Source organism: Pollicipes pollicipes, unplaced genomic scaffold (genome assembly GCF_011947565.3).
Source record: "Pollicipes pollicipes isolate AB1234 unplaced genomic scaffold, Ppol_2.1 Scaffold_4219;HRSCAF=4965_pilon_pilon_pilon, whole genome shotgun sequence".
NCBI lineage: Eukaryota > Metazoa > Arthropoda > Thecostraca > Pollicipedomorpha > Pollicipedidae > Pollicipes > Pollicipes pollicipes.
The window spans coordinates 22788883-22860235 of record NW_023596448.1 but is presented as its reverse complement, the minus strand read 5'-3'; the positions used below and the strand labels follow the sequence as shown (position 1 = coordinate 22860235).

The following is a 71353-nucleotide window of genomic DNA, read 5'->3' as shown; positions in this document are numbered from 1 at the left end:
CCTGGTTCGGCGTCGTCACGCTGTCCGGGGTGAAGACCTTGACGTTTGGGTCGGCTCCACCCCAGCCGGCGGCCTGCTTAGCTGTCGGAGGAAACCCCGCATTAGCACAGCAATTTTCCCTCGGACAGTGGCGCGCGCGTGCTGGAAATTACCTGCGCAACTATGTCACAGTACAGCGCGGAAACACCGCAAACGCAGAATGATCTTTTGTCACTCGTAAAGATGTGTGAATGCATTCTGTTTGTATTTTGTTGTTGTAATTGTTACTTGTTCTCTGACGTAGTCAAAACGCTGATTTTGACTGACTGATCAGTCATGGACACTTACTTTGAGCAGGTTTCCGATTGTGTCCATGGAGTCCCTGGTTCCTATACATGGTGGCGGATCACCTGAAAATGGTCAGATACTATTAAAACCACCTTCCTTAATAACATTCACCTGGGCATTATCTGCATGAACTAGTCCGTGACCAACAACAAACCAGCGCAGCTGAACATCAGACAAAGCAGTCGTAAGCCGCAGGAAATCAACATCATCCTAGCCGATCACAGGTAGCTGCACGGCACGAAGTCGAGTCTCCCTTCTAACAAAGCCGGTTAGGTTTCCACGTTCAGCTCTTCGCGTGCGACTCCATTCGGCCACTAGCATACCAATAACATAATCACGCGGGGATTTGTGTATCTCCTAGCGAAACCGATCCGGCCAATTTGCGTCGAGTCTCGAGCGATGTAGCGCAGACAAGCGCGCGCGTGATTTGAGCCGTCACCGAACCTCTCCACCTAAAGCGCACCTGATAGCCAGGCGCTGCGTGACTCGTCTGGGGTTCTGGCGAGAACCCAAAAATACGAGATGACAACACCGTCCCATGACGAAAACGTTAATGTAAATTCAATTCGGTTACAGGTATGCACTGAATGCGTGGAATTGGAGCAGATTTTACCACATCACACAATCGTCGGTGGGCCATCGCTCAAGAAAATAATCACAGCTTAGACAGATTCCAGCCCATTTAACGGCGAGAAGTGGACGGAGGAAAACGAAAATGGGCGTAGAACCAACCGGGGTTTCCTTTCAGCGAAGATGTGGGCTGTGCGGACAGCCCCGTCACCGGTCAAGACAACAACGCAGTTTAACTGAAAGATGATTTTCCGATCACCTCCCCGCAATCCCGGCCCACATTAGCGGACTGACCGCGAACAGCGGAGCTACACTGCTGGCCGGCCCGTCGGCCGCCATTCCTCCCACTTTCTGCAGCCAGCGCCCGTCCGTCTTCCGCCGGCGCGCCAGGCGGGCGGTGCTGAACCAGCGTCCGCTCCGCTGCCGCCGCTCACCGCGCCGCCGGGGCCGTCCTGACCCGGGCTGCCGGCCACCGGACCGACCCCAGCGACCCCGGCGAGCGGCTGACGCCGGGCTCCGCCGCGGGCGACGCCCGGAGCCGCGGCCGCCTCGCCGGCACCGCCGCCAGATCCGGCCTTTCAGTACCCAAGAACTATGTTGGCGCAGTTTCGGAGATGTGTGTGGATCGACCTGCGCGAAGTTGCTTGGCACCGGGAGTTGTGCTGATGTGAGGCGACTGATCTCGGTGTACCAGCAATGTTGCATCACTCGCGACTCTATGAGGCCGCCTCAGGCGCCAGAACTTCAGAACGTCTAGCTGTGTTTGTTCTTTCCTTTCAGCGGTTCAGCCTTAATGTACTCGGTAATGGAGACATCTGATTCTCAGGAAAACTACGGAATCAAAATTGGAACTTCATTTATAGGCAATGAGAACTTAAGGGTGTTGATCTGCAACTTATCTGCCTCGTGCGTATCAGTCCGGCTATCCAAGAAAACCGCAACATTTCAAACAGCAGCTGTCCCAGGGGTAACATGAATACAACGCTGAATGTGCATCAGCGAGCAGCAGCCACCATGGGTTCCAGACTCACTGAAGGCAGCCATGTCCACACAAACGAGATAATGTTACACTGGTTGGCACTACACCATACACAAGCCACAAGTATTTCCAGGTACCATCTGGTTATCCCACTATGAATCCGTTCAAGCTCTGGTGGTGGGTCCAGTGTTTATGTGCCTGTTCAATAAACAAGAAACTTGACCCTGAGGCTACCAAAGAGTGTTCATGGGGCAAAGAAATAGGATCAATGTAAATGTTTGAAGCATAACATGAGCAAATAAATGTGTTTCCCCCTGAGGTGACAGATGTTTTGTCAGCAAATTTGTCACCAAGCATTCCAGGTTTAGTTCCTCCTCCCAAGCTACTTTTTTGCAATTCTCAGCTCTTTGGATCTATATAAGCAGAATGCATGCTGAAATGCATTCATCTTCTTTACACTGACCATAACTGAGGTATCATAACTGGGGGTGGGGAGGGGGCAGGTGAGGTCTGATACCACCCAGCTTAGCTCTGGAACCAAACTATAAATTCTGTCAAAAGATTCAGTTAGTAGCATAGATTGCACAACCAGACATATTTACTAAGTACCCAAACCCTCTGAATGTTGCACAACAGAGACCCAAAATGCTTGGAAAAATTGTGATCACTTGCAACTTGAAGCCTGCTAGCCAATTTTGAGGCTCAGTTATCAATTTAGTGATATGATGACAGCTATAGTATTAGTTGACATCATGAGGAGAAATGACTTTTATTAGTTGCATCACTCAGTCCTAAGCTAGAGGATGTTTAACTATTCCAAGGATCAAAATGTAGTACTGACAAGTTTGGCAGTTGGATCCTTACTAATGTGTCATGTATCAGCAGCATATTCAATCTGTTTCCTCCATCATTCATAAAATCAGAGATCAGACAAATCCTGATTGCTTAGCAACACAATAGTGTATACACAAAAAGTACATCCCAAGTTATTTATATATGGAGAAGCATGACAGCCATATGGACATGCATTCATTTTCTTATAAACACCATTTGACATGACCTGGCTCATAATAACTTAGTCTGGCAACTATATGTGTAATACAATGTACAGAGATCTATAAACCGAACCATCATGCTTGCACAAACACAAGACCCATAAGAAATGCACATTATTACATTATGAAATATACATGACAACTAATATATAATATACAGACAACTGTTATGGGGAAATCATCACACATCAAGCAATATCACAACAGATGGCCTACAAACCTGGTACTTATATTTGTACCTCTGGTATCACTATACCATAAGTTCCTCCAAACCTCTGGGCAAGTAAATATTGCTGTCTTTCATCTCAGTTCAAATTATTGCTCATATCAAAATTATCTAAGTCACTTCCTGCCAGAAATTAACCTTACAGTGACATGCTGTAACTATATTTCTAGGCCGCCCATCCTTTGTTTTCAATGTCACAAGCAACCCAAATTTCATGAGCCCAGAATTTCTAACACCATGAAGTCACATGGGAATGAAACCTCATGCCAATGACAAAGCAAGGTCAAAACCTGCATGTAACAGAGCTGTGCTGCAATATGGAAATCAAACAGCAAATGCAGTTGGCATGCCCAAAAACCCAGGAAATAACAAGATGTGCCAAAACAATAAACATGTGCTGTGACAGATTTGGTACTCCAGCTTTGTAACTTCCATATCAAAGAACTTGTAACTCCTGTTTTTGATCAATGATGATAATTCAAACTGACTTGGTATTACACTTAATACCATAGTAGAAATTTAGAAAATGCATTAACTGGAATGACACCAACTACTGTTTGCAATTCAGGCATGTCCAAAAACTAGCAGGAACATGTCACAGAGACATATGACCCACATGCTTTTGCAGAAATATTTCACGAAGATGCATATGTTCTTTTATATCTCCAAATTATCTTTTAATCTTTTGATATTATTTGGCATTAGCTGTCAATTTCAGCAAGGATATCCCAACTATGATTCCTGATAACACATTGGAACTAGTCAGCTGCAAACAGATGTTGCTTACAAAGTCTTTTGTATCAAATTCTGAAGTTGAAAAATATTTTACTTTTCCACATCATTTGAGTCCTAAATTGAAAAAATGATATGCTTACTTACAAACAACATGCTAGTCTAACTTGGCAGCAATGCAATATACCTGACATGTGTAAAACTGCCATAAAAATAATATAAGCTGACCTACATAGGCTACTTCACACAAAATGTGTCCACCCCAATCAAATGTGTAGTGGCTTATGGACTATGAAAGATGAAGACACATTAAGAGGTTCTTAATAACACTCCAAAATGCAATGAACCCAACTTGATGATTTCATCATGAACCATAACATGGGGAAGTTATTAAACAAGCCCTGTCATTTGAGCACATGACATACATACAGTGCACATCATTGTGCACCATGTAGACAATGCAAAACACCGCAGACAAGTGTTTTGGGATGACACAATCTCAACACTCCTTTACACGAAAGTAACCCAAACAAATGGCACATGTGCACATGTGTTGGAGAATCCTCCACCAACCTCATGGATGCGAACAGCTGAGCTAATTAATATCGGCTTAATCGGCTAAATTCATTGCATCTTCGCCCTCCAACACTACCTAGCAAAACTCAAGCCGCATCTACACGTGTAAAGTTAAGTAGTATTTGACTTTCAACCAAACAGGCGGAGGCAGCGCCTATCAATCACTCCTAGCTAACCGAGCAATCGGGCCGCTGTTTGCCGACGAGGCAGTCGTGGCGCACGTAGACGATTGACGAGGCGTACCGTGGACAAAATACTTTGATCCCCGAAAGTATGCACGATCAAGTACAAAGTTTGCGTTTCTGCTGCTGTATGCAATGCGCTTCACTTATGCATAGATCAGGTTGCCTCATTTCACAACGTGCTTCTGTGACCCGAAACGACCAATAATATCGTGTGAAACTGAGAGATGCGAGGTTCGATACTGTGGTGACCACCCTTCCTGCCAGAATGAGAAACAGAAAACGTCATATGGTCTCAGAAGCCAACAGCCGGAAGTGTAGGCAGAGTTTCGCAATGAGGGGTGTGAGGGAGTAGATCTTAAAAAATTTCCTCGGAGAAAACTGCTAGCGCGCTACAGGAGCGCAAATCTCGTACATCGTTGAAACTGTGCAATGCGTAACATTGCATGGTTTCAACTAATGCATTCTCACGTGTATGCGAGGATGAAGCCTCACAGGATAAGTTGGGGGAGGGGGAAGGCTGAAAAGTGAAAAATAGTCCAACCCTCCGCAAAATATGCCAATAAACAGACGTCTCCCGAGATGTGACCCACTTTCCTCTAAAAGTTAGGGGGACTGGAGCCCAAGTTGGGAGAAGAGGGTGTGTGGGGGGGGGGGGGGGGCGGAGCCCCAAAATGAATGGGGAAACTACATCCCTGCGTGCGTATTTTGATTTTCAATTAGTGTCATTCAATCGTACATACATAGTGCAGCTAAAGCTTAATAAGAGTGGGACACACGCCCTGATTACTCCACCCACCACACAAGGTGAGGTGAACACGTTGGTCACATGTTCATCTATGTGTGACATGAGATAAGCGAGGTGATAACAGATATGATAGTTATCAAGCGACAATAAGAAGACAACTAAACCTAACCTTTTGAATGCATACAGGTACATTTTCCTGCATCCTGCAGCTAGTTAAACGTCTTTGTGTCCGCTGGTTATCGGGGGCGAGCGCCAGTCCGGATAAAATTGAACTCCACCCCATCAAAGATGGACGCAGTAAGGGCTCGCGTCCGAAGCCAGGTAGCCGACTGCTCACCTTCAGTCACCGTTTCCCGATGCGAGCGCCCCCCCCCCCCCATCCCCCGTCAAAAATTGCACCTTTGTTGTGCATTTATTGAGCAGTTTGTTAACTTTGAGACGCATCTGTCCGTGGCATGAGGCAGGTTATAAACTCTGCAGATTGCAGTGTTGCGGGGCAATGGTGTTGCAGGGCTCGGTTGCAGGGCAATGAATCAAACAGTTTGTGTGCAGGTGCTGTGATGACAGCTCCTGGAAATTGGTCCAGGCTGCAATGAGTCGTTCGCGAAGGAAGTTGGCTTCCCGACAGCGTGCTGCATCACCTTCAGTTAAAGCTTTCATTAAACATAAAGCCGGGTTGGCCTTCGGCCTCGCCTCAATAGGCTAAATGTGTTACGCTTCGTGCTGTTGTTTTTGAACCTAAAAGGCCTGGAAACATCTACATGCGTGGATCACAAAACAATGGTCTCTGGGGTCGGATACCGTTCTGGCCAACGTCCGACCCATCGCCGGGACACCAAAGCACCCAGGATCTCCAGCTGTGCACCGAAGCAGGAGGCTATCGAACCAAGGAAGCGTTCGTGTCGAAGAGATAATCCAACCACGCAGGGTCTCATGACACAAGCTGGGAAGCGTTTGTGGCTTAGAAGCTGGGAAGCTTTTGTGGCTTAGAAGCATTAGTCTGACCGATGGGCAGCCGTTGGACGAGATAGGTGATGGGCGGGCAGGAGGCATCTCAGCGTTCTTCTCCGAGATGCTTAACCGGCAGCAAATCGTGAACGTTGACGCCCTAATGGGTGCCCACGGGCTGTTTTGATAGACGAGACCCTGCAAAGTACACCGAAACGACCAATGAACCCGGAATTGATGCCTGGGCTGTTTCGCGAAGCGCGTTGCTGTCTGGTGAGCAAACAGCAGGCTCAGGATCCAATCATCGGATCGGATACAGCATGCGGGCATCTGTCTAGAGCTCAGGGTGGTCTTACTCTGGAGCCGATATTTCTGGAAGACCGACGTCGTCGCCGGTCGGCGAGATTCACAAAAAAACAAGCAATATATCTTGAAGACTTTGTCCTCCACGGCAGCTCAGTGTTTTACGGTGCTTGCCTTTCGATCCATCCATCCGTGGCGGAGTGGGATGCAGTCGCTTTAAGCGCTCGTTGTTCCCCCAGCTTGGAACGAGGCGTGCGAGCGGTGGTAGCAGCCGCCCAAGAGGACAGGTGACATCAAAGGGAGGGACGGACCGTGCCGAGCAATGCAGCGCGTTAAACTTGAAGCACGAAATTCTGCCGCGAATCTGGAATTTTACGATCGGATGGTGAGGTTGAGACTCCCGCAACAACCATTGCATAGCCTGGTTTCTGACCGATCCAATCGAAATGCTTAGATTCAATATATCTAAAAAAATCCTCTAACATCTCTGACCGAAGATGCGTAGCTTTGTAACCATTTCTAAACGAGCAAACGAACCTGAAGCCTAGTGGCTACAGATCATATCAGTATATCAATAAGGGTCAAGAGACGAGGGGCAAATAGGGCTAAGGCTGCTGTAGGTCAAGATGAGGTCACCACGCCGAACAATTTTGTTTGTTTTTTCCTTGATTCACATCACCCATCGGATAGGGCGAAAGGATAAAACGAGCTTGTTTGCGCCCAAATGTGTGCACGTGCATGTTTGTTAACAGATAGTGGGAAAACATAATTAAGAATATTATAGTTAAGGTGCATACCGGGGTTTCGAAACGAAATTAGCACACCGACAGACGTTGAAGTCTTCATTTGTTAAAGCACCATGCATAGGACGGTAACACGTAACCGATCTGATTCCCACCAATTTTTCGGTATTTGGAGCCTGGCTAGTGGCAAGCTTTGTACCTTTGTGCACATTATGTCAACCATTAAAGAACATCTTACTCAAAGTGAAGATGATCATCACCATCATGATCTTCACCATTACCAACAGCCATGATAAACATTGTTGATAGTTTAAGCTTCAGCGTTGCGTAGCAACCCATAACAAAGCATGTGTCTCAGAAATCATTGACGAACCGACCAAGTCGGTTATCAGTGATGTCTAAGACTTAACCCTTACTGTTCAGTCGAAGCCAACCATAGTTCCTAGTTGTATCCATTTCCAGCAGATCGGCCCTCATTGGGCATCATTTTCTGATCCTAATTGAGCTGCCTGCTACTGTTAAAATGCACTGCTGATCTCTGTTCATCCTCTTTTGAGCTTCGTTTGTACTTGGAGACATTGGCTAGTCCCCGCACCGGTCCAAACCGAACCACAAAAGGCAGTCCGGTCAAAGCGCACTGTAAAGCCTCACAAACTGGTCTTTGAAAGGACCCTGGCCCACTCGTCCCACCAACAGCCACCTTAAACGCATGCCTGAGCAATGTGGACGCCGCAACGCCGCAAACGGCCTCTTGAAGCGAGCGGACCACGCCCAGTTTCATTCGTCTGCTTACACCGCCATTGCGGCCGACGTTCACTAATGGCTCACAATGCACTGGGTGTGCATTACTGTTCCTAAGCACAGTCAACGAATGGTGGGTCTGTGTGGCGCGCGATGGCACGGCTCAATGTCTGTCGCCACCATGTATGACGTCATCTTCGCCACTTTGACAGAACAGAACGGCCCGCGCCCAGCTCCATTCGTCTGCTTATACCGCTATTGCGGCCGGCGTTCACAGCCGAGCCATCAGCTCCCATCACCGCTAGGTGTGCATCACTGTTCCTAAGCACAGCCAGCGAATGGTGGGTCTGTGTGGCGCGCGATGGCACGGCTCAATGTCTGTCGCCACCATGCATGACGTCATCTTCGCCACTTTGAATGGGTCTTTACAGATGTGTTATGCAGCTCAGTTTAAACATTGCAGTGACAGTCTCTGTCGCTAGTCTTTCGCGGCGATGTGACTCTGCTGACACAAAATCAATTGCTACATCCTCACCTTATCCTATGGCCCGGTATTTCCAAACTGTACCATCTCTTGTGGTGACGCTGTTTCATATGCCAAAAGTTTGATGTGGTCCTAAGGTCATATGCCCATTTCTCATTTCTTCTTGTAATTCATGACAGCTATAGAAAACATCTGATTAAAGCAGCCATGAGTGACCACTTCAAGAAATTTGGGGCAAATAATCGAGAATATGGAACAAAATAAGCCCATTGCGTGCCTTGTGGCATTATAATTTGCCGTATGACAAAACTCGGCAAAATACAGCGTAACCAACGGCAGTGAAACGGGGCTCGGCGGAGAAAGCGATGAGGCATCTGCTGGAGCGGGACTCCACTCAATTTCTAAGCAAAGACATCGTGTCAAAGTTCTTCCTAATTGCCGAGCACGCGCAGCCTGGGAATTACACTGGTCAAGCCATGCACGGCATGAAGCAGTGTAAGTTAAATGCTGCTTGCTGGTGGGCGCATCCGTTCCTAAAGATGAAACGAAGAACGATACATCGGTAGAAAAAACTTTCATTCCTTTGAGTTCCACGCACTTATCCACTATTAGTTTCCAGCATTGGGTAGTACGAAAAAAGAAAACCCATAAGGAGTGTATCAAAATACTTCGTGCCAAATTTGTTTGCCAACTGACCGCCACATGAGATTCCAGCATGCAAAATATAAGTGCCTACCTTGCATTACAGCTAGAGGGAAAAAGTGATCTAGAAACTTGCACCACATTATCCAGCGCTGACTCCTTTAAAACCTAAAGTCTTACAGAAATACTTTTTTACACTGAGGTAGCGTCTCAAGGCCAGTTTTGGCGGCGTGCTTAGATTCCCTGAGCTGTCAGTCAGGTATATATGAAATAAGATCACAGCGTCGCCTGATGACACGTAGTTCTGATCCACCAGTTTACGTGTGAAATGTCTTCGAATTAAAACGGTCCGAATTTTGAAGAATTGCATGTCTTGCTGCTAAAACTACAAAATTTAGCCAAGGAGGGTTTTTAGCAGAGCGAAACCAGGATCCAATTAAGGATTTCGTGAGTTTGGGGAGGACACTGCTCCAAAGTTTTAATGTAAAAAATGGACTTCAGCGTCTCGCAATCACAGAATTTCCTACAAGGCCTATGCCTAAATGTCTAAAAGCCGGTGCCTAAAACCAACGTATGTCTTCAATTTACTTTTCTTTATGTATTTACCGCACTTTTGTGATTGCCGACGCACACTCATTCGCATACTAATTCATAAATAATCTGGATAGGGGTGGGAGGTGTTCCCGGCGCCCCTCCTATTGAATATTGCGTGAGCACTTTCGGTCTGCTTAATTCAACAGCGTCCAGCAGGTAAAGTTCTCAAGAGGGTACACAACAGCAAGCACTTAAGAGAGTTCGGCAGACGAACAGATTCATCGATGTAGCACTCACATGATGTAGCTATCGCTCGGATGTTGGTCGGCTGTGGCCCACTAGACATGGTGCGTTCCTGGCTCCTGCGCGCTCCATTAGGTGGACACAATTTACGTATTCAAGACTAGACCGAAGTATTCTGGATTTGGAAGTGCTTTCGGGGGAGGGGGAGGGAATGCCGTCAACGGGGCGGTGCGCTAGTCGCCGTTATGGCTTTCAGGGTTAGTCTGACGTGATCGAGGTCACAGGATGCTGAATCAGGAATCTGCTTCGATAAAAGACAACATCGGACGAAACAGGCGCATGTGGCGGAAGTGCAGCCAAAATTATGCAGTCGTGTGGGGATGTTATGGGGATAGTCAGTGATTTGGCTGAGCAGTGGCCATACCAGCAATGCTTACATAGCATTCAATTAAACGTTGGCGCATTACCTGAATTGACGAAGTTGGTGACAGCAACGTGCGCTATGTGAGGCTTACTTTAATCCCTTCCTTTTCTATTGCATACTCCTGACTTAGGACTTTTACCCAAATGTCAGCGAGTGACGCACATAGTTCTCGCATTATGGCCGCGAGTGTAACGATCCTTACTATGCTTCGTAAAAATACCAATGGGTCCATCAACTGTAGGTGATTTATAGTTGCCCGCAGTCTGCACTGACTACCCGAGGACATGCCGGGGTAACTGAAGCGCCCCGGGAATGACAATAACGGTGCTGAGTCGTTACCACGAAATGGTGGTGGACAATCAGCCTGCTGAAGCGCCAGCGCCAGTGCCGGTTCCAGCGGAACGTTGCCGTTGCTGAACCGGTGTCCCCGATCTAGACGAGTGCCGATACGGGTCAGCTGATCGCAGCCTTCAGTCCCGACACAGTCAAGGACAGTCAAAACAGAGGCCAGCGCCGCCGTGGCTCCAGCACATTGTCAGCGAGACAACAGAAAGGATACGGGAGCCAGGGGAAGGGGGAAGGGGTAGTGTGACAGCTTGCCCTCCCGGCTTAAAAGCTGGGCGACGTCTCCCACCTTGAAGGGCCTGTGGAGCGCCCATTCTGGTATGTCAAAGACGATTCTGAACTGTGAAGGGATTAGGCAAATCCTTACAAGCTCATTCTGAGCTATTTAGGATCCAGTCTGACCACAAGAGAGCGCTTCTGAGCCTGTGGAGAGTCCATTCTGACCTGAAAAATTATTGACTGCGGAGGGCCCACCCCGGCCTGAAGACGCTCATTCTGACCTGTAGACGACGCATTACTGACTGGCGGCCGCATTCTTGCCTGAACAGGACCCATTCCGGTCTTTAAGAGGGCCCATTCTCACCTGCAGGGGGCCCCATTATGACGTGCAGAAGACCCGTTATTAGCTGCGGTGGATCCATTATTGTCTGTGGAGGGTCCCCGTTCACATTCTGGCCTGTACATGGCTCATTCTAGCCTGTGGAGGGGCCCAAGCGAGCTCGTAGAGGGCTCATTATTGACTGCAGTTCCCATAATTCTGGCCTCTTGAGGACCCATCCTGGCTTGTAGAGGGCCCATTATAGACTGAGGAGGGCCAATTTTAGGCTGTGGAGGGCCCATTTTGGCTCGCAGGAGTGCCTATTCGGACGTGTGGAAGGCCTATTACCGATTGTGGAGGGTCCATCCTGGCATGTACAGTCGCCGAATCAGCCGTATAAAGGGTCATTATTGACTGCAGAGTGCACATTCTCTCCAGTAGAGTACATTGGTGGCTATGGGGGGCTCATTCTGGCCAGTAGAGAGCCCATTAGGATCAGTATAGGGCCCATCATTGACTGCGGATGGCCAGGGGGCCCATTCTCACCTGAATAAGGTCCATTATTGACTGTAGCGTCCATTCTGGCCCAAGGAGGAGACTTTATTGACTGTGGAATACCCATTCTGATCTGTAAACGGCCCATTATTGACTGGGGGACCCATTCCGCCCTGCAGAAAGCCCACCCTGGCCTTTAGAGAACACATCCTGCTCTGCCCTTTATGACGTGCAGAGGATCCGTTATGAGCTGTAGAGGGTCCATTATTGACTTTGAAGGCCCACTCAGACCTAAACGTGGCCTATTCTGAACTGTAAAGGGGCCCATTTTGCCTGGTGGAGGGCCAATTATTGATTGTAGTTGCCATCATTCTGGCCTGCAGAAAACCCATTCTGTGTTGTAGAGGGGTTCACTTCTGCGGAGCGCCAATTTTGGCCTGCAAAGGCCTCATTTTTATGGCTAGAGGGACATTATATCGACCATGGAGTGCCCATGCTGGCCTGCTGGAGAGGGTCTATTTCAGACATCTAAAGAGCCCATTCTGGCATGAGGGCCCATGCTCACCCATGATATAACGAGGGCCCATTCTGACCTTATTTTATAGTGAGGGTCCATTACTGGCCGTAAAGGGCCCATTCCGGCTTTGTATCGAGCCACTTTTTAATCCTTAGGGTCCCGTTTTGGCCATTTTGTGTTTGCCCCCCCCCCCTCCCAGCTTGAACATAGGTTCCGCGCCCATGGACACCAGGGCCAGTCTAAAGAAAAACCATGTCAGTCTAAAGAGTGTCGACGAGGAACGAAACAGGGACATCCGACCGGGCCGAGAGATGTATTCCAAGTCTCCAGTCTCGCACAGCACTCGTGGCAGGTGAAGGCAGCCGTTGGTGTGACTAGCTCCAAAATAATCGACCGTCAGCTGGGCGAGGGGCGAGTACCTCGGGGTGACTGAGGGCCGTGGCCCGAGACGCGCCCTAATACAGACCGGTTCGAACGTGTCACTCCTTTGTATGATAGGAGGAGGAGGGCTTCGGTCCCACGCATTTTCCCTCCTCCAGGGAAGCGTAGGGAACCGAAGCGACCACAGCAAAGAGCGCAAAGGCCTGGACATGCGCGGAGAGAAAATTTAGAGGTGCGACCATTGCAAGGATAGCATGAACAGAATAGTAGGGTTGATTCGTGGTAATTGTATCTGCTGCTTGCCACGGGGGCTTATGGTCGTCAAGGTTATGAAGTTTACGACTGGATGATTTACTGCTCTTTGGCAGGGCCATCCTCGCCATCTCTGGCAGCTTCGGCTGCACTGGCCTGAATTACATGTGCGTATAAATTTTAGCGAATTAACCACGATGCTGCACGTAGCTGAGTGTCCATACATGATGTGAACGCCGCCACATGAAATGTCGATATGACATATCGCGAAGTGCAAATGTCAATGACTGATCAGAAAAATGCACTTTTGCACACACACACACAAAAACACTCCTATTATTTTTTCTGTGCTGGGCGGAGAGATGCAAATCACAAGAATTTAAAAACAATTCCTCTGTTCCTTGATTTTTCGTCTTCACGGCGTTGGTCAGAGCAAAAATGCTGGAAATTCGTATTTATTTTCTCGACGCCGATGGCAAAGAGGCACTCAATGGTTTGAGCAGACCACGCACGGTACGGCTGGTTGGCCGTGTGATGTCGGCAGGCTCCGTTGCAGCCCAGTGCAGCCGATGGGTGGGCGTCAGGGCACGCGATGCTGCGCGGGGCTGAGCACTGGGACGATGCTGCTGGACGAGAAGAGGTCCAGAAAAGTTAGTACCCCGGCGATGGCTTGGCATAGGGGCGACGCACCGTCACGGAGAACAGGCGATCCAGACCGCGACATCACTGCAGCTGGAGAGGCTTGAGTCCGTCTTGGGGGGCACAGGTCCCCTCAACAGCTGCTGTCACCATTGTCGATGAGGAACGAAAGAGGGATGTCCACAAGGGCCGGAAGTGGTATCCCAAGTCTTCAGTCTCGCACAGTGTCCGTGGCAGGCAGAGGCAGCCCTTGGTGCAGCTGGATCCCAAAATAATCTACGGTCATCTGGGCGAGGGGCAGGCGCCTCGGGGTGACTGAGGGGCCGTGGCCCGAGACGCGTCCTGATACAGACCGGTTCTGACGTGTGTTTCCTTTGTATGATATGAAGAGGAGGGCTTCGGTCCCACAAGGGACATGAAACCAGTTGAAGAGACACGAAGCAAGTCTAAAGAGACACCAGACCAGTCTGAAGAGACACCAGGCCAGTCTAAGAGACACCAGCCCAGTCTGAAGAGACACAAAGCAAGTCTATAGAGACACTGGGCCAGTTTGAATATCACGGCAGGCCTGTGGAATCGCAAAATAATAGTTGGGATTCGAGTTTATTGTGGCCAAATGATCATTCGTTCAGGACTCTTGGGATTGTCGGCATGCCATCTATAAGGCCGGGTAGTTTGAGCACATTTTGGGTCACGCTCCCTCGCTTCCCTGAAGGGAGCGAGAGGCCCTGCGGGATCAAAATTCCAAATACACCTTTGACCGTTTAAGCCACAAAAGCTTTGTGCCCATAAATGTCAAACAAGCTGGTCTCCCAATGTATCAAAACAGAGCCTCGAGCCTTCAAGTTCAGGAAAAGATCTCCCGAGGCTAAAGTACGGGGCACCAAGCGCCGGTCTCACAAGCGAGATTCCGGGTACGCCTGTGCAGCTACGAGAGCTATCTAAACAAGACACTCCTGCCACTTATGTGTTAAGATAGCACTCGTCTTGTCTTGTCTTGGCGGTTCTGACGTCTGTCGCAGTGCTTACACGTACCGACGTAACCACCACTATGGTTGATGGGCTCGGGAACACAATAACTTTTAGTCGGACTGGGTTATTGTTGGGCTTGGGCCATGCCAATTAACGCCAACACAGGCATGAACCTGAGCTCCAACATTCGAGGAGCGACTACGTCCACGTCTGCACCTAGGCTAAGAGGGTGGTATGGTAGATTTGGCAGAGGCCACACTAACTGGCATTGAAATTAGTCTAATTTTAACTGTTTCGATTGAAAGATGCTCGTTCCGTCACGCCAAGTATTCTTAACATTTTCTGCTGCGAGCGGTCTCGCGCATCCTTATTAATGTGACAGCAAAGTAGTGGTTATCATGGAATAGCTATCTTACATAAATTTGCTTACTTAAGTTGGGGATATAGTTGCTGGCACGTAAACCACACAGATTTATCCTCTCATGCAGTTGAGGCGCGATACTCAACTCCGCCTGTCATTCGTATTCGTGTAAGAGATGTTTCGGTCAAGAGTAAAGTCCTTCTCTATGCATAGGCTCACAGCAAACTACGTAATAAAAAACTAAACGTTATCAGTATTTTATGCATTTTTGAGATCAATTCTGTTGCATTTCTGTGATGAAAATTGTTTTAAAAGGTGCTTATTTACAATACCTTACAGAATTAGCTATATTAATGAATTCATATCTAGCTTTTCAAGTTTGAGCTATTGAACACGTAAGGCCACATCAGCTGGGCTACGTATTTGACAACAAATCTGGTTGGCGCATCTAGTACATATATTGCGCATAATTTCTTCAGCGTGTGGAGTTTGTTTGTGCGACTTTAAGCCTTGCCTTAAGCATATGTCTGGCACATGAGATCGGCAGGGGTGGCAGGTGACAAGTTCGCGGAATCACGCCACTCTACGTTTTATCGTGCATACCCTTGTAGCCCGGCATTCTTAAATTGTCAAAGTGCTAGTAAAAGTCAAGTAGTTCAACCAACTTGATACTCCCACTGACATGCAAAGAGACTTTCAGACATTTTGATCAGGCTGTCATCCTAAATTATTTGATATCAGAGACAGAGTCTTGTTTCTGGAAGGCAGACAGATCAGTACTGCAGAAAATATGGTTTTGATGACCATGATTGCAAGGGTTGCTGATGGTTTACCATTGGCAGCATCAATCCAGGAGGATGAACAGGTAAGAATTTATCCTCTGATGAATTAAGTGTTCATCACAACAGAACTTCATCCTCTAATCAATACTTTCCCCTGTCCATGTTTGTTTTCTTTTGGGGGGAGGGCTGGTTTTGTACCTCATTGATAGCATCATGCCAGGTTTTTAGACATCATCTCTGTGCTCCCTTCACTCTATTCTGCCAAAACCCATCCACTGTCTCTGGACACTATACACATGTGTTTGCTAAACCCCTGGTTTGTGTGCTTGGTCCAGACCAGAAAAAATTGTGCTGAATGCTCACATTCCTTTCACATGAAAATTGTGTTCAATGTGTGTTTAATTTATGTTCAATATATATTCTGGGAGGTAGGTTGATCAGATCATTTTGCATGCAATATTTGTGCCTGTTACACAATTTTTCATAGCTTATTTGTCACCGTAAAACATCTGTGGTGGAAATGTTTTAATAACTTGAAGATAAGACAATAATGTGTGCTATATGGAGTGAAATATTGGATCAGTCAATATGTAATGTATTTTGCTTGATGCTATCATATTATTAAATGATGTTTTTTCAGGCTTGGCAGAAACTGAATGACACAAATTATGCATCATTAGGCCTGGCATAGATGCTATGTCATCCTATGCTAAGTGGATCCACCCTTATTCTCAGTTTGTACATTGCTTCATTTGAGCAAAGTATTTGAAAGGAAGCAATGCTGTAGTGCATGCTATTTTGGGATTGGTCAATAGCTACCCAAAACTCTTATGAGTTTTGAATGAAAGGAGTTAATTGCTGACTTTATGTAAAGATGAGATTGCAAAATATAATTTATATTTCCCAAGAGACTAATGGATATACAAATCAAATTAGACAGAACCTTCTGGGGGTGCCCGCAGCGTAATGGTTACACTGTGCATCTGGGAAACGAGAGGTACAGGGTTTGATTCCCCACAGTGCCCGCCCTTCCTGCCAGGGTGAGAGGCAGGTGACGCCACATAGCCTCAGCAGCTGAGTGCATCATAGAGCCCCAATGACAGACAGACTGACAGACAGAACCTTCTGTATTGATATATTTCTGTAATCAAAGTTTGTACCAAGCAGTGCCTTTTGCATTAGTCCTGGCCATTACCACCCACTTGTGAAATTCCAGGATGACAACAAAACCTTGTGTTAAGTTTGAATTTGATCCACAAAGTTTGTCAGAGACTCTGTCAAAGTCACAAAGTACCCTCTGACACCACCTAACCTGTAACAGGGCTGCTGAGAGAAATTTGGGATGCATTGTTTTTAATGTGATGCCTTAATGTCTCAGAGGACAGCAGTGGGTACCATTAGCTGAACGAGCACTATTAGCACGGTGGTAAGACTGCACATCTTAAAAAAGCTGTAGCTACAGGATGTGACCCCCAGCAGTGCCTGCCCTCCCTGACATGGTGAAATGCAGATGATGCCATATGACCTCTCTGGCCTGTATCATCTCTACCAATGCGTTCATTTGGAGTTTTGCTCAGTTGTCAAATTGTGTGCCTGATGATTGAATGCAAAGCTGTGACTCCTTTTGTTTACATAAAAATGCTTGTGGTTCAGAAGTGGGCTCCCATGCCCTGGTGTAGGCCTCTCCCCCTGTTCTGGCACTGGTGTGAGTCAGTAACATCCCCTGATGTCCTGCCTCAGACCGGACGCAACATCCTGGACTACCAGAATCAGGCCAAGATGCTGTTCCGGAAGCTGACACCGCAGAGTCCCACCCGCTGCTCCATAGAGACGGGACCCTATCTGTTCCAGTGAGTACTTAGGCGCTCCACAGAGAAGGACACCTGCTTGTTCAACAGCGCACCCTAAAGCCGAAACCGTCATCGCACACACACACCCACCCACAGCACACGCACACGCGCGCACGCGCAAGCGCGCGCGCACGCACACGCGCACGCATACGCACACGCATACGCACACGCACTCGCACTCGCACACGCACACGCACACGCACACGCACACGCACACGCACACACACATCATGGAAACGGGCGCGTGCTTATAAGAATGAGTGCTCACAGACTCTCTCATTATACTCCGTCCGTCCTTCTCATTGATACTCGGGCGCTGTGCGGTGTAGAAGCGGGTCCCATCCTGTTGCAGTGTGCACCCCGCTTAGTTTCATAAAAACGGTATGGTCGGCTTGCTGCGAGACGGTACGTGCATCATTTACTACACAAACCGGTAAGATTAAGCGTCCTGGGGTCTCTGTCAGCAGCCATATCTCCGTGCAAATCAAGTAAACCAGCCACTCGTATTACCTGCTGCTAATTCCTAATACGGAACCGCGAGGCCATTCCGAAAGATGTCAGTGGTTAATTTTCCCGACGTGAATTTATCCTTAATCAGCCATCTTCGCTTATGCAAACGGCTTTTGGTCGCTGACGCAAACGGCGCAGCCGCCTTGATATATTGGATCATCGGTTACGGCCTCGCCACCTCAGGTTCTGCCGTCTAGACGTATCCGGTAGCGTGACTGATCTGTTCGTTGCGCAGCTTTGAATCCATGAAAAGCGTGACGTCAGTGGGAATGTTATTTTGTTATCTCCTTACAAGGTGTGCTTGCGCTGTTACCGTGAAATTTGCATAATAAGTTGATGTTTGTGGATGAAGTTAATTACTTTCGTGCGACTGTTCTTTCTTTGATAATGAGTCTGGGGAAACCAGAGGTGCGGGGTTGGTTTCCCCACGGTGCTCACCCTTGCTGCCAAGGTGAGATGCAGGCGACGCCATATAGCCTCAGCGGCGGTTTGCGTCGTAAAGCTCCGATGACGACGGCTCTTTGGGACCTACACCTACGGAGAGAGGCTCTTTGAGCCCCCCCCCCTCCCCCATTCCCTCCACCCTGGGATCTCATATTCGACTGTGGAAACGGTGGAATCGATAGATCTGGTCGCAAGCGTATTGACGATGCTAAATTTGCCCATTTCCGGATAAAAAACAAACATTTCAGCAAGGGCATCATCGGCTTAAAGTGGGAGGCAAGTTACCGCAAGCCTGAGTGTCATTGAGTTCTTGATAGCTCCAAGTGCAAAACACCGGCCTCAGTGCAAGTGACTGGATCATGCCTACTGCCTACGCGTGTACTTACCTGCTGTACACTGGCCCGCATGGTAGCGGTTTTTTAAAAATCGAAACGAAGTCGGTACTGAATATATCATAATTTGAGAAGTATCGAAGTGAGCCGCGTGTCAATGTGGTTTTAGCGATAAAACGTTATGGACGTTATCCAGGATGTCCGTTTTGTGTTCTTTCATGTTACGTAGATACAGTTTGAACATCATGGTAACGTTTGCATTTTACTCTGATCATCACTTTAACTCATCGTAGTGCAACATAAAGACTCACCGTGATGTAATACGCCATTAACTTTGCATCGATGTTTGCATCAGGTAAGTACAAGATAACAATTTCTAGAAAATGGCCCTCCGAAATCCCAGCGAGACATGCCGTTAGTAAAATAAGGCTCTTTGTGTTTAAGGATATGCTTAAAAGGACAAACAGGAAAAGTCTTCATGTTTCATAACCCGGTCTCAAACGATTCGGAAGCTACAGCCCAAAAAAAATAACGAGGGCGCTTTCCGGCCCACGAAAAAATACGTGCAGTCATCTCCACGGCTGCGGCCTTTGCGTGCAGTGCTCCACTTTGGTGTTTGTCTTTCAGAGCAGTAAATACAGAGGCGAGCTCTTCATCACCTGTGTTTCGTTCTGCGCTGAATTGTCACCAGCCGTGTTGCTGCGATCGGCCGCAGTATGTCACGCCTGGGTCAACGTTTTGTCAGCTCCATTCCTCAGCTGAACGATGGCAGGCTTGCGAAACTAACTGACGGCGACTACTGTGTCTCATGTTGCCGTGTTACGCGTCTGCGCCATATTTCACTTGTGCACTGTGCATGCGTGCATGCGTGCACTGTTGGTGCACCGCGCAGTCGCCTATTGTCATGCGCCTATGGGAGGCTCGCAACGGCCGCCATCTGAGAGCTATGTGATGGAGCGCTGTATGGGAAGTGCAGTGCACTTGGCGATGAGTTGGCTGCGAAGTGCGGCCCTGCTGCAGCTGATTGACTTTTGAGAACAAAGGAACATCTGCGGCGACTGTGTGGCTAGTGTGGGAATGGATGTCTGTTCCATTTACCCGAGTGACGTTTGAGAGCCCTGTGCTGACGTTTGAGAACCTTGTGCTGACGTTGGGGAACCCTGTGCTGACGTTTGAGAATCTTGTGCTGACGTTTGAGAATCCTGTGTTGACTTTTGAAAACGTTTTGCTGACGTTTGAGAACCCTGCACTGACGTTTTCGAGCCCTGCACTGACGTTTGAGAACCGTGCACTGACGTTTGAGAGCCTTCAAATTTGTGACAGGTGTGCCTTTGAGTGCTCCTACCGTAAACTAGTGACGTCATTGAGGTTTGAGACCCGCAGACAGGTCAGCGGTGGGTGCGCTGCTGAGGCGCGGACTTGTGCCCGGTACTAGACGGCTTGTGAGAATCTAAAACCTCCAGCCGACCGGTCGACATTTGAGAGCCCTGACCCTTCTCTGCCCCCGTTACCGACCGACGGCTGAGAACGGCGGACCCTCCGCCTCGGCATGCTGTCGGCCGCTTGAGAACCGTGTCGTCTCCGCCTCAGTTACCTGATCGACGGCGCTGTCTGCTACCTGACGCTCTGCAGCCGGGACTACTCCAAGCGGCTGGCGTTCTCATACCTGGAGAACATCGCGCAGGAATTCCAGGCCCAGTACAGCCGCCAAGTGCACACCGTCTCCCGGCCCTACAGCTTCATTGAGTTCGGTGAGTGCTGCCAGACAAGGCGGCAGGCTCGAATCCTGACGCCGGCAGGTTTTTTGGTTCGAGTCCAGTGGTGTGAACGACTAGGGAGGTCTGGGGCGGACGCGGGAACGGTGCATTTGTGTTGTGTAAAGACAGATTGCTTGTCGATAGACGAATTTCGGCGAAGTGTGGTATTCAGGACCACAATCAGATGGCTAATGAGGAGTGAGTGAGAGGTGTTCATAAAGCCTCAGGGACCAGGGGGCACTCACAGAACTCATTTAGCCGAGCCGGAGTGACTACCGAGTGTGCACGCTGCGCAGCCCCAAGACACTTGCCAGTGCTGACATTCGGCGCGATTGCAGCGTCACCAATACAAATGTGCGAGGCTGATAAAAAGGCAGCCGTTCCCGATATCATAACATATCATATATCATAACTGAGAACACAAAAAGTGAAGACTGAAGAGCATTGCTAGTTTGTAACTGTCTTGAGTCATCAAGGTTTTTGGCGACGTGCGCGTTTCGACGCTGACGTGTATTACCCCCTTTGGCATCAATTTATCTCCTCGGGCGGCGGTTTGCGGCGGCCGCGATCCTTTGCGCTCCAAAGTGGCAGCGCACGCACTTCGGCGCCGACACGTATTACCATTTTCACATCATTTCACCTCCTCTCGGGCAGCGGTTTGCGGTGACCCAGATTCCGCGCGCGGCGAAGTGGCTGCCGTCTCGGCTCAAGCCGACCCATCATGTCCGGGCCGGCGGGCGTGTTGAACCGTAGCCCGACCTCGCTCCGCTCCCTGGCCACGTCCGAGAGTCCATCAGCGCCGCCGGCCGTCGGCCGCCGACAGGTGGCGCCACCGCAGCGTCTGGCGGCAGCCGGCCGGAACGCGCCATTGATGGGACGGAACGGCCCCGCCGGCGGCCGCGTCAGAGGCGGCTGCGGAGTCCGATGTCGGATGTCCGAAGTCGGATGTCCGGAGGCGTGTCCGAAGTCGGATGTCCGGAGGCGTGCCCGAAGTCGGATGTCCGGAGCGATGCTCACCGTGGATGCCCTCTGTCGGTTGTCCGGATGGTGGTGCTCTGCGTGGAGCCCGGCCGGCCGCGGATGGTCCGCGGGCGGACGGTGTGGAGACGGACACTGCACTTGCAGTCGACCTCACGTTGGACGCCGTCGCCGTGGACTCGGCCATTGACGGCCCGCCCTCGTGGCGTGAGTCGAACGCAGCCAATCAGCGGCACGCACAGGGTCGAAAGCCATGGCACGTGCACGCACGGCCAATCAGACTATTGTGGCGTCCCAGCGCCCGATTTTCTGAACGATCGGCGGCGCGGTTTTGCGTGATCGCCGCCGGCCCGTGACGCCCGCCGATCCCATCAGCTGCATCCGCCGGTAAGGTGCACGGCGCCGCAGGCAGGGCTGACGATCAGCCCGGAGACACGGCCGGTGTTGAGGCATCACGGGTCGGGTCCGGCAGCAGACGACAACAGCTGCTGTTGCAACAACTGCTGTCGTGATTCGAGGCTTGCGGTATGTGGCGGCGATGTCTGTGTGGGTTTGGAGCGCGGGGTGGACGCGGGGTGGACGCGGGTCACGCCGGGTCACGGCCTTGTCCGGCTCGACGCTGCGGCCGCCTCCAGCTGGCGGCAGGTGTTCTCGATCGTGCTCTCATCTGGCCACAGCCGCGGCGACGACCGAGGCTCTCCGGAAAACCCGGCGGACGCGATGGACAGCCGTGGCCTGCGTCATTTTCCGTGGAACGTGCCGGTGCTGGCCAACAGAGGTGTGATTGAGTCCCGGCCTACGATCTGGGATGTGGCCTGGAGTTAAATGGAACGCATTCGGCCCTGTTGCGATTATCGTCTGACCCGGGGGCGGCGTCTCAAGCAAGCCGTTCCACGACAGCAACACTTAAGCCCGGCTGGCGGATAGATAGATCGGTATATATGCATGTATGGGACAGTCCGTAATAGGGCTTTCGGATTTCAGATTGGAGGACGACTGTTGCGAGCGAACTAGAACAGGGCATGCCCACAGATGGCGACGTACTCAAACTTGACACCTGGCGCATGCACGACAGTCGGGCATGCAAAAGCTGCGAAAGGCGCTGTTTGACAGCAGTGGAAGTGAGGAAGGCCGCGCTGCGGCGGGCAAGGTTTGCGAACGGCAGCACGCCTCATGAGTGGGGCGGCATCACTGAGTCTGCGCGGTGGTTCAGGAGGTCAGAGTGAACTACGGAGCATCCTTAGCAGCTGGAAGAGCGTACGGCAAATGATGACACGAGGCTGATGCGGCCTGACGCGTTCGGGCAGGCGTTGGATGCGCCGATGTCTCGGCCGCGCCGTCCTCCCCCACCCAGCGTAGCGTGTTGAACGCACGCCACGGACGCACCGCGATGCCCTCAACCCTGGCACCTGTCCTACGGCCCCTGGCCATTACATTCTTCACCGCCAGCGCGAAGCCGGACAGGTATGCATCGCCTCCTGTCCGCGCCGTGCCGTGCTAGCCCACGGCCGCGCGCCCGACCGACGTGCGACGGTTTGCAGCCTCCGGCGGCACTTTGCGGCGCCTTGTCCAGCCGGCCACTGAATGGATGCGGCTTTTCAGCGGGCTGAGTGGTTCTGGGGATCGGGCTTGACAGAACCGCCTCAGCCACGCGAATAACTGCCGTAACCGGCGTGGAGAGCGGTTCGTCGTCAGACCCTGAAGTTCAGCGCGGCCGTTCCTGGACGTGCTCTGGACAGATACTCGCCGATGTGTGACAAAGGAGCGCTGCCTGTCGAGCGGCCGGCCGCTCGGCCGGAGTTCCAAGCTGCGTGTGGTTCGGAGAGCCTGAGGGAGTGGCCAATCACCGCCGCCGGGCGAGCGGTTCGCGCGGCCGCAGCCGACAGCGCCACGCTCCGTCTCCGGCAGCCGAGGGCGGCCGCTGTATACGCAGGCGGAATCTGCGCCTGTCAGCGCGTGTTTGTCTGTGTGTCGACCGGTCGGGTTGTTTGCCGGCGGCCGTCCGTGAGCAGGTGGGCCACCGGCCGGCCGCCGCCGGGCTCGGCCGGGGCGGCACGCAATCCCACCGCGTCAGCGCCCGCGCAGCCGTTGCTCTGTGCTCGGGCCGCCGCGCCGGCAACAGGGCAGGCCCTGGTCATTGTTCGATTCGATTTGACTGGCCGCACCCCTCGAGCCGAGTGGGGCTGGATTTGGCCGCCTGCTTATCATCTGTGTACTGGGGCCGTCTTTGCCTTCTTGATGAAAACATCATGTCGGTGACCGTTGGCAAAATGGCCGGAGCAGCGAGCACGCTCCGCAGCACCAACACCGTCGGTGAACATCGTAATTGAAACGACTGCGGTCTGAGTGTGGGCAGTCCGCGCATAGGCAGATTTCTTCTGCACATGTTCTAGCCATCACATGCAATGCAGTATTTCGATGTTGTGTCCATTCATGCGCGTGTGAATAACGGCGATTAAGGTCAGAGTTGATGGATGGTTTGGCTTTGTTGCTCTATTTTAACTCTGCATCGGCGCAATACTCGCAAATGCTTTCACGTGAAGAACCGTAGCTTCAATCCCAGAAATGTGGTAAAATCTGAAATAACTTCAAGGTAGTGCGCTTGGTAGTGCTGTGAAACAGGTCAAAGTCATCACGTTGGTCGACCCTAATGCTTGACGTTTAATTCGCCACCCGCGCCGACAGGAGTAGTGACGAGTCTAGCGTAATCACTTGATGCGACACTCAAAAGCCGCTCCTTTAGAATTGAAGTTGTAAAATACATACTATCCACCCGATTTTGCATGACCTAAAACCGTATATTTACTGGTCAAACCAAATAAATGCATGATATATATATATATATATATATATATATATATATATATATATATATATATATATGTGTGTGTGTGTGTGTGTGTGTGTGTGTATACACACATTTTTATATGGCTCCGGAGTACACGTCTGTGCGGTATGACGTGCTCGATTTGACCTCCGTTGTCTGTAAATTATCGTTTGTCGCCTACGACCCGCCGATCTGCAGCGCACGCGGCCAGCGAGGGTGGCTGAACGGGACCAGGCCCGCCCCTGCTCCTGGGGAGAGCGCTCAGGGGCCCAAGGAGCGGCGCCGTGGCGGTGCTGGTGGTCAGAGGCGGTCGCGACAAAACGGCTGCCGTTGGCGATAACGCGGCTGTCACGTGACGCGCTGGTCCCCGGCGAGTTGTGCCAGCATAGCTGGCGCGGAGACCAGTCCCCGCGACAGAGCCCCCGCACATGCCGTATCTGCGCGGACGCTGCCGAGAGAGCCGAAACTTGAGACGCTGATACTGCGCGCATTATTCCTGAGGAGGGAACTCGGCACATTGGCTCTCGTGGCGGCCCCGTTACACCCTGAAGTTGGAGGCTGATGGCCGCTGATACGGCGGTGTGAGGAGGGCGCGCCATCTGCCCCCCCCCCCCCCCTCCCACTCCCACTGACGTCATGGCAGTGCCGCACCGCCGACTGCTGACGCTCAGCACCGCTATCAGGTGGCGTTTGATTTGCCAGACGGCCCCATTCTGACGGCTCCTTTGTTGGTACCCCGGCGCAAAATACCGCCACGGAAAGAATGGTCCGCAATTGGTTCCTGCTCGAAAGGCCCGTCCAGAAACGATGCAATGCTTTGTGTGGGAACAGGCGTGGGGCGGCAGGCAATGGGGAATGCGGTTCAGGCGCCTCCAGACCCAGCCGCGACTCCCATGAGACCCCGCGGCGCGATGCTTGACTCTGACACATCGGCCAGACAGCGACTATCGCTTTGCGCCATGAATATTCCGTAGGGCGGCGGGCGCCATCGCCGCAACTCGAATGTTCATGAGAATTAAGCGCCATCTCCTGAATAAAGGGCGACAACGGCTCTTCCGAAGGCAGGTGGGCGGATAGAGGTCGCAAGTGCCGCGGCTGGTGGGACATTTAGCTGGGAATGGGGAGGTGCGAGCGCGAGCCGCACACTTTGTGTAAATATCCCGGTTGGCCGTCGGCCATCGCGGCGCCGGGCGCGGAATAGCGCGGCGATGTGAGCGGCAGTTGTCGGTCGTGTCGAACACTCATCCCGCAAGGACGGATTCTGCTGCGGATCGGGTGTGAGCCGTCAGTCTGTTCCATCGAAGTTCGATAGTGGGGTTATGTACGAAAACGCTATGGGGCTTTGGACAATGTCATGCATTTCATTAGTCCCGGTTTGGTGCTTAACACGCGCCCGGGTGGGCGGCGGGATACCCTTTGCTCGGTTGGGGGGTCAATCTGACCCCCCTAAGATTTCGGGAACTAAGAAAGCTAGAGACACCAAATGTACAGGGTGTGTTGACCTGTACGTGAACTCACTTAGGTCAAAGTTTCAGCTTCCTAGATCATGACCCTCAGGTAAAAAAGTCAAACAAGGTAAAATTCAAGGTTTGTCTCCATTGTGCCCCCAGAACCTAAATAACCGTTTCTAAGCAAGAGGTCACATGCCCATTTAAGGTCAGTGGCATTGTTTGACCATTTGAAGGTCACGGTGACCAAAATCATGCAAGATTGCTCTGAGTTTCGCATTTGAATAAGCGACAAAGATTACGCTAGGCAGTATGTTCCTAAAAAACAACGTTGACCAGGGTCATTTCAGGCCAATGACCTATTCTGACATCTGAGAGGTCCATGGAAGATGTATAATGCGGTTCCCGCTCTTCTCCTCTCTCTCCTCTCTCTCTCTCTCTCTCTCTTCTCTCTCTCTCTCTCTCTCTCTCTATCTCTCTCTCTTCTCTCTCTCTCTCTCTCTCCTCTCTATCTCTCTCTCTCTCTCTCGTCTTGTCTCTTCTCTGTCTCTGTCTCTGTCTCTGTCTCTGTCTCTGTCTTCTCTGTCTCTGTCTCTGTCTCGTCTAGTCTCTTCTCTGTCATGTCTCTGTCTCTGTCTCTGTCTCTGTCTATGTCTCTGTCTCTGTCTCTTTCTCTGTTCTCTGTCTCTGTCTCTGTCTCTGTCTCTGTCTCTGTCTTGTCTCGTCTAGTTCTGTCTCTGTATCTGTCTCGTCTCTGTCTCTGTCTCTGTCTCTGTCCTCGTCTCTGTCTCTGTCTCTGTCTCTGTCTCTGTCTCTGTCTCTGTCTCTGTCTCTGTCTCTGTCTCTGTCTCTGTCTCTGTCTCTGTCTCTGCTCTGTCTCTGTCTCTGTCTCTGTCTCTGTCTCGTCTCTGTCTCTGTCTCTGTCTCTGTCTCTGTCTCTGTCTCTGTCTCTGTCTCTGTCTCGTCTCTGTCTCTGTCTCTGTCTTCTGTCTCTGTCTCTGTCTCTGTCTCTGTCTCTGTCTCTGTCTCTGTCTCTGTCTCTGTCTCTGTCTCTGTCTCTGTCTCTGTCTCGTCGCTGTCTCTGTCTCTGTCTCTGTCTGTCTCTGTCTCTGTCTCTGTCTCTGGTCTCTGTCTCTGTCTCTGTCTCTGTCTCTGTCTCTGTCTCTGTCTCTGTCTCTGTCTCTGTCTCTTCTGTCTCTGTTCTCTGTCTCTGTCTTCGTCTCTCTCTGTCCTCTGTCTCTGCTCTCCTGCTCTCTCTCTGCTCTCGTCTTCTCTCTACTCTCTCTCTCTCTATCTCTCTCTCTCTCTCTCTCTCCTCTCTCTCTCTCTCTCACGCACGCACGCACGCACGCACGCACGCACGCACGCACGCACGCACAATATCACAGTCTCAGTCTCAGTCTCAGTCTCAGTGCCTCTCCTCCGATCCTCTCCCTCTCTCAGCTTGTCAGCTCGTGCCGAATGACCACTAGCTGGGCCGGTCTTGCCTGGTCCAGCGGTCGATACCACGGCAGCGCTCAGCTCTGCAGTCAACAGTCCGTCGTGACGACGCGGCTATTGCCCGTTACCAACAAACTTTGTGAGCCTCACCAGTTAGACGGGCCAACTGAAAGTTCGGTTTTTGTGTCGTTTTTTTTTCATCTGAGGAGCAGCGAGGCAATGTGCCATATCACCGCTTATTTTGCTGGGTATGACCGGCATCCGCTGTTACCTTAGCCGCCTGAGGAAAATTGTCACCTTAATCACTTCCAGGTAGCTTATGCGGTGACCGACTGCTGCTGCTCTATAACACGGATCTGCCATCTCACCAAATTGCATTTTATTGACATCGCTTCCCGCAGCGATGCTCTGAATGCTCGGCGTTTTGATGAGGGGAGCCTGTGGATGCTGGTCACGAGCAGTTTGCGAGGATGCCGATGGTGGCGCTGCCGTCGAGCTGGGGCGCCGTAATGCGTCACGTTCAGTTTGTATGGCAGTTGGACACGTTGAGCAGAATGAGAATGTGGTGAGCCGCGGGTCAGTACGTTCAGTTGGCGTTTGCTGGCAGACGAGGGAGACATCAACAACGGTGTGCAATGCAAATGAATTGCTTATTATGGCCTGTTGCGCCGAAATTGGTCAACGGCCTTGTTCTGTATTCTGTTGTATGCATTGTGCTTAATACGTACCATCCATGCGGATGTGGTTATTATGGTCATTCGCTAGACGTATACACTGGGATGATTCACATGGGAAAGAAGTAAAAGCGATGCATAAAAAACTCATAAAGCACGACAGCGTTATGCGCAGCCCATTCATGAGTGGGAGTGGTTCTTTGAAGAGAGAAACCTGAGGTGTTCCCTACTAAACAATGCTAGATATACTAACAAAAACTTTGGTGACCTGAGCAACATTTTTAGGCTTAGGACCACGTTGTGTACTGAGCAGTTTCTAGCAGTAAAAACTGCTAGAAAAAACTGCACTTTAAAGAAACTGCCTTTGACCAGGTGATCTTGTTCCTTGACTCGAGGTCATATGTCGACCCTTGTATTTTGTTTACTTTGAGGTTATATCTCCAAAGGTGCTCTGTATGGTGGTTTCTTGTGTGAGTTAAAAACAGTTGATCTTACCAATTTACACATCCACAGATCCTGCCTCACACTAAGTGCACATACCGCTGCCTGGTTTGTGACTGATATTCTGATATCGTCCTAAAAATTTGTTGGTTGGTAGAACACGTTGTGGAGGATGACATATATATATATATATATATATATATATATATATATATATATATACCGGCTCGTTGCCTTTGAAAGTTAGTGGCAACAATGTAGATTGTAAGCATTATGTACAGTTTTGATATTGACTAGATGGTCGCCTGAGTTAAGGCCAATCGAGCTAGTTTTGCTTCTTTCAGTCACATATGCAACCACACCCTCACTCAAAGTATTTATGCCCGTCTTTTAAACCGGATTTTTGACAACCATTGGAAATGTACCTGATTTGTCGCTTATTTCGAAATGGTTGACCTCGCTTTGACCTGACCCAGCCCACTTACTTGTCACGGTAGACCTGGTTCAAACAGTTATGCGCTATTTAATTATGCATGGCAAAGTAGACGGAATTTTATCACTTTGGCTTACTTCACTCCAGAGTTATTTGGGAAACCCGCTGGGGAGGAGGAAGGTTAAATTGACACACCAGAACTTTAAGAGTGCTTGGTTAAGTTTGTGCGCTGCATCAAAGGCATCATGCGTTTTTATAAGTCCAAGCAAGTGCCACAAACAGGCAGTTCAGAGAAGCACAAGTCCAACGTTAGCAGGGTTTTTGTTGAAAGTGACTACATCCGCACGCTGTAACGGCTCAAAACGCGCTGATGCAACTGCGACAATCCTGACAATCCTGGCAAATGCGACAATCCTGACAATCCTGGCAAGTGCGACAGTCCTGACGTGCTGCACAATCCGCTGGAACTCTGCCCGCCAACGCGTATCTTGGAGATGCCAACACAAATAGCTCAGTTATGGGTCTGAATTGTAATTCAGTCGTTTAACTGTTGCATTATGAAGATATACTGTCACAACGTAAGACTGTTGGATGCGCAGAATACGTAAGTTTCCCTTAAATGGACGTTGAGTTCAACCGGTGGGTGCTATGGTATTTGAAACTGTGCTCATTTTGCAGCTGTCGTATTCGCCGGAAGCATCCGGTACTCCTGTAAACTTTAAACAGTGCATTCGTAGCTCCAGCAAACAGACCGCTGCACATGCGATATGACTGACATTGTGTCAAAATACGTAACAGAGATGTTTGGGGCAAGTCGGAAAATTTCACCGATCTTCTTCGAACCGTTTCGCAAAAACTAGCGGAAAACCCGAGTGAGGCCTTTTGTCGGTCTCAGGGGACACTGGCTGCGCTCAAAAGGCGTTTCTGTCGTTAAGGCCTAGATTGACCCTGTCGTTCTCCGTTCGTTGTAAAACATCTGGCGGAGATTCTGGTCGGGTGGTGCTGTGGGTACTCTGGAGAAGGCAGACCGGGTGGTGCTGTGGACACTCTGGAGAAGGCAGACCGGGTGGTGCTGTGGATACTCTGGAGAAGGCAGACCGGTTGGTGCTGTAGATGCTCTGGAGAAGGTAGAGGCTCCGGCCGCGGAACAGGCCGGGAATGTCGGAGCTCTCAAGTATATCACGCGAACTGGGCACGCAATCAGAATGATGTGCGTCGGAGATCATCTGCGCGGCAAAATTAAATATGTTTTTGACTAAAAGTGTTTTTGTGTGGTGACGTTCCCTTACCCCGTCAAACAGTGACGAGCGGCGAAATCACAAATCTGTCACGTCGGTTGGCAATATTTTGTTGACAGTTGAGGGATGGATTCTGAGAGAAGGTGTCGCTGAAGGAGGGACAGGCAGGCGAGGATGCCGCGGCACTCACAAAACCGCGAATTTTGTCCTCAAACTTGCTACGGCAACTTGTTATGTAAACAGTATCCCAGAGAAGAAAAGAGAGCCTCCATCCGAGCCGTGAGCGCTCGTGGGCGCGCTTTGATTTCACAGCCAATACCTGAGTGCCGCCTGCGTACTGCACTACGGTTGCGTTAGCGGCGGAGAGGATCTAGTCGTTCGCATCAGGCGGCAGAGAGCACGCCCGAGGGGAAATTCGTGGAAGCTTCTTGGAAAAGGCACAAATCCGGCGGGAAGTTTTACGAATCCCATCGAAGTAAGTGAAACGTATCCTCTGAGTATGAATACGCAAAAAGTTTTGGAACCGAGATATACTTTCACTGAGAATGGGTGCATGTCTTGTACATCAGCGTAGCGGACGGGATCCAAAAAGTTGCTTAAATCAACCACGTTCCCCAATATCAAAATCCCATAGTCTGCCTCCAATGCCGTATGTGATGCCGTTAGAATTCCTTTAATCCCAAGCCACCCCCGTGGAATTCTGTGGACGAAATCATCCGTATCAGGGTGAAGCAGGAAGGTTGCCAGAGGACAGGAAATAGTAGTTCTGGTGTTAGACAACCCGCTCTACTACAGCTGTGTTTCATGTGTGCTATTCTCCCATTTGTATGGGTTTTAGCGACGACCGGTTGCATCAATCAGAAAGATAAGATAATTGTATTGTGAACAGTTTAGTTCACGGATGTAATATGAATGGCGGCGAAAAGTAGGGAGCATGGCCGCGTGTAATGGTGAGGCGAAGTTGACCGGGTTAGTCGAATCGTGAGACCGGAAGCTCGTGTTTGCGTTTTTTCCTTCTTTCTGGTATTCCGCACCGCCGAAAACTACCAGCTTTCACTTGCGATCAATCATGAGATGGTTCGTTGGAGCAGGCAAGGGGCGGCTAGGTGATGCAAGTGTTACTGTGTGTGTTCCGTAAGATGGCGTGCGTCGTGAGGCAGTCAGCATCCGGCATCTGCCCGCTTCAGCGACGATATCAGTGTTTGCGTGGTGTGGAAGACCAATTGTCGAGTGCATATTGCTATGGACGGTAGGTGACACAAAGGTATTTGGATCGGAGCTGGGAAACCGTCTTCTTCATGCTTCATGTCATGTACACGCCTTCGCAAAATTAATGTCATGTACCAGGATCCAGCCGGTTGTTGACCTGTAGGGAAACTGCGCTGAGCGATCCGTGCTGTCCTTTTCACCCATCACTTCCATGCAGTTGCTGTGCATTACTGCACCAGTTCTAGCCCAATTCAGCCGCGTCCGCAGCGCGCAGTCAGCGAGTGTGCATAATTGAACCGCATCAGTCGCTGGCCGGACTCGTCGGTCGGGGCGCGGCTAATGGGTCCGCGTGGCAGCTACTGACGGACTGCTCGAGGCCGGCCGGCGGGTGCCGCCCTCGGTCCGCTCGCCGTCACCGGACGGGCGACAGTGGGCCGCGTCCGGCCGGCGGCCGACGCCGGCGCTCCCGTGTGGGCGCCAATCACCGTGCTCTATCAGCGGCGACAATGCCTAGCCGCGTGGCACGGCTGATGCCGTCGATGTGGAGGCGCCGTAGTCGGTCGTCGGCGCGCGCGGCGTCGGTCTCGACGGAATGGCGCCAGCAGACCCGCAGGGCGACACCAGAGGTGTGTTGTTATTCGTTGCGAGGCGTCGTTGTGGGACTGCACGCATGCCAGCGAGAGACTGCGCTAGGACAACGTCGTCCGTGCGTGTGGCTAGCGCAGGGCTGCCAGCGGTACCAGCAGCCCCTTACATGGGATGAAGCGTGTAGTCATCGGAGCCCCTCCCCCCCCCCCCCTCCCCACCAGAAGTTGATTACTTATGCCAAAGCAGGTATCAACCCTCTGTTGTACATAATGTCTGACTTTGACCTTAATGACCGTGGCAGCAGACGTGCCTGGACCCCATTGGATCCTTCGAAACAAAAACTGTAAAAATGTACCTCATATCTCGGAAGGGTGCCTCCCCAAAGACAATTCCAGAGGTGTTCTAGGACTCTAGAAGGCTGCTTGACTAAGTTTGTAAGTGAATCACGGATCTGTTAGGATCATTTTACAACATTTGAAAATGGATACCGCATCCCTAAAAGATTCAAGATCTAGGACTCACAAGCGATCCAGGAATCCGTCTCCCACGTCTGTGCGCACAAAGGGATAATAAGGATGGTGCATGATCTCGAACGATCTTTTGTATAATGCTGGGCTTCTACGTCATTTTGGGCATTCCAGTCCTGTACCAAATCAGGCGGCACTGTGGCACTTCATGGAGGTTGTTAGCCACCGCCTCTCCATTTAATGCAGGTTCTCTTTGGATTTATTCAATTTTATTCAGTAAATTAAAGCATAAGCGCATTTTTCTCTTATTCCGTGCAGTCTTTGGTCCACTTTTCTCTGAACCCTCTACAACTGTTTTGCATTTTTGCCCAAGCTAAGAGCATGCAGCATAAGAGAGCCTGCATTGCAAGACCTTGCCAGCTGCCCCGTTTTCCTAGTTTGCATACTGGCTTCAAAGATGGCGCTTGCCGACGGCAGCGAGTATTTACAGCATTTGCCGTCCGCAGCATCTACAGCATTTCCTGAAAGCTTCGTTGAAAGGATTTGTGAATGCCAGGCAATCTTCAATTCGAATACCTTGTTCCAAATCATTCCATGCCTTACTTAATCCCAAATCGTAGAAAACTGTCGCCATGGCACAATTGTCGCACCTTAAATGTTGCGTGTGATCCGGGCAAAAACCACCATTTACGCAACTTGAAGCGTAACATCCACCACTTATTCACATGACATATGTTACCTCAGCCTCTCCATTTGATGACCTACTGCGGAATGTTATGCGCTGTCTTGGCACACAACGACATCACCGTGCACTCCGACGGACAGGCGGACAGGCGGCATCACCGTGCACCCTGACTGCACATGATCCATAGTCCACTCTATGGCGTGTATCAGGCTGGGTGCTGCGAACAATGCAACGAGGCATGAACGATCACTTGACAATTAATGTGTTGTTGAGGCGATTATGCGTTAAAGGGAATGTTCCACCGCGGAAGATGTTGAAGCAAGCATCAGTTATGATGAAACAAGCTTACCTTGTCCTGTTGGTATACTTTTTAAGTGGAAGGCTGCTCTAGAGAGCACAGTCTTTGTACTAAATGTGCTCCTCAATGCGTCAATGTTTGATTACGTCATCGTGCCTCGCACAACATTGATCGCGATACAATTTACGACGGTTATGTCTGGAAATCGCGCTCACGAACGCCAGATATGAACGCTTCGACCATTATATTTTTCTTGGCTTTGATCGCCGCGTGGCTTATGGAATGGCAGGATTTGAATGACGTTATTATGATGTCATGAATGCCAGGTTGGCTTTGATGGTGGATGAATGGATGACGCTGTTGGAATAGAGCTACATCACGTTCATGGCTGGATGGTGCAGATAAAAGTTGGTGCGTCAAAGTTGACGTAATTAAAATACTACAATCGCAAAATGTCAAAATAACAGTAATCTCTTAAGTCACAATAGAGTATGGTTCGTGGTAATGTTCGTCAGTGCCAGCAACGAGCTTCTGTTTGACATAGGAAGCGGCGGATACATAAACCGTTAAAGCTCATTTGTCATTGAGCTGCTCACTGTACTTTTGAAGTGGCGTCGCTCCTGTGATAATCGATAGCAAACTATAACGCCGTTCAGCCAGGTGCTCTGAGAGTTGGCTGTTTCCCGGATCGGACCAAATGGGCTCGCTGCGATTTAGTGTGCGGCTGTTCAGTCGTTCTTGCAAATAGAGACTCGAACAGAAAGCCATTTTTATGAAAAGGAACGCAAAATAAACTAGAACTGGCCGATTGAAATCATTGAGCCGCGGCTGAATGCAGCTTGGTTCCTGCAGCTCACATAACATACGAAAGCTCATAAAACCATGTGGGTCACATATTTTTAGATGGCGAAGTTCACCAGTTATTTTCTTCTTGATGTGCCACGGTTTTCGACTCAGTTGAAGGCTCGATCGGCTTCATTCGACTGACACTAAGGAGTATAATTATACTTGTCATTAAAGTTTAAAGAATATAATGGCATTGAGAGAAAATGAATGTAGCACAGGCAGGCAGCCCGCTGTCATCGCCAGTTGGTATGACTGTTGCCACACTTGTTCTCCACCCATTCTTACTGGTTCCCTGACTGAATGACTGTAACTGGCCCAGACTCACCATACACCTCACTCAAACTCATACTCATTCATACTCTCACCACCAAATGCGAAGTTAGGCGTGATAACTTAGCGCAATTTTCGCCAGCCACACATTTCTTATAATTATCACGACACGAAGCTCGTTCGCTCCAGTCGCATTTTGCCTGAAGGGATGATGTAATGACAAGTCATTCTCCGTTAATGGCAAGGACGCTTAGGGCAAAAGCAGACGTCATACGCAATAAGCTGGATCACAAATAACATTTGTAGGCCAGTGCAACAAGCATACCACAGTAGACCAATGACAGCATAAAAAGGAACGCACGCATTGATTTCCAGCATTTTATGTCTTCCTCACCAGGCAAAGACCTCGGCACCGCAATAAAGGGACGCGCACCGCAAGTTGTTTCGCGGCATGTGGTATTTGATCAACATCGATATGACAATACAACTCATAAACCTGCATGTGTGAACGAGGGCTCGGTGTTTCATCAGGGAATTGGGACATTTGCTTCACAGACATGAACGGAGCCCAGCGGCCTGGCGATGTCTTCCTAAATGCACGGTGGTATTGACCATTTCCGGATGTTCTAAAACCTTTAGCAGCTGGGTCATTGCATATGAACGGCTTCTGAAATTTTGGCGGTGCTATACCTTCTTGCATTGGAAATGTTAATTTTGATTCGGATCCCGCCGATTTGAATTCCTTTGAACACTGTTTTGATTGATCCAAAATAAAATTATGAAAGTGTCGTGCCAATTTCCCTGACTCAACATCGAGAATCTTGAAATCTGTGGAAGCCGTATGGGAACTCACAGTGCCCGCGCAAATGAAACCACTCCTCAGTTCTGCGAAACATACTGTGTGCAAAATACTGCCCGTTAAAATTTGCAACAAACTGTTGCCATGTCCCATTGTTTGCGTACTTAACACGGCGGTGTCGTGTCGATTGACCACGGGCGCGTTGCAAGAGGTCGCGGTGCATGCTACCCTTTGGTCGGCGTTGCTGGCAGTGTCGGTTCGGTGGCGCTCAGTTTATGTGTTGTAAGCTGGTTTCTCACGGAGGGCAGGATGGCTTGTAACCCGACGGTTTTCGCCAATCGCTTATCGTTTGGTGGTCATCGCCTGCCAGGATGTGCTTTTTAGGGCATGCGGCGACTGTTCATCTGTAGAGGTTTCAGGACGAACCCTGAATGATTAAGCGCGCTGGTTTCTCACGTGCAGACCCGGGCTGTATTGATTCCAACGGTCACGGCACAGGGTCCCATTAGGTAAATGATTACGTCTAGTTTGGTTAGGTGATTGTCACGGCCGGGTGACGCAAGGCTTTCAGGGTCGTCAGATGCTTTGTTTTAGCGGAGCTTTTTTAGCTTTGGCCCTTTGTGGCGTTTGTAGCTTTGATTTTGGACCCTGCTGGGAAGCAGTTAACCCCAGCACGCAACACCGGACGGCTGCCCGCCCAGCTGAGCTGCCCGCTCAGCTGAGCTGCCCGCTCGGCTCAGGTGCCCGCTCGGCTCAGGTGCCCGCTCGGCTCAGGTGCCCGCTCGGCTCAGGTGCCCGCTCGGCTCCGGTGCCCGCTCGGCTCAGCTACCTGCTCGGCTCAGGTGCCCGCTCGGCCCAACTGCCCGCTCGGTTCAGCTGCCCGCTCGGTTCAGCTGCCCGCTCGGCTCAGCTGCGCGCTCGACTCAGCAGACTGGACTTCAATGGATCTCTCTCTTAAAGGCGTCATAGCTGCTGACGGAAAATAACGTTTTCTTAACACCACCACTCTCCCAATGGCCATAATAACAATAAGCAACCCGTTAGTAAATACCAAATGTAACATGCCTCAGGTACGTTAGTAGCAACCTATTTTACTAAGCATGCTACTCATTCAGGAAATTTAGGATGAAACTGCTCGGTTGTGACAGTCAGGGTCTTCGAAAAATGAGTTGGCAGAAATATTTTAAGAATTGCTTAGCAGGGAGATGAGACAGAGTATTCTAGGCCGCGTTACACATAATCTATTTCAAATTCTAAGCGATGGTACTTTCATTATTTTCCTGGTTGCTTCCTGTATGACTGAATGAAGGCGTTCACTCCATCAGACATCTAGCTAGGCTACCTTGGACAGCGGCCAGGCAACGAAGCCAACGTCGGCTTTGAGGTTCTTCCATTACACTGGCCCGTCCATTGTTTGCACAGCCCGGTGCATTTCACTGCAATCGTACGTCTTCAGTCCTCCGACAAGTCAGAGCCGTGTGATTATGCAACTACCCGCGGCGGCCCCTGCCGCTGTCGCGGGTCGGCTGTTGACGCTGCGGTCCATATTGCCTTGGAGCGTCGGACTTATTGCCGCGGTCGCGAATGACGGCGCCATTTCAAACAAACAACGGATCACCCGCGCGCAGCGCCGCGCGTCAGAGCAGGAGAATTTACGCGTTTAACCCCGCAGTACGCGTTGTCTGGCGCGCAGAGCCGCGGCGTCGATCCGTCGGCAGGCGGCCAATCGCATTCGCTGAACGAGCACCACGTGACGGACGTCAGCTGACCTGACGTTGGTATTGCCGAAAGGAGGGGATAGCCAGCGAGAGGCGCTCAAGAGAGAACTTAAAACAGAGCTGACGTGGGAGCCAGAAAGGTTTCATTTACATGGCTTGTTGCATATTACATGGCAATATTGCTGATGCGGCTTGGGTGGTTTCTGATGTGCTGGACGGCAGCTCTTTTCAGCTGAAGTTAATCTCTGTATGACAGTTGGATGGCTATTCAGCTGTTAGGCAGGTTGCTGGGCTGGACGCAAAATGACCTTGGCGGTCGACACACCCGAAACCTCACTCATCATCGAGGCACCATTATAAAGAATAAGAGACACACGTCGTACACCCCGATATAGGCCCGAGAGTCAACCTCTGCTCGATATCACTCGGCCCTCATGTGATACGAGCGGCGCCGTCTGAACGGGAGGCTGAAGCGTCGACGGAGGCGACAGTTGGCAGTTGTAACGGCGCCGCGGGCGGGCGGGCCGCTTCGAAGCGACGGCCAGCCCTCGTGGGGACGGGGCGGGGTGGGGAAGCGCTTGCGACGAAAGCGTCCGGAGAGCGCTCCGCCGGGAGGCGGTGGCCGCCGTCGAGCAGTCAGCTCCCGGCCACCGGCGCACGAATAGCGGCGCTGCCACGCGATGCCCGTCACCTCATCCATTATGGAGGCGGGCAGGGCCAGCGGCCGGAGCCGTCCGCTCACGTGGTGGCCGCCGCCCCCCGGAGGCCCGCGGCCGGCGCTGTGCCGGCGGCGGTGTCCGCAGTGCGCGCCCGCGCGCCGCTCACGCCACCCTGTCTCACGGCACCGGTCTGTGGGGTCGCTGGCCTACGAGCCACCGCTCTTTAGTAAGAGCTTGGGTAAAGTGCCCCCCGCCTCCGTCTCACGCAGCGCATAGCTGGTTGCTTTAGCAACCAAATGGCGGCACCAAAGGCAGCGTAATAAGTACGAAAGCTGTCCCCAGGGATGGGTCGTACGATTGTGCGTCTTCTGAAGATGGGTTTTCTGGAGTTTGTCAGGATAATACTCTCGCTGAGCCCGTGACACGGAGCGCACGTCCTCTCGAGCGTCGATCCCTTGGGTTTGGTCCTTCGCAGGGGGCTCGCTGACAGGTCCTTTCGGCCGACAACCAGGTGTGTTGCAGGATTGGAGGACTTCCATTCCGCTGGGGGGGGGGGGGGGGGGACAGACAGGAGGTCACCACTCACGATTGTGTCCGCGGGAATGGGGTGAATACCGGCAACCATGCGAACAGCCGACGTTCCCATTGTCCCGAAGCTTACCGGCCCGAACAAACCATACCGTACGGCACCGCACCGTGCGGAAATCCACTCCATAACCCGAGTGAGACACCAATTGCCTGTCGTCTACAGCTGTCGTCTTAATTTGTCACATATATGAGACGTCGGTGATGAATGGTGGCACGCCCGGTGTCCGTATTCGTAATAATGAGAGTCATGCGTGTTATGACGGCCTGCGCCGTGCACAAAGGGGGTGTAGGTTGACGCAAGATCGAAAGTATGACCGATCTGATGCCGGCACCACCCAGGAACATTGCAAATTGTCGTGTTCCGGGTACAGTTGTAACATTGGTTCGGGACAGCCTCCAGAAATGTGTGTTGGTGTGGGGAGAGGGTGCTTTAGAGAGTTGGAATGCTTCAGTGCCCACCATTAAGTTGCTGATTAAAAAACTGCAACCCTCTAGGTATGCTTAAGATTACCGATTAGCTGGCTGGTTTCATTCACCCGGCCCTGCGCGTCGCCGAGAAAACCGCGCTCAACATTTGTCTTCCAAAGCTGAGAACAATACGGCCGTTGGCCAGCGTGGCGGAACGATTCCCCGGCAGCAGCATCCACTGCCTGCCGCATCTGTCTGTTGCGACGAATGTCCGAAATTGGGGCACGCATGCTCATCACACCTTTGGAGTCAGGGATGCACTGATAAATTTGCAATGAAGGGGAGACACTCGGAAGCTCACTGAAAACCTCTGTCTTATTTTAGCGCCCCGTGGGCGCGCGAAATTGCTTGCATGAGAAAAAAAACATGACATCCTATGGGTTTGCCGAGTTTTGTCTGTCTACCTCCCATTTGTCACTGTCAACATATTCTCACGCACATCCTAATACTGGATGGGAGGGAACGGGGGTGGGACACTTGCTCCTGGGGGAGCAACGTGCGTATGCCCCTGAATCAGACCACTTCTTGAAGGGAGCTGATGTGGTCAGTGGAGCAACGAATGCGACAAAGGAGAGTGCCAGATAAAAGCTCTCCCTAACAAGCGGTAGACAACCTCCCCCCTCCCCCTCCAGAGATTGGGGCGCGAATAGCAGTCCAGTCACTACCACTAGCTACCACTACCACTAGCCTTTGCCGATCCCCGCATTTGGGTACTGTTTGTTGCGGCGGCGAGATGCTGCGGTGGTCCTCCCGCCCTCAAGTCACCTTCGCCGCCACCACAGTCCTCCGGGTCGCCCGGAGGAGCCGTCTGCCCCGAACGGCTTCATTTGACGGCGCCGCGCTGGATTTGTGGCCGGGCCGTCAGCGAATTCAGCGGTTCGTGTCCCGACCGCCCCCGGGGATTCAGGAGGAGGTCGTCGCGGCCGACGTAATAGAATCTCGCCGAGACGGACGGCGACGGCTCATGATTCACGGTCGGCTGCAGGCCGCGGTCTCGAATGACAAGCAGGCGGTGGTGTGGCCGTGCCCAGTCGGGCGCCGTCGCCCGTTTGGCCCGCTGATGGGGCGCGCCTGGAATGCCAACTGCCCGCCAGGCGGCCCGACACCGAGCTCGCCGAAGCTTCCGGCGCCCGGTGGCCGGTAGGTGGCGCGGCGAGCGTCGGCCACGGTGAGAATGGTGGGAGGCCTGACTTGATGCGCGCGCGTGCCGTGCTGTGCGTGCAGTGGCGACGCGTTCAGAGTATTTTATTGGGAGTGATAACGCGATCAGATGTCGAATGTTCTAAGGTCAAGTTGAAGACTTCGAACGCGGTTAATCGAAAATAAACTTATCGACGTGGTATATTTCGACTATTACGGCGGGAGGCGATCTCATGGCGAAACGCCGAGAGACGGATGGCGATGGGATAAAAAGTACAACATAATTTATTGAGTGAGAAATGCGAAATGATAATGGCAAGGTATTGACAGGGTCAAAGGCCGAAATTGCAGTACAATGCCCGGTGGCAAATGAAGGTCAAAGGTCAAATGCAAAATGACTGGATAGCAAAATGTCGACCGAGATCAAGACCAACTTGGAAATAGTGAAGGAAAAAGAACGTCGTTAGCCCAGATATCGACAGGGATGAAGAATGACGCATAACTGATTGAATGACAAAATGTCAGGAGATATTGCGTGACAGCCGGACGTGATACCAGCAGCTCGCGGGCAGCGAACTGGGTTCGCTCCCTTGAGCAGGTCGCGCAGGTGAAGTACACGCTGATCCGTCGTCTCCTGCCGGATGTATGTGATCCGACGGTGCGCCCTGGTCGATCCTGATCTCACCGTCGGGACCTGCTGAATGTGATCCGACTGCCCGCTGTGGCGATGCTGGTCCCACCACCAGGGCCGATTGAACCCGATCTGACCCGGGCGCGATCGCGTGGATGAAGTTAATGCTGTTGATTACATACGCCAGCATGGGTGATGTTGATACGATTGATTGCATTACCGGGGTGAAAAGACGGTGTATGGACGGAACAGTCTGGTGGTGTCACCCCGATTTAAGGTACGGACTGCATGCAACTCATGGGCATCCCAGACCGAACATGCACATCATCATAATTTATATGCGACTATCATTTACGACTTTTCGGGCGAAAGACAGACTTTCCATCAACTTCTCAACCGATCGACGCAGTCTGGAACAGACAACCACGGCTGATGAGGCGTGAAGTGGTGTCTGGCCAGTTTCAAGGTACTCGTTGAGTCTCCTGCCCGAACCGTCAGCTACCGAGCTGTCCAAAACTATGCGTAGCTTGTCGCCGTGATGTGTGCCTTTTTGTAGTAGCGAAAGCACGGCATGTTTTTATTGTGTTCTCGACGTGCTCAGTGACCCGGCGCAGAGGACCAGAAATGTTAGATATGTTAATACACTGGGATTGATAACTGTCGTGGTGATGATGATGTGCTGGAGTTCTAGGGCGCATCGAGGACCAATGGTCTGGCGGCGCCCATAATTAATTACCGTCGAAATGCCTATTGGCTGCAGGTGGGTCGGGTCGCCAAAATTTTCGTTGCATTCACACAAAAATCGAGGGCTCAGCATTCAGTGATAATATCGCGTGATTTCGCGAGAAGAAAACCATTTCTTTGAAGTGCCGACGAGAAGTGCTGTCCGATGTGTAACTACGCATAAGGAAAGTCGCACTTCCTCACATCCCCAAATGAATGCAGTAATATCGCCTCACGAAATTGAGTTCACGTTCATCCTGGATAGTGGCAGAGCATTTCTAACACTCTCGTGTAATCATTCTAATTGCGGCCGCCGCGGCTGGTCGTGAATTTCCGATGCGCAGTCCAAAGCGCACGGCCGGATCACTCCGGATAAGGTCGACGGCAGACAGCCGTCACGCTGCGGCGGGGGCGGCGCGGGAGGGGGGAGGGGAGAGAGGGCGCCGCTCCGGGCGGCTGACGCAGCTGACCCGGCGCACGGCGGGCCTCTGCCGTGTCGTGGGGTGCGGGAGGGGGGGGGGGGGGCGCCGCTCCGGGCGGCTGGCCCAGCTGACCCGGCGCACGGCGGGCCTCTGCGTGTCGTCGGGTGCGGGAGGGGGGGGGGGGGGCGCCGCTCCGGGCGGCTGGCCCAGCTGACCCGGCGCACGGCGGGCCTCTCCCAGTTGTGGGGTGCGGGAGGGGGGGGGGCGCCGCTCCGGGCGGCTGGCCCAGCTGACCCGGCGCACGGCGGGCCTCTGCCGTGTCGTCGGGCGGTGCGGGAGGGGAAGGGGGCGTCACTCCGAGCAGCAGACCCAGCTATCGGCGCTGACCCAACGCACTTCGGACCTCTACCGTGTGGTGGGGTGCGGAAGGGGAGGGGGGGGCGCTGCTCTCGGCGGCTGACCCAGCTGCCGGCGCTGACCCAGCGCACGGTGGGGCCTCTGCCGTGTCGTGGGGGGGGGGGGGGGGGTAAGGCGCCGGTCCAGGTCGCTGACCGGGCGCATGGCGGACCTCTGCCGTGTCGCGGGCGCGCACTTCGAACAGATATGATCTCTTGCAGCTGGACACGACGCCGGCAGGGGGCGCGGAGGACGCGGCACATGTGAGGGACCTCTGACGTCACTCGTGACTCACAGCCAATACGCTTTCTTCATGACCGCGCAATGTGCATTGAGGTGACGTCCGGTTGCACCGCGATTACTTGGGAACAAAAGGAGCATTTCATAGTGCCTGAAACCACCCAGGCCCATCGATTTTGGAGCTCCTTTGTTTGCGATGCTGCCAAAAGGGAGCAAGCAATGCCTGCCTGGGCGCACGTCCAATGGCTTCGCATGACACTTCCTGTTGCCGTCACGGCATCGTGGTGCGCTTCACTTTATCATCAAATTGGCCGTGCTGGTGGCATCCAGCAACCTCACTTACCGTTCGTTACGCTGGTGCGTCACGTAGGCAAGCCGCCACTGCTCTGCCCTGTCAGACTTTGCCAGGGCTCGCCGCTGGCTGATTCTGATCTGCGACGATCTAGGCTTCAGTGCGCGCATCGAGCGCTTCGCGATATTCGTTTCGTGGAACATCAAATCGGTCTTTGTACTGTGCCGTGCATTCGCTTTATCGCCGGTCAGACAGTATTGATCGTGGCTTCCACTTCAGCGCGACACGGACGCCGAGCGTTCGTCGCCGCTCTCCCACCGCTGCCGACTGTGTCGGCGAAGGCGCCCCCTCCTGAGTGTTCACTGTCCCTCATCAGACAGCCTTTGCCCTCGCGAGCGTCCCCCTGTCCCTCATCAGACAACCTTTGCCCTCGAGAGCGTCCCCCTGTGCCTCATCTGACGGTCTCTGCCCTCGCGAGCGTCCCCCTGTGCCTCATCTGACGGCCTCTGCCCTCGCGGGCGTCCCCCTGTCCTTTATTTGACGGCCTCTGCTCTGTCCCTCATCAGGCGACCGCTCCCCTCCCGAGCGTCCCCCGTCCCTCACCAGACGAGCGCTGTCCGCATCTGACGGCCGCTGCCCTCCTGGGTGTCCCCCTGTCCCTCATCAGACGGTCACTGCCCCCAAGCGGTGCCCATCATAGGTGGGCGACGGCGGCTGCGGCTCGCTGTGACGCCCCGCTGTGGACGGCGCCCAGCCGGGCCCTGATACCCGGGCAACTCTGATGGATGCGCCCAATTTCATGCACGGACCTGAGATTGGCTCTCTAGGCGGAAATTTGCTGCGGTCAGAAAGACGAGCCAGACCTGGCCGGGCCGCGCTCTTTGAACTGCTACCAGGCATCAGCCGGTCTGATCGACTGCATAGGCCTGTGGGCGTGGGCGCGGCGTGATCACAGCGCGCTCGTAAAGACGGAACGAAGCCAGACAGCCACCGGCAGCTTCCGGGCGCAGTGCAGCAGCTTGCAGGCTGTTCGAACTGCCAGGTCGTGAGTTGGAAGCTTCCTGGTGCGTTACAGCAGCTTGCAGTCTGCTAGAACCGCTAGGTCGTGAGTTGAAAGCTTCCTGGTGCGTTACAGCAGCTTGCAGGCTGCTGGAACCGCTAGGTCGTGAGTTGAAAACTTCCTGGTGCGTTACAGCAGCTTGCAGGCTGCTGGAACCGCTAGGTCGTGAGTTGGAAAATTCCCGGCGCGCTGGTTGCAAGCTAGTGGAACCGCTGGGTGGTGCGTTGAGATGGAGTGTCGCACTGGTGCTCCAGATGAGACTTGATGACGGTGACGGGGCAGGTGGACGACTTGCTGACCATTCTGGCTGTTGGTGTCGTCAGCCTCCTTCAGTGTGGGAGGCTCAACGTCATCAACATTCCTTACATTCCTTAGGTGTGTTTTGGTCCCGAAGTCCTGATGTCGATCTTCGCTGCCAATTTTGGTTGAGTGACACCTGCGCCGTCGGGGCCCCAAACTTGCGTGTGCGTGGGCTAAAACACTCATGTCTGCGGGTGAATGTTCGTGCCTCGCGTGAAGTCGACCAGCGGCTCGTCTTCACGTCTGCATAGAGCTTGATTCATTACGCCGCGATAACACGGCCAGTGAGCACCTTTGGCGACGGTGGCTTCAAAAACAGGCCCGCTGATCGGGCTTCGATTCGTGTCGAAGTTCTCTTCACATAACTGGGGCTCAAACATGCATGCGACGGCATTCCCAAGCCTGAGAGTGGACTGTTGTGTTCGCGTGGTATGCCATCAGGCTGAAAGGCAGGAACGCATATTAAGTTCCCCCAGAGGGCAAAAGTTCCAACATTTGTGTAAACTTGGGGCAGATGAGTCGTCCGGTCTGGCATATCGAGCGATGCGAACCTGCGTAGAGACATCGAAAACACAGAGGAAACGTTCAAGTTATAATTGGATGCATCTTGCATATTTTCTTCGCGGTGCTCGTGGGCGTTAATTAGCGTTGTTGCTAGTGCTGTGTAGTGAAAGGCGGGGACGTCGCCCATGGTCCATCGTCATTGCCGGATATGCTGGACTAAACCGGCGTGTTTGAACTTACCGACATGTGGACAGCAGACCCCGCGCTTAAAACGCTGAGCCACGACGTTTTTGTGCAGATCATTGATCTCCCTCGATACGATATCAATTAACCACAATGACGATGTCCATCCGCCAGGGTCAGTCTGTTGTGTGGCGGTCATCTGGTAATGATGATGATGATCATCATCATCATGTGTGGCGAGCGCTCGTGAGGGATAACACGGGGATCGGCGGACTGGCATTCAGTGGACCGGGCACGGCTGCGCGATGGGCCACATGCACCAATGGCACGTGCGCTGTCTTTCGTTTCGCTAGTCGAGCATGTTGCCAAGCGCGGTAACTATTGCTCCGGCGGTACACTCGGACCCAGACGGCCCCTTTTTGAGGACATGTCGTGAGCCTTTTAATTGGATGGATTCCTAGGATCAGGGCGCACGCTAAGCAGTGTTTGTCGCGTGTGCTTGAGTTCATTAGCGACGTCACATGTCGCGCGGCCGTCATGCGTGCACACATGCTTGTTGACACCGTTCCAAGCTGCGTAATGTGCTTGCGATGGAGCTATGCCACCCGACGAGGCGCGCTACAGCGAACACACACGGCAGCACCGGTCGGCCGCGACACCGCCGCCATGTGCCGCTACTCGCCTGCGCGTGAATGGCGCCAGTGGCGGGACAGGTGGACGCTTGAGTGGCTCCCTATGTGGCACGTTCGAGCTGTTGCCCCCGGGGCTGAGAAGATGGCCCAAGAGCCAAGTGTCTTCGTTTGCGCCAGGGTGCCTGTTTTTTTCGGGTGGTACATTCGTCCACGCCGAACGCTAAAAGCCACTTAAAGAGAGTCTCGCCCGAGGGGCACGTTTGGAAAACACACTCCTGTTAAACCTCAGGACTGGTTACGGCTAATGATAGCACTGGGAAGTGCCACTGAAACATCGTCAGCACGTGATACGGATATCAGTTTTAGTTATTTTGAGTCAAAATTACGCTGTCAACGCGTTGTAAAAGCACTGCGCTTTTCCTATGCAGTCTCGACCGCCGGCGTCATGACAACTACCCGGCGCACTCTTGCTGGTGCGAATGAAGAGACGTTTGTGATTGGCCCAGCGGGCAAAGACCTGTTATCGTGAAGCACACTGGTTGAAGTTTGTACCAGTGCGTCACATGGATCATGTGACACTCCCATTCCCAAAGCCAAAGTGCGCCTCCAGAAGAGCCACTGTGGTAAACGCCGCAGAGGAAACATCAAAGCCATAGTATAACGCGTTGAATATGCAGGATGAAAGCTTCGTGTTCGCGTATGTTTTTGTCTGAACAAAGTGTACTGGAGCTTTCGTGGCATTTAGTACGCAAACATGTTGACACATAAGTGTGTTGCAAGGCATCACAGAACAAACGCGCCGAAAGCAGCAAGGCAAATGAAAGGTATTACTTCCGTAGCGGTGGGCAGTATGCCAAAAGAATTTATCCCGCAGGCTCAGCTACCCCACCTCAAAATCCTGAGGTATTCAGAATTATCTCGAGAAAACTGGTAGTACTGATCAAATCGTGGTATTACTGATCAAAATGCGTGAGATGCCCGAGCCTGGCCATATGTGAAAAGCACAAAAACGTGGGATACTGCCTCGAACTGCGGCGTTTGACGTCACCGTGACCCGGGCGCGGCCTCTGCTCGGCAGACACGTACATCCAGAAGACGAAGAAGACGTTCATGGACAGCCGAGCGCGGCGGAACCTCAACAACATCCACGGCGAGCTCAACGACGTGCAGCGCATCATGATGGAGAACATTGACGACGTGCTGCAGCGGGGCGCCGCCCTCTCCGGTCAGTGGCAGCCCGTCCTCGAGGCAGTAGCAGCTCGCCCTCTCCGGTCAGTGGCAGCCCGCCCTCCTCCGGTCAGTGGCAGCCCGTCCTCGAGGCAGTAGCAGCCCACCCCCTCCGGTCAGTGGCATCCCGCCCTCTCCGGTCAGTGGCAGCCCGTCCTCTCCGGTCAGTGGCAGCCCGTCCTCTCCGGTCAGTGGCAGCCCGACCTCGCGGCAGTAGCAGCCCGCCCTCTCCGGTCAGTGGCAGCCCGTCCTCTCCGGTCAGTGGCAGCCCGTCCTCGAGGCAGTAGCAGCCCACCCCCTCCGGTCAGTGGCAGCCCGTCCTCTCCGGTCAGTGGCAGCCCGTCCTCGAGGGCAGTAGCAGCCCACCCTCTCCGGTCAGTGGCAGCCCGTCCTCGAGGCAGTAGCAGCCCACCCCCTCGGTCAGTGGCAGCCCGTCCTCTCCGGTCAGTGGCAGCCCGTCCTCGAGGCAGTAGCAGCCCGCCCTCTCCGGTCAGTGGCAGCCCGCCCTCTCCGGTCAGTGGCAGCCCGTCCTCGAGGCAGTAGCAGCCCACCCTCTCCGGTCAGTGGCAGCCCGCCCTCTCCGGTCAGTGGCAGCCCGCCCTCGAGGCAGTAGCAGCCCACCCCTCCGGTCAGTGGCAGCCCGCCCTCTCCGGTCAGTGGCAGCCCGTCCCTCCCGGTCAGTGGCAGCCCGTCCTCTCCGGTCAGTGGCAGCCCGTCCTCGAGGCAGTAGCAGCCCACCCTCTCCGGTCAGTGGCAGCCCGTCCCTCCGGTCAGTGGCAGCCCGTCCTCGAGGCAGTAGCAGCCCACCCCTCCGGTCAGTGGCAGCCCGTCCTCTCCGGTCAGTGGCAGCCCGTCCTCGAGGCAGTAGCAGCCCACCCTCTCCGGTCAGTGGCAGCCCGTCCTCGAGGCAGTAGCAGCCTACCCTCTCCGGTCAGTGGCAGCCCGTCCTCTCCGGTCAGTGGCAGCCCGTCCTCGAGGCAGTAGCAGCCCACCCTCTCCGGTCAGTGGCAGCCCGTCCTCTCCGGTCAGTGGCAGCCCGTCCTCGAGGCAGTAGCAGCCCACCCTCTCCGGTCAGTGGCAGCCCGCCCTCTCCGGTCAGTGGCAGCCCGTCCTCGAGGCAGTAGCAGCCCACCCCCTCCGGTCAGTGGCAGCCCGTCCTCTCCGGTCAGTGGCAGCCCGTCCTCGAGGCAGTAGCAGCCCACCCCCTCCGGTCAGTGGCAGACCGCCCTCTCCGGTCAGTGGCAGCCCGTCCTCGAGGCAGTAGCAGCCCACCCTCTCCGGTCAGTGGCAGCCCGTCCTCCCCGGTCAGTGGCAGCCCGTCCTCTCGAGGCAGTAGCAGCGCCTCCTCTCCAGTCTGTAGCAGCCTACCCTCTCCAAGCAGTAGCAACCTACCCTGTCCGGTCAGTAGCAACCCACTCTCTCCAGGCAGTAGGAGCCCACTCTCTCCAGGCAGTAGCAACTCACTCTCTCCAGGCAGGAGCAACCCACTCTCTAAATGCAGTAGGAGCCCGCTCTCTCCAGGCAGAAGGAGCCCACTCTCTCCAGACGGTAGCAACCCACTCTCTCCAGGCAGTAGCAACCCACTCTCTCCAGGCAGTAGCAACCCACTCTCTCCAGGCAGTAGCAACCCACTCTCTCCGGTCTTTAGCAACCCACATTTCCCGCCCAATAGCAACTCACTCTTCCCAGTCAGTAGCAGCCCATCCCGCGATCAATAACGGCCCGCCCAGCTGTGTACCAGACTCATTGGGTGTCCCTACGTGTCATGATTACTCTAATAGACGTACCCACTCACCTGTCCGCCGTTAAGTTTTCTAACACGCATTCTCGCTCGCTAACTCGGTCTTGTGCGATGTGCGATACGTTTTTGACACACCAAGGTCAATACAATAAATCTGCATCACACCAAGAGACATTGGTCAAACTTATCAATGAAAGGCTGCATGCATTACAAGAACAGTTGATATTAAAGATTATATTTGTGGGCATCACTTTGCCATGAGCTTGTGGTCAGAGTGGATCGCAGTCACAATAACTGTCTTGACATATCCTCTTTTCTCATAATGTATTCTATTGATTTGGTAATCTTGTTGTTTAGCCAGGTTTTTTGTTTTGTTTTATGATCACCCCTGCTTTAAAGATCACGTATTTTCAGTGCATGCTTGCAGTTGTAAAAGATTGAGAGCTTTATGTCTGACTTGCCTATAATCGTCTCTGGTCCATTACATGCCGCTGCATCCGTCCACGTCCCTCTGGCTTCGTCGTGTTCCCTCTTCCTGTCGCTGCCCTTGCGCATGTCCGTGCCCGTGCCCCTGTCCCTCTCCCCTTCCGTGTCCCTGTCCCTGCCCCTGTCCGTGCCCTTTGCTGACCCTATCCCTTTCCATGTTCCTGTCTTCGGCTCAGTTGCTGCGTATTTCCCCCATCATGCACGTTTCCTTAACCATGTTTCCTCATTTTGTGTCTTGGTGTTCATGTGTTTCTTTGCTACGGATTGCGCAATCTCATCACGCTGTAGCTGGACCGGCCGTCAGACCTGTTCTTGTCTCGCCAGTCCCGACGCCGCGGAAAAGGCGGACCTTCTGCACAGTCACCGGCGTGGCTGGCGGTCTCATGCCCCTCTGGCATTGACCGCCACTCACGGCCGGCAAATTGCATGCATGTCTATGGAAGCACTCACCCCGAGGGCACGTGTCACGACAATGGGAAGAGCCGCTTCGCCGCACGGTCTGCCGTCTGCCTGCTGACAATGAAGTCCATCAATTACCGGGACCTGTACCACTTCCCTCCGCTCTGTCACTTGGCCGGCGCTCCGGCCGATCAACGCGATGCCGTGGGCGGGGCTTGACCTCCAGTGTCAAGCCAGAGGCCTTTTATGGGGCTCGCAACACCTTTTACGGAGAGTGCCGTACATTCACGGCGGTTGTCCGGGTCAGTTCGATCGGAGCTGTAGCCCGAGCGCGTCTCACGCGAGCTGTGATAAGATTGTGAGACTGAACGGCCATACCAGACCACCACGGGCTTTAAGAGCTAGAGCTAAGAGCTAAGAAGCTTGAGCGAAGAGCTGAGAGTAATTTGCATAGGAACTGTTTGTCTTGGCGTGTTTGTTCTGGAACGCTGCAGCGTGGTGAGGGGCCACTTCCTCGTTTGATTAGCACACGCTCGTGTGGGATTGGGGCTAGCTGAAACTCCGAAGGTTTTTACAGAATAATTTCCGAGCGCTTATAACCGACACATTCCCCGACCATTTTGACAGCGGGAATGCAATAGAAGTACTTTGGATATTGCATGCTTTAATGCATGCTAAGTCTAGGTCCAAATCTGCCAAGCGTCCAAAATCACATTTGGCTTTGAAATGCCTGCCGTAAATATCGATGGAAAAAGATAACTAGTTTGGAATTCCTGCGCGCAGACCAATGCCACGCGTTGTTGCATCGTGTTAAGTGTAGACATTGGAGGACAAATTCATTTTTATACCATTATGATTAGGGAAATTAAATTTTGAAGCGGAGTGGTGTTGACAGCAACACGCAACAAACACATTTTCCTTTGGGAATGTGGGCGAATTTATGTGAAAAAAGCATTAGAAGGTGTAATCTCTGTTCAGTTCTGAGGAAAATTTGCGCGATGCTAACTTAGCGACTCATCGTGCATGCTGACTCGATGCTTTGAAAACAACAAGTGAAAAGTGCCTTATTGAAATCACCAGGGATGAATGATAAGACAAGACGATTAAACTTTATTGCTGTGTCACTCAGTATCGCAGCCACAAATGCCATCCTGTCAGCTTTAAGTGTGTTCAATACGCATAACGTTAAAAACACGGAAGTTGATGTTTAAACAACCAGCCACACATTGTTCTTCATCTTAGAAAATAACAAAAACATTGAAGCGTACCCGCATCGCTTCATGGTTGGGTCCCCAAGTCCTTCTCAATATCACGGCCATCGCCAGGCTCAAGGCTGACCAGTTTTCAAGCCTTATTATGTGTAAACTCTTGCGTGATCGCTAGGTAGCAATTCACATCCGCCTGCCAAACTGATGAAGAGATGTATTTAAATGTGATGACGAGAAACACCGCCGTAATATTTCAAAGGCGACCAGTATCTTTCGCGTAGTTTTTTTTTTATTTCGTTGTGTGACGGTAACACTTCTATCACCTCGCCTGTCCCGCGCCGTGGACAGCGTCTCGCTGGTAATTGCGGACGGTGAAGGGCAAAGACGGCGGGGTAGGGGTGGTGCATCCCACTGTGACAGGAGTGCCGAAAGCCAATTTGCAGCCTGCTCTCATGGTAAGCGACGCATGATAGAAATATTTCGGTCCCGACAAGTTGCGTTGAAGGCGAGATGGGTGAACATCCAATGTTAATTACTGTAGGTGGGGACTGAGTGAGGAAAAACGTAAGGGGGAAGAACTTGTTTGAGTAATGACATAATCAGCAGGCAGCGTATTCATCGCTTAGCAATTCCTTAGCGGGTGGCCGTTATGGGCGGTGATCTCCGGCCACCTTCCAAAATGATGAAGAAACTGTTGCACTGTATTGGCTCTTACAGTGCATCAGCCGTGTATGGCTATCGATGGCGGGACACTGCAGGCTAAGCTGCGCATCCCTTGAGTGGATGGCCTTGATCGTCTTCTACCCCCGTTGTGTTCCACAGCACTGTGTATTACGTTTCAAAATTGAGCGTGAAGCAGCGAGACGGAACGGTGCATCCATTGGACTTTTACGTGTGCCGGCCATCCACGCGTCGCACTGGTGTGATTTCGCATCCCGCGGCGGCACGCAGAAGCATTCGGCGACGCTCATTCTCAACTCAGCCGGCGCATCGAACACGCGTCCGCCGACCAATAACGGCGAGGCGGCGCGTCCGCGGCACATTCCGGGCGCCTGGGGAGAGCCGCCGGCGACGGGCCCGCGGGATGCCCCGGGACGGCGGCCGCGGGCTGCGGTGTGGGCGAGGCGCGCTTCCCGCCGCGGGGGTGGCCTCTCGCCTCCGCGTACGTCCGGTCAGGCCTGGGCACCGGCACGGCCCGCGAGCTTAACGCCAGCTGAGACCCGCCACAGCGCTGTGATGTGGTTTGCGGTGGGTTTTGTGCTGGGAAGGCACGCTGACGAGAGGCAGCAGCGGTTTGCTCTTAGTGACGTCAGGTGGGTGGGAACGCCGTTGTTGTATCCGTAAGTTAACTGTGGTAGTTAGTTGAGCTATGTGGACAGACCGTCCGTGTAGCCGCCGTGTGTCGTCGCTGGCCGCGTTTTAATTGGGCCGTGACCTAGGGTGTGTCGGTCCCGGTATCTAGTCACGAGCCAGAGCGGACCGCTGAGCAGCGCGAGGTGTTGAATGTGTCGCACGATGTTACTACAAAACAATCCCCGTCAGTGAGTGGAGGCTTCCCGCTCGGAAGTCATCACCAGTCTTCGTAGCTGGCATCGTATTGCCCTTATTATTTGACGTCTTGGAAACCGCTAAGCCGTCTCCGTCGTGAAGAATTCCGAAAATTGGTGACCAACAACGTGCAGAACATGCGTGGAACGCTTTCTGCCTTTGGTAAACGTGCCCAGTCGAACGCCCCTTGAGTTTACTAAATAATTGTGTTAATATTATATACATGCATGCATATGTATATACGTCGATGTGCATATATGTGTATGCATATGTATATTCATATATGTGCATACACACATGTATACACACACGCACACACACACACATATATATATATATATATATATATATATATATATATATATATATATATATATGGTCATGAAATGTACAGTTGTTACACACATATCACACCTTTTATTTTTTGTAAACATAATTGTTTGTGTTTCCTCCTAAAGTCCTATGTACCTGCTGGCGAGGGCGAAAGATCGTTAAGCCATCTAGTCTGATAGCATGTAGCCACGACATTCAGCAAATTGGGGAGGGGTGTGACCGGATGTGGTTGTCCGGGCAGTGGGGCGCCGCTGTCCATTAACATAATGGGGCCGCCCGGGCGTAGGTGCGCCCTTCGCCCGTCGGCTCATGGCCGGTCATGTATCGAGACAAACGGACGTAGGAGTAGCCGTTATCCGCGAGACAGGATGGCTGAAAGCAAGCTATGATGGCGTAGGCACTGATGCGGCGTTGGCCAGATTGGAGCGTGGCTTTGATGGAGCGGTGCCGGGCCCGCAGTCGAATCAGCCACCCAGAACGGATTATGTGCATGCCATGAGTAAGGAAGGACCGCCGGAAAGCACGTCGTAACATTGTCACCGGGTGCCGCACGGACCGGTCACTAGGTCAGGTCACGCTAGGTCACCTCGGCCCCTCGCTAGGTCGCCCACCAGCTGACTGCTGGCGGATGACCTAGCGAGAGGTCGATCCGCTTGACGTGCCGCACGCGTCCACCTTCGCTGGTGAGGTTTGGCCAGCGGCGCTCCATATTTCCGTGGCGGGGAGAAATGCGCCGCTTTTCTCGCCTGCGCGTCATCAATTGTCACGTCAAGGCGCGCATTCAGCTGGCGAACAAAACCGGGCTCGGTCGTCATTGGCATTCAGCGGCGGCGGATGGGTAAGGCGCGGAACGGGTCGATGGCGTCCGAAGGCGGCCGCGCGGAGACGGCCCCGCGTCGGACCGTGGACGTGCCGCCCGCACCGAGATCGGCCCGCTCGGCAGGCGCCGTGACGGTCGGGGGGGGGGGGGGGGGACGTGGATTTGGAGAGAGGCGTGGAGGTCGAGCACCGTGACTCCTTCGATATTAGATTTGTAATGTGCCAGATTGAGGACTAGATTGGGTGAGAAGTAACCCAGGATTTGTCTGATCGGCACCCGGGTCTTTTCAGATCGGGCAATCGGAGATTGCTTTTGTGTTTAAAAAATGTAACCAGACTATGCCTACTTAAAGGGAGTGTTCCACATTTACATGGGGTTTTGAAATGAAAAAGCCATCGTAAAGACCTTTTGGTGCCGCCCACAATCCTGCCCCTTTAAAGACCTACGCCCCTCTAGTATCTGAGCCACACGTCCGCGAAAAGGGAGAAAGAGGTATATTGGGGAGAGTATTTCAAAGCCACCATGACGCCCATGACGTCATAATAACGCCATTCAAGTGCTGCCACTCCATGAACCTTGCGGCGATCAAGGCCAACACAAATGTAATTGTCGAGGCTTTCATATCTGGCGTTCAAGAGCACGATTTCCAGATATAACGGCTGTCAATTGGCTCTCAATCATTGTTGTGCAGGGTACGATGATGTAATCAAACCATGATCCATTGAAGAGCACGTTTACCAAACAGAGAATTGTACTGTCTGTAACAGTTCTTTCCAATTAAAAGGATACCAATGGTTATAAGTGAGCTTGTTTCATCATAGCAGATGCTTGCTTCATTATCTTCAGTTGTGAAACATTCCCTTTAATGAATAAAATAGTGCCAACAGGTGCTGCGTCTCTGTGTGTAAGACCAGAAATCTCAGTATCCATCTCAGTGCCCGCGTTGTACGTTTCAGATTAGGAAAACAGAGGATTATGATTTTTCAACGTGATCTCGAATCATTGACGCACCACACGTCTGCGCTGGCCTTATATCGTGTTGAGAGAGCGCATGTCATATTATGCGAATATGACGGGCCGTCATCTCACTGGACGCTCGAAAGCAGAGCCTGTGTTTAAGTGGTGATGAGCCATTCTTTAGCGTAATGGTCTATCCCCTGTAGAGTTTCACCCTAATAAATTAGGAATATAGTACTACAATTGGTAACGCGCCGGACTTCGGATCGCAGGCCCTTGGCTTGAAACACGCTGACCGCAAACATTTGTCGTCCTTGTTTCGAAATTGGATTAAGTTGCTATCACGTCAATAGCCTAGATTACCGGTGTTAAATCACAGCCTAACTTCAGTTCAAAACTCATTAAAATCGAGTAAACTCGCTGCTGGCGACCAGCTCCTGTCATTGACGCAAATCACGTTACCGGGTACTCAACGCCATCCGTTTTCACGAAGGGCGAACAGTCGCTGTAGCATCACTTAAGCTTATGCTAAATGCTAGATATTTGGCTGATTTTGGATATTGAAATGCGTTTTGAAATTGTCCATTTAATGCACTGCTCAGCGATGTACACAAATCCCACGTAAAAAGTATTTCCACTAATGCCACATTTTTGTTAAGCTCTTAGCTGAAGTTCTTTTCATGATAAACGAGGAAAACGCATTTGATGGAAATGCATTTGCATTTAATCTTCTGAATCTTATGAATTTGCCAGCTCATGCCATTTAAAACCGTCGGGCACTTCACGGTCCTTGCAGAATCAAGGTCCTTTGAAAACATTTGAGTGCCGTCAGCAGCTGATATGTGGATAAACAGCCGCTGAGAGTCGGCTCTTGACAAGGCGCTACGCAGCCGTATTTACTGTGAGCGCTCCCACTTCTAAAGTGTGTGGGGCAGTCGAGCACAGAATGATTTAGTTTGCATATTTTGCCTCACTGCGCAACGTTGGAAACATTTTAGTAGGCCAGCCGGCGTTGCTGGGCTCGCATCTCCCAGAGAGCTGTTGTCCGCGGATAGTTCAAATTGAATTTGTGATACCGCTTCTCTGCAGTCTTTTTATTCAGAATGCATGGCGTGAACCCACAATCGGCTGACAAAAGATGTTATTTAATGACTCTTTTCGTAAAGAGCACCGCGATGCCATAGAGCTGCAAACTTGAAACCCTTCACGCAGACGGCTACGAACGTTCAACACCTACAGCATGCGATGGTTTCATTGCATCGCGTTTGCCATTTCAAACAGTTCTTGTTTTCAATTTGCCTATTATGGTATAGGTGGGAAACTCATTTGACCCGGACCGTGCTAACAGACAGCTTCAGACGGCCACTGGTGTATGTGGTTATTATTGATGTTATTATTGATGTTATTTCTGATGTACTGATGTCCTTGGAAAATCCAAATCTTTTGAAAACATTATAAAACGTCGTAAGCAGTCGATTTGAATAACAACCTATAAATGATACGGTATTTTAGCCGTATCCACCGTAGAATAATCAGAATGGAGATATAAATGGATTGTCACTTCGCCTGCACACCTTTGTCGAAACAAATGTCGGTGTTTCACTGATGCTCGTTTCGATAAAGGCATGTAGACGAAAAATGAATTCATCTATCACTCCATTCTCCTGGTCATTATACAAGGGATGAGGCTATTGGTACTGTCTTATCTATGTACATAGTGTCCCTCGCAAATGCACTAACAACTTACGCAATGGATAACAGCTTCTCCAGACCTAGCAACCTTTCCAACCCTAACAACCCCTTTTTACTTGCTCTTGACGTGCTTTGCACTGTTCTTGACATAGGTTTGGCTTGTTCTAGAACGTGTTCCGCATTCCCACTGAAATTACAGAAGCGTGCTTATCGTGTTTCGACGCGCAGCGTTCCTGGCCAGCTGACCTTCAGGTGCCCTAGTCCGTAACCTATACGACGTGGTCAAACAAGGGTTTCTGTGTAAACCACCGTCCAGGATCTTCCCTAAATCAGAACATGTCAAGAAAACCCTAAATGTGATGACCGAGAAATGGCTCAAGTGTTTGTCGTCATCCGTAGTTCCTGTGTTACACCAAATCGTGCAACGTAAATATGTTACAAAACGTGAACCGATATAGAATAGCGGCTTTCGAGTGTGCATAACTTTGCTGTGTGTTATTCAGTCACCAGACCACAGCAGTCGCTCAGCTTCTGAACCGTCCGCAGAAGATAGATGCAGGTGATAGAAGATGCCTTGGTGTTAGCAAGAAATGTCTAGGGCCCTGGTTTTTCGGCATTATAAATTGAGAATTATTATGCTGATAATTGCCCACCTTTATTATACCGGGTAGCACTGGTTTGATGATGGTATGGAATAAGCATTGATTATATTGGTAAAACTAATTTTTCATAAAAGTTATCAATGCTTGCTCGATAGCACCATTTAACGGGTGCCTTCCGACATATTAAGGCTGAATATTGCCAGCATAAGAACTGCTCTTAATGCAGCAAACGTCCTCTCGGGAAAGCCATGCATTTCTTAAGGTCCGTGGTTAATTCCCGTATTAGCAGGCACAGCGATTTTTATTGGCCCTGAGAACGATAATTAGTTACTAGCAAGCAATGGTAATGTTATATTGGTCTTTTCAAGTGCGCATCGTACTTAAACAGATATTTCCTCTCCATCTGTATGTTGACAAATATCCTGGTAAAGCATGCTCCGGTCGCTCTCGTCCCGCCTTCCCCGAACTAGTCACGCCCGCCGCCAAATGTCCCAAATACGGGGCGATTACGCACTTCAGACGAGTCGCCAGGTGGCGCGACAGAAGTGCAAGCCTTGACTTACGGAGCTGTCAGCGTCTGGAGTCGCTGGGATAAACGGCATGCCTGTCGCCTTCTCCAGCCTCACTGCCAAGCTGCCTTTGTGTTTTATGGATACAATCAACGGATTTCTTCGCAGTTGGGTTCAAACAGACTTCTCGATATTGGCGCCATTTGGCGGGAAAGTCCATTATCTGTGTAGACTGCAGAGGCGGTGTCAGGGTGTTGAAAAGATGAAATAATGATAAAATAAGGCTTGGTAAACTCATTTATTGCTCCGTGATATGTTCTGTAGCTTGAAAAGTGTAACAGCCGCGATTATGTGGTTGTGAACGGCAATGGAGAGCAATTGTTGGTTTCTTTTTCTTCAAAAATATCCGCCTCCAAAATGGAGAAGTTTGAAACGTATTTCTGTTCAACAACGACTGAATTGTAGTTATTGATTCCGTATGTCGTTAATCCAGATATACTAGTCAGTCACGTCATGTCAACATACCGCAACCGTGTTGTATGAATATGAAATCGAGTAACATCTCTATACACATATATTTTTCACTAGCGTAGAGTGAGACAGGGGGTGAGTGAAACGGAGGCTGTCGCCAGTGTTACTGACTTTACTCCACCCATCACAGTGGCATGACGCAATTGCAGTGTATTTGAGTACCCCATCTTGAACATCAGACATCCTGCGTGACAAAAAATACCGCATGGCGCCGCGAATCCGGATGCGTTAAATGTGAAAACAAGCCGCTTCTTACCATTTTTTCACGCTCCATTAAAACGTATTGCAGCTGCGCAGTTTGTCAGCCCTCCGCATGAAAGACGGTCATGGCAAATCACACAATTTCATTGGTATCCCCGCGCTGCCGACAAATCAAGGACGACAAGCGTTTTGGCTGGATTCCTTCGGCGCATATTTCAGATTAGCATGCAGTTAATGCCGAGAACTGCGGACCGAGCGTGAGCAGAAAGCGGCTGAATCAGGTCTGGTTGTTCGCCAAGCGAGCGGTGCCCCAAAGGGCGTTTCTGAAGCCGCAGAAGGACGGAGCTGACAGTGCTCTCCGCTTTAGTTTAGTTGTTAATGCATGTACAGTGCTGCTGTTATTGCGTGCACAGTCCATGCTAACCGACCAAATCATGCCGGGTCATGTTAGGTCACTGAGCAGTGACATCCGCGGGCTATGAGTCGCGTTTGAGGTCTTGACACCGAACCAAGCAATAACACCGGTGCCACGCGACTGGCGCACGTGGGCCGGGCGACGTTGTTTGCGGCCGGTTTGACCTCCCGGGTCATGCTACCCCCGCGGTGTCAGCAGGACCCCCGTCACCTCGGCGTGCAGACTCGCCAAGAGCCCTGCGATGGGCGGATGTACCTTTTTTACGTGTGGCGCGGTGTGCATACAATGCACTTTTACAGCAGGTATTTGCTGTAACCCGGGGGTTGCGTGGTACGGTGGAGCGGTCTTCCGCCGCTGCCCCAGCGGTGGAAAACGATGACTGCCTGGGGGAAGCGGTCCGGGACCGTAGCTCATCTGACGCCGACATTTTCGGATGCTTTCGTTTAAGCGTTCCGAAAGACTGGATGCCCTAAAGGTCGTCTCACACATGACCCGTGGAGGAAAGCGAAAGGCACTGCTGATGGTAGATTCCGCGGCTTACATCTCTTTCCGTGGCACCGAAAAATTCACGAAGTAAAATTTTGTTCATTCTGGCATCGAGTGTATCGTTGGCGGAAGCGATGCAGCTCTCACATGACTAAACATACGGCCATAGTAATATACTGTGGCCATGATTGCAGCATTCAAATAAGCTCACATGGATCATTGTGTCATGCTTTTTGCGCACAGCGTACACCCGGGTATGGCGGCCCCTAATCTGGCGTCAGGTGAGATTTGTGCTGACCTGGCGTTGAACGCCACTGGCTGACCGGCCCTAAAGGCCGCTGGCTTCGTGCGCTCGATTGCCCCAGGCGTTTCCTGCTGCCGCGACACGTGATATGGACGACGTCCGTGCTACGGAAGAACGGCTCCATGCCGCGTCAGCGCCGCTGCAGCGACACGCTCGTGCTATCGGAAGCCTCGGACACGCGACTGGGTCCACGGCACATGGACCCAGTCGCGCCTTCTTTATTGTGTCGCGAGCTCGTTCCGCAGCGCTAAACCCGGGCTACGCGATCGCTGGGGCGGGCCGTACACTTGCAAAACCCGGCGACACGCGGCCGCTAAACCTGGGCCACCGGGGGACAGGGCGGAGCGCCGGGGCGCTCCACCTGACCAGCCGTTGCTTTCGGCGGCGCGCCGCGCTCGGACGTCCATGACGTCAGCAGCTGGTACTGATGACGTCACCCTCGGGGCAGCGCTGTGGGCAAATCCGCTCCCAGCTATTGGAAAGGTTGCCGGGGCGCGGATTATGTAGATTTGGCACGGGAGTTGCCTCTGGCAGCTTGATTAATTTCACCGGTTGGAACAAAATCCCGATCGCCGTGTCAGCCGGCGTTGTTTTCGTGCCGTGTTTTCGCTCCGAATACCGCTCGCTGGAAACTGCAAGGAAGTGTGTTTGACTTTTGAATGTTGTTCACTCGCGGGGAATTGTTTTTCGCTTGCTGTGTACTTGCGTGGCGAGTTGCCCGTCCTTCAGGGCATGACCTGTTAAAATGGCAGGGCTATCCGGAATGCAGGCTATTGATTGACTAAACTCCTTGTGCCACCACTGCTGGTGTTTACGGGCGGAGCAGGGGCTGAAGGCCTTTGAGACCCAGATTGGCGTGTCTGACACGCTGTATGCCATGAGAGAAGACAGTTGTGATTTGTGGTAGTTACTTGTGAGTGCTGCTGAAAGCGTGCTTAAAACTGAAGCCTCCGTAGTCAGTGGTGGTTGTCCAAGGTCGTCACGGGTTTTATTTCCGTGCTTTAGCTGGTGTTTTTCGGGGCTACTGCCCCGTCGTTGCACCGTCCCTATCGTCTCCTCATTGAGTTACGTGGTGCGGTGAAGCATGTGTCTCAGGCAGAGAATATAGAGAATATAATCGGGGATATTTCGACCAGATAGTCGGCGTACAACCTGAGTTACGCTGGCGGCTGTCGGCCTGTGCCCCTCTCACCAGCCGCCGATGCAGCGACGCCGTGTCGACGAGGGTCATTAGCCGTGCCGTTGAGTCGCGGCGCCCGCCTCTCGAGGCATGGGCGTTTCGACCCGGCGCCAAACGGACTGGAAGCGCCGATACATGCCGCCGGCGGCCGAGAGGCGGCGCCGGGCGGGCGCGAGATACGAGAGGCTTGCCGCCGTGCGAGGCGGGACTTTACCCGGCCAGCCGAGCGTGGCGGAGCGGCCTCGGCGAATAACGGCGTCCGATTAGGATGGACGGAAGTCGAGGAGCCCGTCGTCGAGGCATCGGGCTGGAGTGGAGGGCCGTTGCCAGGCCCAATTAGAGCGGTCGAGTTCCACGGAAGATGCTTGTGAGAGCAGCGGCGCCGCCGCGAATTTTGAGCGTGGGGAGGGGGACAGTTTTTCCAGGGGACCTCCAGGACAAATGGATCCTTCTTACTACGTCTTCTCAGCAGTGTTACAGTGAAGAGGGGGTGGAGGAGGGGGGGGGGGGGTAGGGCATGTGTCCCGTGTGGGTTTTATTATTGTTATATATATATATATATATATATATATATATATATATATATATATATATATACATGTGAATTAATTTCTTGTAAAAGGAAATCTGATCTGGACCCTGTGATCACCAGCACAGGATATTTTCGATTCAACAAAGGGCCTTTATCCAAAAACAGGACCGCCAGTTCCATTCATGGGCCATCTTATACATAAACGAGCCCCTATTAAACATAGCTGGGTCCGTCCGATTCACTAAAGGGGATTCCGAAACCAGCAAAGAATCGCATTTTTCCCAATCAGGGCGTCCTGATACGCAGCAATGGCTTTCGGACGCTTGGGGGACCTCCTGGTCTAGAACAGGGACCTACTATTATTTAGACGGTGCCTTGTTATCCAAAACAGGGTGCTTCTAGCCAATAACAGGGCCTTCCGGGCAAGAAAAGGGGCTTCCTTAATACAAAATATGGCCTACTGATCCATAAAACGGGCCTCTTTATGCATAGTTGAGGACCTTTTATCTGAATTTTATAGGATATGTATAGCAAGAAAAACCTAAGTTCGGGTAAAAGGGGCCTCTCAAGATTATGAGAGAGCGAAGACATATTCTTGCCCCCCCCCCCCCCCCCCGCCCCGCTCTGCTGCGCCGCTCCAGTGGAGTAGCACTGGGCCGGGATGTGGGAGTCGCCATTGCGGGAGGGAATGTCCTGTCCGGTTTTCCATCGTCCCACGCGATTCGCAGCCCAGATCGAGTGCATATTTGCTTGCCAGCACTTCTGTGCGTGGGATTGGCGAGCTATCTGTATACAGCCGACGACAACAGATATCGCACTGGTCATAGATAACGACGGCTGCTTGTAGGCGTTTCCTCCAGGAATATGTGGGCCGGGGAAAGAGCGGCGAAAATAACATAAGGTCACCTTTCGTTTCTAATTCTCTACTCTACTCGCGCAGTCTGGCTGTGTGGTACTGTGTAATACCACGCACACGAGCTTATCCAAAAGACATATCCAGCTTTTGGTAAATCTATATGACACACAGCACTCTCATCAGTTTTCGTCAGGTAAGCATAGCGGATATAGGTGCTGTATTTTTATTCAGTTCGATACAAATGTTGCCTTGGACGAGATTTGAGTAATCCTGCGCGCAGCTTTTTTTTCTTGGCCGGACGCTAGGTCTTGCTATCCGTATTCGAGCCTTCAGTGAGCATTCTGTCCAACCAAGTGACATGTGAATCTCCCTATCAGTTGTTGCATCAAAAAGAAAGCATACGACACTTCCTGCTCGTCAGCGTCCGGTGCGACCACTGAGACAACTTTCTGTGCAGCTGGTAGTGCCGCTCACTAATATTTTAATTAGTTTCGAATGAAATTTGACTTTCACCGATGTGGAAGGGAGCTCACGCATACGCCAAACGAAACATTGCTAAAATCGCCGGGGAACCTGCGGCACTCTGCGCTCACACTGGCGTTCAGCAAGGATTTGGGGTGAATCTTTGTCCCACGCGCGCTGACGTACACAGACAACACCCGAGATAGACCGGAGTCATTACGGAAACATGAGAGGCATTTCAATTTCTCATCGCTAATAATCTAAACCACAGCAGCTAATTTGCGGAATAAGTCGGAAAAGCACGATTGTGTACAATTTTGAGAGATGGTTCGGCCTCCTTAATCCCACAATAGTGGCTCCGGAGTATTTCCGTCACGTGGCTTCGCTCTGGGTGTGCAGTGACTGTCATCATTCGCGTTGGACCGACAGCACCATGCTTAACCATGCTTAATGCGGAAAACAAATTCGGACACCTCGTCGCATAATCTTAAAACGCAACAACACCAGGCTAAGAACACAAATGAGATCTACATAAATTTAAGCGTCTTCACGCCATAGAGATATGCTCCCAAAGCGATGGGTGATCCCCGCAGAAATACCGGGAGTGCGAACACACTGACACGTGCAAACACACGCACGTTTATATTTTGTGAAATATTACGTAAATCAAGTATCCCTCATGTAACTACTCGTGCGAACACAGACATCTTACAATCTAAGGAAGGAGAATAATGGTGGTGTGGTTCCATGTGGGGCTCCCGGGTTTGAATCCCGGTTGTGTCATGACCTTTGGGTCCCAATATGGCCAACGCGGTCACTGTCGCTCTATGAAAGGGACGTGACGGCGTGCGTCGCGTAACATTAAGGATGAAGTTAGCCTGGTAGTTCGAATTAGGGGCATAGTTCCGCGAAATAAATGGAGGGCAAAACAAATAATTACAAAATCTTATACCCAAGGCCGTCAAAAATGGCCTATCCACGGAATTGACATACTCTTAAAAGAGGCTCCTGGCCCACCGCAACGGAATAGTAAATTACACTCCTTGCTCGTAGGATCTTGCGGAGGGCTAAAAAATATCACTGCATTGTTCAACATATGCAGAGAATCTTGATGGGTCGTATGGTGCATGCGCAGTATATATGTGTTAATGCGCAAAGCCGTTCTTTTTCTCAGTAAAAACTCACTCTCCACACACTGTAGCATGGTGGTGACGTTAGAGTAGTTGGCGCTCGTGCTGGTCAATACGTTGACACAGGGCTGCACAGTATGGCTTTCTCGATGCCGCAATTTGTTCCATGTTTACGATCCTTCTCAGTGAGATCGCAGGGGAGTCACTTCTCATGAGGGGATTATTCTGCTAGTGATGTACGGCCTTTTGGGAAGCTGTGAGGTTATTGGTAAGCATTTGTCTGAACGGCGTGGAAAATACAGTCGCAGACCTGTATTTCCCCATGGAGCTTCATAAGAATGCCCATGGCCGTCAGAGATGATCTAAAAAATGCAGTCTATTGCAACATAACGTGCTGAATAGCCAAGGTTTGCGATGGACGTTGGTGAAAAAGGTTGGGCTCTCCGAGAAATACACTTCACGATCTTTTCGGGTTTTAAAATTTTAAAGCACCGAAACGGTGGAAGTTAGGGATTGTGTTTATGCGTCGCACTTGTTTTTCCCGTATCAAATTTTCGAAGCGTGACAGGGCATGCTAAATTTTCCCAATCTATTACAAGCTTCTCAGTAGTGAACATCAAACAGTATACAGGAAGTACTGACGATATGAGTTTTTAGGTTGCTGGTCGCTTCCGTCCGTCATTTCATCGACCATAACACGACGACCAATGTCTAGCTGTTGGCTTCTCCTAAGTATTGAGACACCTATGTTCTGATCAGTAAGCAACACGAGTTGCTGAGAATCCCCGCCGGTGTACAACTGGCGTGTTTTTGTGATTAAGGCCGCATCCGGAGTTCAGTATGCCCGCGTAGTATCCAGTATTCAGTATGTTCATCTGTATGTAGCGTGTAGACACCTGGTCGAAGCCAGCTGTAGGCTGTGAACTCCAGCGATCGATGATAACTGTTCATACTGGGCACTTCTGCCGAAATCGAAAGGTGTGGTCTTCAGGTTAAGAAGTGACATTCTTTGGAAGGAATGGACCATTCGTAAAAAGAGTCGTGGATTTAGCCAGTGTTAATGACTCCCCCAACTGGTCTTGCAAAACTACACTCCCGTTCTGAGCATATGTCGGAAGCGCCTTACCTCCGCCGCAAGAGAGCTGTACTTTTTTCAGAAGCATTGCAATTCGAACGATGGGGCGATATCACTCTAACCTCGGTGGCGACTGCTTACCAAGTCTTGAGCGAAGCAGTTGTCAGCGCTCTGCCGCTGGCTTCGAGCGGCGGTGCCCTCTGTCTCGTCCTGGTCAACCAGTGTGTGCAGTTGTCGGTTAGATGTGTGTGCTCGTTATAGCAACTCCGATACTTGATTCATACTTCCGCCTTGATAAGGCAGCGTCACGAACATGATGGCACCGTGATGTGACGTTCATCGTGATGTAATCGATATAACGCTGCCCAGGAGATATCAAACTAATAACGACCCGAGCCTGATATGGGGTGGCCTCATAGCTTCGAATATTAACACGTCCAGGGTTTCATCCAAATAATTAGCGTCTGGCGGCCAGAGCTGGTATTAGATGGTCTCGGATATGGACACGGCCAGGTCGTCATCCCAGCCGTCGGTTCCAGCTTATGAAGTTTGGCGCTCCCGGTGACCTTGGGAGCCGGTTAAGTGAGCTTCCTGTTATCTCCCATGTTCGGTTTGAGACTGCTGCCCGCAGCGTCTCAGCTAGCGTCGCGCACACTGGTGCCGTCGCGTTAGCGCGCGCCGCTGACACCGCGCAGCGCACAGCGCGGAGGCCCGGCGCCGAGCGAACGGACGCTAGGATCGGACCGGGGCTTGCTTACGCCGCTGGATGACCAGAGGGGTTTAGTTCTGCAAGGAGCTGTAGTGAGGTGTAATTGTGCTAAGAACCCGACGTGAATTCTCTCCTTCCACTTGTAGTGCGGCCCAACTGCGTCACACCGCACTCGGACAGGGTCGACGATAGGCCAACTGGGCCTCGCGGCGCCGAGACTTTCGTAGCGGACTGGAGCGGGTACACTGGCAGCGGCCGACCCTGTCCGACAGTGGCTGACTGTTCACCTGACGTGTCCGTGTTCGGACGTGCGCTTGGGAATTCGGTTGGGCACGGCGCGGGGGCATCTCAGTCACGCGAGAGCGCCACGCCGGCTGCGCCACCGCCGCCACGGACGCCGCTGCCGGATGGGGCGGTGCCGGTGGCGCGTCGACCGAGGAGCGCCGCCGCCCGGATGTCGCGCTGCCGGCCTGCCATCGATGCGGGGGGGGGGGGGGGGGGCGCCGCCGCTGGATCTGACAGTGTCCGGGGCTGTCCCCGCCGGCTCCGGCGGCGTTGAGCGTAGCCTTGCGGCTCGGCCATTCAGCCTTGTGCTCATGCGGTGTCAGGAGCCTGCGATTGGAGTAAGTTGGTTTCCTTTCATGCGGTTGGTAGAATGACTGCTGTGTACAGAGTATGATGTTCCAATGGTCGGTGAATGCGACCAGGGGTGCCTAACGAGCAAAAACTGTAAACGTGATGAGCCCGTAATGCAGAGACGAGAAGAGATGGTCGGTGAAGACCATACATGAATGTCGGCTTTATCTGGTCGTTAGATTGGCACGGTTAGGATGGGTCAGTGGTTTGATGGCAGGGCGGGCAGGTTCTGTGGCAGCACCGACCCGACTTAGTGGTGTCAGTTTAGATTCGGTTCACCCGTACCCACGGAACCTGGAGATGGGCGAGCATAGAGATTCGTCTTCAGCAATCTTCATCAATCTTTTCTTCTCTTCTCGGTTCCAAGGTGAATGTCAGTCACGTTTTTAGGGCTAACGCCTCACAAGAATTGTCCAGCTCAAGGGCGTAGTTCATATTCAGATGGAAGGGCTCCAGCTGACCCCCCCCCCCCCCCCCCTTTCTCCCCGCACTCACCAACTTTGTCCGGATTCCCCCGCCCCAACCATCAAAAGGGAAGTGGGCTAAGTCCGTTGAAAAGTAAGACTGCTTGAAAATGGAAGCAGCACACTCCTCGTCAGCTGACTCGGCGTCTCCCAGCTGATTTTGCAAGACAACGCCGCTGGTTCCATGCCTGTTGTCCACCATCAGGCACAGTTAACAGTACATGGGCGTTTGCTAGTGCGGCACGCCCAGCGCTGTGCTGCCTTCAGCCACTGCAGTCACCGCAGTCTGACGTGATGCGTGCTGTTCTGCCGAGACGCTTGTGCCTGGTGGGCGGCTGCAGCTGCGGCGGTCGAGGCGGCCGCCGGTCCACCTGCCAGAGCTGCCGGTCCACCGGCGGCGCTGTGCGTCAGCGGTCCGGACGCGGCCGCCGGTCCGGCTGGTCCGTCCGCCTCGCGCTCATCGACGCTGAGTTGCCGCGGCCCGTCACTGACCATCCCCGGGGCCGATAGCGAGGCCTGCGCCGGCGCCGCTGCAGGCGCTCCTCGCGCCGCCGTGCGGCCGTCGTTAATCGTGCGTGCTCGCCATAGCTTAGATGAATGAAGCCAATCAGCAAATGACTGCGGCGAAGCACTGATATCGTGGTGGTCGTCGCCAAATTACCATATGGAGCGCCAAACGCGCTGCTTGCGGCTGGAAATCATGCGTAGCAAATGCGTCGCTCTTGTCATATGCGTTTGCCATGATCATAATTGCGTGCTTGGAATTGTTCAGGGGGAAGCTGGTAATTTGTTTATTATGTGTTTTGCCGGCACGTTTCGGCACTTTCTCGCTTTTCCCATCTCGTTATAAAGCCGTTCCTGCCACACCGTTCTGGCAGTTTGTCTCTCAATGTGGCATTCGTGGACAAAACCTGTGTTCCCAAATGGGCCATGGCCCTCCAGGTGTGATTCGGGTGACCCGGGGGGGGGGGGGCATGTAATTAGAATGAGCAATTATTTTCACTCTCCGCATTTTCAAGATTCCTTGTTCGTCATGGACACAAAGCTAGCGTACTGTATGGTTTTAAGCTCATCTCAGCGAGTCACAAAACCTAAATGCAGAAGAATCGTGATTTGAATGTTCCAGCCAAGTGCAGCAATGGGTCTTGGGTTAAATCGTCCAGACTTTTATCGTCCCTTTGAGGCCTGGACCATCAGAGCTGGTTCAGTGTTTGGCGGAGTTTCAGAGATCGAGTTGGCATCTCCGCGTGAATTTCAACCACAATGTACCCCGCATGGAAATGAAGCTTATAACTATTGCATGCCAGCTTCCTACTCATTAATATCATCAAGAGCGGCTCCGGCTCAAGACGTCGGCTCCTGCCAAATGTTGAAAAGGTGACTTGTGGTGCCAGACTGGTGGTTTATATTGCATGAAAACGCGGCTTTCACTGGAACCGGTTGCACGGTCGAAACGCGAAAAACGACATAACCGTGCTCGGAGCCAATGAAATCCCCGTACAATGCTGTGTGTCATCGGCGCAGGGTGCACACAGTGTTCGACTCCGGAGCCAGGGTCGACCCGGGGACGCGTGTTCGTGATCGCATCGCGCCGATCGTTGAGGCCCTGTGTGGCGCGGTACACGTGACGTTGTCGCGCGCCGTGGCAACGTCGGTGTGTTCAGGGCGCTGAAATATCCGCGTGCTCCTGCGGCAATCCGCTCGCTGTCCACCACAGCTGCGTCACGCGTCACAGCACAGCTGCGTCACACGTCACAGCACAGCTGCGCCGCACGTCACAGCACAGCTGCGTCGCACGTCATGGCACAGCTGCGTCACACGTCACAGCACAGCTGCGCCACACGTCACAGCACAGCTGCGTCACACGTCACAGCACAGCTGCGTCGCACGTCACAGCACAGCTGTGTCGCACGTCACAGCACAGCTGCGTCGCTCGTCATAGCACAGCTGCGTCACACGTCACAGCACAGATGCGTCGCACGTCACAGCACAGCTGCGTCGCTCGTCACAGCACAGCTGCGTCACACGTCACAGCACAGCTGCGTCGCACGTCACAGCACAGCTGTGTGACACGTCACGGCACAGCCGCGTCGCACGTCACAGCACAGCTGCGTCGCACGTCACAGCACAGCTGCGTCGCACGTCACAGCACAGCTGTGTGACATGTATCACCACTGGGGCGACGTTGGCAGGCATGCTGGAGTCAACAGCGTTTCGTCTGTCACTGTCGCGTCGTGCGCTCTGCTTCCGCGCTACCTTGTCCAGGAACCGCCTGCCGCCGTCACAAGCTCTCGGACACTGGGCGAATTCGTGAGCAAAGTTGATCGTGTTGACTTATACTACACCGTACGCCGCGTTTTTTTCCCGGGACTATTTTTGTTTCTTGTCCCGTCAGTGTTTGGATTTTCGTTTGATGTTCATGTTCACAGTATTCGTTCGTCAGTATTCGTGTGATGTAATTTACTTGCGTACTGTGGTAGGACTGACATCAAATGCTAAGACACTAGCTGGAGCGTTTCCTGATTACACCGACGTGACTTGACTTCATTAGCCTTCACATTTCTAACAAGGTCATGGCAGAACAAAAGCGGAATTACTGTGCTTTCGCTCTTTGTATTCTGCTTTATTTTACATAAGTTCGCTGCTGCTGTGACCATGTAACTTCATTTGAGAACGATTTGTGCTTCACTCCTGGCCCTTTGAATGGCAAAGGCAACGGATTGCGAGTACCCCAAATATCACGACGATCGGCCATATGGTTCCCCGTCTGTAGTAAAATAGTATTGATCCAAAGCGGCCCCCATACCCGTAGCGCTAGGTTTGGAAAAACAGCGAGCAACAAGAAAAAACGCTGCGACCGTGCGGCATTATGACTCGTTCGCGTGATGGTCAGTTGTATTAATGATGGAACGGTGTGGTGCTTTTTATGTCACGCTGATTGAGTAAGGACGAGAGGCCTGATATACGAATACAACGTGCGTATCGCTATCGGCTATGCACATCCTGAACTGATTTTAGTCGTGGTCACCTTTCCCCTGCAGCCGTTCCACAGGCGCCGGAGGCGGTAAACACTCCCTATTGCGTCCCTAGTTAAGCATTGACACGCACGAGCGGGTACGGCGACATAAGCTCGTCGAAACTGTGGCGAGCGGGGCGGCCAAGGTGGACGCTTTTGACCGTCCCACTAAGATGCTCGCAAATAGGGCTCGCGGGGCCCGCGGCCTTCCTCGTCATCACGTAGCCGTCTCATCACGCGAGGTTCCTGTGGTACCTCACGCAGGAACAAATCAAATGAGTTGCGGCACACCCTGCCCGGAAATGACGAATCGACAGCGACGTTACCACGAATAACAAAAGGCGCAGTTCAGCCAGGTCGTAATCACGCAGATGAGGGGTTATTGTCTCTGGATTGCACCCGCTGCGCGGCAGCAAACCAGAAGTTGCCCGGTTTGTCCAATAGCTGGTCACGCCGGCGGTTGATTGACGTAACTTCACAAGACAAAAAAACGCCGATGGTATTTTAACCCGCGGTCGGTTTGTGCCTGTTGGCCGGTCCTCTCCGAGGCCAAAGCTACTACTAACCGACATGTGGCGTGAGTGAAACTGCACCCGCTTTTGCATCGGATGAGCACCGTTTGGTGCCGAAGGGACCCGGTCCGTCGACTCTCCGGGACCTGACGCGCCTCTCCGTCTGTTGCAGATCTGGACAACAAGGCGAGCGGTCTCTCCATCATGTCGCAGAAGTACCGCAAGGACGCGCGCAGCCTCAACATGCGCAGTCTGTACGCCAAGATGGCGGCCGGCGGCGTGTGCGTGTTCGTCTTCTTCCTCTACTTCTGGGTGCTGTAGGGGGCGGTGTCGGGGCGGGCGTGGCCGGCGCCTCAGCTTCCCTGTTCGGCGCCGGCCACTCTATTCCAGTGGGAGCAGCGACAGCTCAGCGGTGGTTGGCCTTTGACGCTCCGGTGACGCGGCAACGGCTGGGTGGCGTCAACTGACGCGACTCCGGCCGGACCACGTCGGCTGACGTGGTCAGGCTGGATGGCGTCAGGTGATGCGGCTCCGGCCGGACTACGTCGGATGACGTGGTCTGGCTGGATGACGTTAGCTGATGCGACTCCGGCCGGATGACGTCAGCTGACGCGACTCCGGCTGGATGACGTCAGCTGACGTGACTCCGGCCGGATGAGGTCGGCTGACGCGGCTCCGGCGCCGCCGGTGCTCGCGCGCCGCCGCTCTCCCAGGGGTGAAGACGCCGGTGTCTGGCGTGACGCGGCGCTTGTGATAGTGAGCCGCCCCACCGTCAGGAGTGGGCCGCAGAGGGGGGCTGCTCTGGTATTCAGAGCGTGCACGGCGCTTGTAATAACGCTGGCGAATGCACCCTCTTGAGATGGACGATATGAGAGTCGGTTGTTTATTGGGCGGCGGGCGTGTCATGGCGGATGTTGCTTCCCGTTCACTGAGTTTTATCGCAGGCAGGTACGTTGAAATATATATTTAAGGAAAAGAGCCACCGCGGCGATTCCTTTGTTCTTGCCCGATGGCGACGTGTGGGCAATGCCACACGCATTCAGGCTGACCTCCGGGGTCGAGCGACAAGCGGAAATGAGTGTGTTTTCCGGGACACGCGTGGATAGTTTTGGAGCGTGCCGAGGTGCGTGAATTATGCAGCACGATTCCAAGTAAAGCCGGACACCGTACGGGTACAATATATGCAGCGGGAAACGAAGTGCTCGTTGCCAAGTTCACGTAAAATGGGCCACTGGCAGATCGAAAAAGTCAACGGACACGTTATGCCACCCGTGTGCCAAATGGTATGATAAGGATCGCAGACGAGACTCATGCCCCCAAAATCCATATTGTGCGGCTAGCGTCAGTACAGCGATAGGATTCGCGCGGGCATTTGGGCGTTAGCCTTCAGTTACGACCTGAATGCTCGTAAACGACCCCTTTCAGACGCTGTGATTGGGGAACCCGGCGCCATCGTGAGAGACTCGTCTCTGGTCAATGCGTTGTCCCGTCTGACTATAACGAGCTGCTTTTATGAGCCAAACTCACTGCTAATTGGCTGGATTCCATCGGTTTAGCCGAACACTTCACGTATGCACGAGCTTCTAGGTGTTCGTCACAATATCACCAGGGAGCCGCTCCATCGCTGCTTATCTGCCGGGGGATCCCGCCCCGCGTCGCCAGAATGACAGCCGGAGGACGTGCCGCGATGGGACAGAATGGCCCTTCAGCCCTTGTCCGGAAACGGCAATATGCCTCTAGCGCTCTATTCAAGGGGCCCTTTGCCCGGAAGAAAATGAGGCGTCTCATTATTTTTGAATAAAGTGGATCGAAATGAGTTTAAAAAACGAACAAGACGGTGCCTCGTTTGCCTGAGGACGTTCATTCTTTTTTTCAGAATGGATTTGTGAAACGAATATCACCAAAAGGTTTGAACATGCGCACCCGCAACCTCGAGAGTAAGGACAGGGATGGTCTTAGTTGTAGCTTCCGTAATACCGAGCGACTGCAAGTGACACCAGACGGTCGGCGCTATGTTAATCTGTCTTGGACAGATGAACAGTCAGCAACACGAAAAATAGAAATTCTACCCTTACTCTTCCGGTTCCACCACC

At 52.3% G+C, this 71353-nt stretch overlaps 1 protein-coding gene and 1 long non-coding RNA gene across 3 annotated transcripts in view; one reads left to right on the top strand and one right to left on the bottom strand.

Annotated features, from left to right (window-relative positions):
- LOC119096106 (uncharacterized) overlaps positions 1 to 4648 on the bottom strand; it is a 4649-nt gene extending 1 nt beyond the window's left edge. Inside the window, exons 1-3 of the long non-coding RNA XR_005094010.1 lie at positions 4463 to 4648; positions 328 to 389; positions 1 to 81 (exon numbers count right to left, since the gene is read on the bottom strand). The exon at positions 1 to 81 is cut by the window's left edge and continues 1 nt beyond it. This is a non-coding gene — a long non-coding RNA (uncharacterized LOC119096106). The remainder of the gene's footprint in view (positions 82 to 327; positions 390 to 4462) is intronic.
- Positions 4649 to 15430: 10782 nt separating this feature from the next.
- LOC119095554 (vesicle-trafficking protein SEC22b-B) lies at positions 15431 to 70242 on the top strand. Of its 2 annotated transcripts, XM_037218407.1 has the most exons (6): positions 15431 to 15513; positions 15658 to 15822; positions 17480 to 17589; positions 20466 to 20626; positions 46308 to 46454; positions 69433 to 70242. In XM_037218407.1, the coding sequence occupies exons 2-6, from the start codon at positions 15748 to 15750 to the stop codon at positions 69579 to 69581; spliced, it is 642 nt and encodes a 213-aa protein (XP_037074302.1). In that variant the 5' UTR covers positions 15431 to 15513; positions 15658 to 15747; the 3' UTR covers positions 69582 to 70242. The 2 variants fall into 2 exon arrangements, with proteins under 2 accessions (XP_037074302.1, XP_037074301.1); XM_037218406.1 differs by lacking the exon at positions 15431 to 15513 and having other exon boundaries at positions 15520 to 15822.
- The last annotated feature ends 1111 nt before the right edge of the window (positions 70243 to 71353 follow it).

Excerpts from the sequence above, each read along its gene's own strand:
- LOC119095554 (XM_037218407.1), top strand. The coding sequence starts at position 15,748 with ATGGTTTTGATGACCATGATTGCAAGGGTTGCTGATGGTTTACCATTG. Across the intron at positions 17,590-20,465 it reads ACGGGACCCTATCTGTTCCA|TTACCTGATCGACGGCGCTG; the intron begins GTGAGTACTTAG and ends TCTCCGCCTCAG. Across the intron at positions 20,627-46,307 it reads CTACAGCTTCATTGAGTTCG|ACACGTACATCCAGAAGACG; the intron begins GTGAGTGCTGCC and ends TCTGCTCGGCAG.